The sequence below is a fragment of the Cherax quadricarinatus genome, chromosome 44 (genome assembly GCF_038502225.1).
Source record: "Cherax quadricarinatus isolate ZL_2023a chromosome 44, ASM3850222v1, whole genome shotgun sequence".
Classification (NCBI taxonomy): domain Eukaryota; kingdom Metazoa; phylum Arthropoda; class Malacostraca; order Decapoda; family Parastacidae; genus Cherax; species Cherax quadricarinatus.
In genome coordinates this window covers 5,717,206-5,789,294 of record NC_091335.1, presented here as the reverse complement: position 1 = coordinate 5,789,294, position 72,089 = coordinate 5,717,206, and the positions used below count along the sequence as shown (strand labels likewise).

The 72,089-nt window shown below is 39.5% G+C and overlaps 2 protein-coding genes across 7 annotated transcripts in view; one reads left to right on the top strand and one right to left on the bottom strand.

The window, feature by feature from the left end:
• Positions 1 to 10,283, bottom strand: part of LOC128697491 (2-phosphoxylose phosphatase 1) — a 21,077-nt gene extending 10,794 nt beyond the window's left edge. For 2 of the 6 annotated variants that reach the window (XM_053789224.2, XM_053789218.2), the window contains exons 1-3: positions 9,958 to 10,001; positions 3,639 to 3,733; positions 3,272 to 3,439 (exon numbers count right to left, since the gene is read on the bottom strand). In XM_053789224.2, coding sequence (XP_053645199.1) covers positions 3,272 to 3,439; positions 3,639 to 3,717 — 247 coding nt within the window. In that variant the 5' untranslated portion in view covers positions 3,718 to 3,733; positions 9,958 to 10,001. The other 4 variants (XM_053789222.2, XM_053789219.2, XM_053789220.2 and 1 more) reach the window with 4 other exon arrangements.
• A 6,110-nt stretch (positions 10,284 to 16,393) lies between these two features.
• Positions 16,394 to 62,050, top strand: Usp10 (ubiquitin specific protease 10). The gene is made up of 10 exons (XM_053789228.2): positions 16,394 to 16,547; positions 20,568 to 20,928; positions 27,363 to 30,929; positions 34,112 to 34,313; positions 36,203 to 36,434; positions 42,477 to 42,608; positions 44,435 to 44,599; positions 46,550 to 46,660; positions 55,731 to 55,857; positions 58,316 to 62,050. The coding sequence occupies exons 1-10, from the start codon at positions 16,530 to 16,532 to the stop codon at positions 58,594 to 58,596; spliced, it is 5,196 nt and encodes a 1,731-aa protein (XP_053645203.1). The 5' UTR covers positions 16,394 to 16,529; the 3' UTR covers positions 58,597 to 62,050.
• The last annotated feature ends 10,039 nt before the right edge of the window (positions 62,051 to 72,089 follow it).

The window sequence follows — 72,089 nt, the reverse complement described above, 5'->3', positions numbered from 1 at the left end:
CCGGTAAAAGTAGGTCTTAGACAGGGATGTGTAATGTCACCATGGTTGTTTAATATATTCATAGATGGAGTTGTAAAAGAAGTAAAAGCTAGGGTGTTTGGGAGAGGGGTAGGGTTAAATTATGGGGAATCAAATTCAAAATGGGAATTGAGACACAGTTACTTTTTGCTGATGATACTGTGCTTATGGGAGATTCTAAAGAAAAATTGCAAAGGTTAGTGGATGAGTTTGAGAATGTGTGTAAAGGTAGAAAGTTGAAAGTGAACATAGAAAAGAGTAAGGTGATGAGGGTATCAAATGATTTAGATAAAGAAAAATTGGATATCAAATTGGGGAGGAGGAGTATGGAAGAAGTGAATGTTTTCAGATACTTGGGAGTTGACGTGTTGGCGGATGGATTTATGAAGGATGAGGTTAATCATAGAATTGATGAGGGAAAAAAAGGTGAGTGGTGCGTTGAGGTATATGTGGAGTCAAAAAACGTTATCTATGGAGGCAAAGAAGGGAATGTATGAAAGTATAGTAGTACCAACACTCTTATATGGATGTGAAGCTTGGGTGGTAAATGCAGCAGCAAGGAGACGGTTGGAGGCAATGTGTGGTGTAAATATTATGCAGAAAATTCGGAGTGTGGAAATTAGGAGAAGGTGTGGAGTTAATAAAAGCATTAGTCAGAGGGCAGAAGAGGGGTTGTTGAGGTGGTTTGGTCATTTAGAGAGAATGGATCAAAGTAGAATGACATGGAAAGCATATAAATCTATAGGGGAAGGAAGGAGGGGTAGGGGTCGTCCTCGAAAGGGTTGGAAAGAGGGGGTAAAGGAGGTTTTGTGGGCGAGGGGCTTGGACTTCCAGCAAGCGTACATGAGCGTGTTAAATAGGAGTGAATGGAGACGAATGATACTTGGGACCTGACGATCTGTTGGAGTGTGAGCAGGGTAATATTTAGTGAAGGGATTCAGGGAAACCGGTTATTTTCATATAGTCGGACTTGAGTCCTGGAAATGGGAAGTACAATGCCTGCACTTTAAAGGAGGGGTTTGGGATATTGGCAGTTTGGAGGGATATGTTGTGTATCTTTATACGTATATGCTTCTAAACTGTTGTATTCTGAGCACCTCTGCAAAAACAGTGATAATGTGTGAGTGTAGTGAAAGTGTTGAATGATGATGAAAGTATTTTCTTTTTGGGGATTTTCTTTCTTTTTTGGGTCACCCCGCCTCGGTGGGAGACGGCCGACTTGTTGAAAAAAAAAAAAAATAGTATTATGTTTATAATTGCTGACAATGTACCAGTTGGTACATTGTATAATTTACTCTTACAATACAAGAGAAGTGTAGGAGCTTATATCCTAATTTATATCAAATTCATTTACTTTGATATTGTCCACCCAGACAACTTTAACTTTGTTAATAAACATATCTCAATTTTAATTTTGATTAGTTAGTATACTATCAGTTGTGATCCTAAATACATATACTGTACTATGATAAACATTAACGGATAACTGGACCAGTATACTGGCTACTTGTTACAAAAAGCCAGTAACAGGCTGAATGCTAGAGGGACAGACCTTTCTAGTATTCTCTGGAGATGTCTATGCTTAATAGATATCGTGTTTTTCGTAACACTATGCAAAAGGAGGAAATTAAAAGTGAACATAAGAAAAAGCAAGATAATGAGGGTAACAGATGATTTAAGTAATGAAAGACTGGAAGAAGGGAGGATGAAGAGATCGCAGAGGAAGTGAATGTGTTCAGATATTTGGAAATACACTTGATAGCAGATGAGTAGATAAAAGGTGAAGTGAATCATAGAACTGATGAAGGGGGAAAAGCATGGATGGTGCATTGAGGCATCTGTGAAGACAGAAAGCATTATACATGGATGCAAAGAGGGAAATGTATGAGAGTATAATGTTACCAACACTCTTACATGGATGTTAAGTATGGGTTGTGAATGTTGCAGCGAGGAGGAGGCTGGAGGCAGTGGAGATGTCATGTCTGAGGACAATGTGTGGTGTGAATATTATGCAGAAAATTTGTAGCTTGGAGATTAGGAGGAGGTGTAGGGTTACTACAAGTATTAACCAGAGGGCTGAGGGGTTGTTGAGGATGGAGCAAAACAGGATGACTTGGAGGGGGTATAAATTTGTAGGAGCAGGGGTAGGAAAGGTTACAGGGAGGGGGGTAAAGGAGGTTTTGTGTCAGAGGGGCTTGGACATCCATCAGCTGTGTGTGAGCATGTTGGACAGGAGTGGAGGTAAATGGTTTTTGGGACTTGACAAGCTGTTGGACTATGAGCAAAGAAACATTTTGTAAAGGTATTCAGGGAAACTGGTTAGCTGGACTCAAGTCCTGGAGGTGGGAAGGATGGTGCCTGCACTCTGAAGGACAGTTGGGGATATTTGCAGCCTGGAGGAGCATTTGAACTGTAATATCAGCATTCCTTTGGGAAGACTGATAGGGTGAATGATACTGAAAATGTTTCTTCTTTTTTGGGGTCACCCTACTTCAGTGGGAGACAGCCAATGTGTTAAAAAAAAAATCTGACAATACTGATTTCACAGCAACTGCTGCACTCTTAAGTTAAAAGAGGAGATGTAAGAGCATCTGAAACTCCTGTCAAGACAAACAAACCAGGCAACTTCTTTTTATCCAACAATATAATTAATGGTCAAGGAATACTGTAAAGGAAATTCAAGCTTCTAGTATCATTTTATAGTTATGCAATTCATACTTTTATTTAGAAGAGAGCGCTTGAATAAGTTTAATAGGTTTTATATTACACCTGCCATGGTCAGAAAAAGCAGCCAGTATATACTGATGAAATGAGATATAGTTCCTCTCACTGCAGTTGCCCATTTGTAGCTACAGGAGCAGAGTTATACAGTATTTGTGGTGTCCCGTTTTCATTAACATCTTCATGTTTTTTCTTTTTCAAATTTCCAATGGTTGTAGCATTTACTATTTCCACCAATTTATTCCATTCTTCCACTACTATTTGTAAAGAAAATATTCCAAGTATGTATTCCCAAGTAACAGCTTTGTAAGCTATAAGCTTGTCTTCTCAAAATGGATTACAAACAACATGCAGTATTAAATTCACTAAAACTATAACAATATGGATAATTTTATTATAAAAATTCACTGATTTTGAGAGAAAAATTTAAATAGAATAAGCACTAATTACTCTTTTTTGATAATTCATACCACAAGGTCAGTAAAATATCAAAGTGTATTTAAAATACCCAGCATTGTAGCAAGATACTAACCTTCCTGATGCCTCTGTATACGGTCTGCTGGGTTACATTGGTGACGTAGCTTTTTACTGCGAGGCTTCTCGTGTTGTACTGAGCTTAGGACTGGCTGGGATCCACTATTAACTTGAAGAGGAGGAGGGGGAGGATGAGCAACATCTGTTTCCACTCTCCAATATGACACTGAAATGGTTGAAAAGTAATCTCACATGATAACCCTAAAATTGGATCCATAAATGTTTGTTCTCTATATAAGTAAAAGTTCATAAAAGTGATTAAAAATCCTTTATCTTTCTAACCATTAAAAGAAAAGGCTTTCATGCCACACCTACAACCATTTAAAAAAAAGTTTTAATATATACTTTGTATCCTTAATACTTACAGAAGAGCAGTATTATCCCAAGCCAACCAAGAATAAGAATGTAGCAACGAAGTACTTTAAATTTCTTGTGCCATCGCATTTTGTAATCTCTCAGACTGTAATAACAAAATCATAATATTAGTTTAACTTTTCCCAGCATGTAAAGAAAATTATTATTATACTCATAGGCAAACACTAAACCCATAGGGGCCACACAGCATTATAACCATCATTTTTTTTTTTCAACAAGTCAGCCGTCTCCCACCGAGGCAGGGTGACCCAAAAAAGAAAGAAAATCCCCAAAAAGAAAATGCTTTCATCATCATTCAACACTTTCACCACACTCACACATAATCACTGTTTTTGCAGAGGTGCTCAGAATACAACAGTTTAGAAGCATACACGTATAAAGATACACAACATATCCCTCCAAACTACCAATATCCCAAACCCCTCCTTTAAAGTGCAGGCATTGTACTTCCCATTTCCAGGACTCAAGTCCGACTATATGAAAATAACCGGTTTCCCTGAATCCCTTCACTAAATATTACCCTGCTCACACTCCAACAGATCATCAGGTCCCAAGTACCATTCATCTCCATTCACTCCTATTTAACACGCTCATGCACGCTTGCTGGAAGTCCAAGCCCCTTGCCCACAAAACCTCCTTTACCCCCTCTCTCCAACCCTTTCGAGGACGACCCCTACCCCTCCTTCCTTCCCCTATAGATTTATATGCTTTCCATGTCATTCTACTTTGATCCATTCTCTCTAAATGACCAAACCACCTCAACAACCCCTCTTCTGCCCTCTGACTAATACTTTTATTAACTCCACACCTTTTCCTAATTTCCACACTCCGAATTTTCTGCATAATATTTACACAACACACTGCCCTTAAACAGGACATCTCCACTGCCTCCAACCGTCTCCTCGCTGCTGCATTTACCACCCAAGCTTCACACCCATATAAGAGTGTTGGTACTACTATACTTTCATACATTCCCTTCTTTGCCTCCATAGATAACGTTTTTTGACTCCACATATACCTCAATGCACCACTCACCTTTTTTCCCTCATCAATTCTATGATTAACCTCATCCTTCATAAATCCATCCGCTAAATAATTTACAATATTTTTTTTGTTGAACCTGCCAGCTCATTTTCCTTATTCACAATAAGCCTAGCTGGAAGAGATATAACAACGCTGAATAACTAGTCCTTGTGTGTAACCCTCAACATTTGTTTAACCCTTTCAGGGTCCGTCCCGTAGATCTACGGCTTTACGGTGAGTGTCCAAACCGTAGATCTACGCCATGAGCTCAGCTCACTCTGATAAACTGTGAGTGGTACATTTGGGCCTAGATATGAGAGAATACATCTATGTGGTATGTGTGCACCACATAAAACAGATCCTGCAGCACACTGTGTATAATGAGAGAAAAAACTGAAATCATGATTTTTCGATTAAAACAGCAACTTTGCAGTGTTTTTTCGTATGTTTTTTATAGTTGTATTTGCGATTTCTTGGTCTCATTTGATAGAATGGAAGACATATTACAGAAATAGAGATGATTTTGATTGGTTTTAGCACTGGAAATGGCTTGAAACTGAGCTCAAAGTAGCGGAAATGTTAAATTTTTGCCGATATTCAAGAGTAAACAAACGACCTCACACATCTAATACACGTCAGCTGGTGGGTCTAATATACATTCACAAATATGGTGATGATATTTATACAATTATTACAGTATTGCATAACAGTAAATCTTCTATTTTTTGGTGTGAATAAAAATTCATTATGTGAATAAAAAATCAAAATGGAATTTATTTGTAAAGCCTCAAAACATAACTAATGAACAGAGGAAATGTTAGTTTAGTGCCAGGAATACCTACATTGTTTATTCTGGACCCTATTTTGAAATTGGAATATTTTGAACTTTGTGTTAAATTGGCCAAATTAACAATTTCCGATCACTTTATTTTGTAGTTGAAACAGTTGACTTGGCGATTTCTTGTGCTCAATCGATAGAATAGAAGTAATACTAGTGAAATAGCTAAGAATTTGGTTGATTGGAATAATGTAATTGGCCTAAAATGGGAGTCAAAGTCGGCAAAATCGCCGATTCGTAAATATCGCTGACACATCAAAATTCGCGAGAGCATAATTTCGTCAATTTTCCACCAAATTTCGTACTTTTTGTTTTATTACCTTCACAAAAAGATTCTCTACGATTTCATAAGAAAAAATAACAATTTTTTTTTTTTTAAATTCTTGGACACTGGTGCGTGACTCCAGATTTGGGCCTTGGACCCTGAAAGGGTTAAACTATGAAATGCTTTACCTGCAGAATTTAGCATTAGTAGCAGTATAGTAATAAAATAGCATTAGCTGTAGTAGTAATAGTTGCACTAGAAATAGTAGTAGTACTAGGCACTAGTAGTAGTAGCAGTAGTAAAAGAAACAGTAGTACAAATCTGAATAGTGGTAGTGGTAGTTGTAGAAACAGTGGTAGCAGAATTAGTGGTGGTAGTAGTAGAAGTACTAGTACAGTAGTAGTAGAAATAGTGGTAGCAGTACAAGAAATAGTAGTAGTAGTAGTAGTAGAAGAAACAGTGGTAGCAATAATAGTATTAGCTATAGTAGTAACAAATAGTGGTAGAAGTGACAGTACAGATAATAAAAAAAAATGATAAATTATTCATAGAGTAGGCAGCCCCACATGACTTAACCAAACTTGGTGACAATGCATCAATGCACCGCTATAACTTGGTGACATTGCATCAATGCACCGCTATAACTTGGTGACATTGCATCAATGCACCGCTATAACTTGGTGACATTGCATCAATGCACCGCTATAACTTGGTGACAATGCACTGCTACAAATAAGTTAGTAATTTAAAAGTAAGCAAGTTTATTCAGGTTCATTACACAAGTTTAGATTTTTACAATTACTGTATATAGTAACATATTTGTAAATTACCCAGGATAACCCAATAAACTCAGATTGACTTACACGTATTTCTGTTGGGGTCCTTGTGTAACTTACATATAAAATAGTATATTATATCAGTTACAATTATTAATGATAGATACAATATAAAAAACCATATATCAACTGAATGAAAATGATTTACGTATTAAAATGAAAACATCAGTTACTTGAATATAAGTTATGTCAATTTCAGTCACCTGAATATAACAGTTAAGTAATTTTCTACATGCATATATGGTTACAAAGTAACATTGTTAGGCTAATATACATGCCAAGTAAGGTATGAAGGAAATTAGAATCACCCAGCATACAGTGGACCCCCGCTTAACGATCACCTCCCAATGTGACCAATTATGTAAGTGTATTTATGTAAGTGCATTTGTACGTGTATGTTTGGGGGTCTGAAATGGACTAATCTACTTCACAATATTCCTTATGGGAACAAATTTGGTCATTACTGGCACCTGAACATACTTCTGGAATGAAAAAATATCGTTAACCGGGGGTCCACTGTATATTTTATTTTATTATCACACTGGCCGATTCCCACCAAGGCAGGGTGGCCCGAAAAAGAAAAACTTTCACCATCATTCACTCCATCACTGTCTTGCCAGAAGGGTGCTTTACACTACAGTTTTTAAACTGCAACATTAACACCCCTCCTTCAGAGTGCAGGCACTGTACTTCCCATCTCCAGGACTCAAGTCCGGCCTGCCGGTTTCCCTGAACCCCTTCATAAATGTTACTTTGCTCACACTCCAACAGCACGTCAAGTATTAAAAACCATTCGTCTCCATTCACTCCTATCAAACACGCTCATGCATGCCTGCTGGAAGTCCAAGCCCCTCGCACACAAAACCTCCTTTACCCCCTCCCTCCAACCTTTCGTAGGCCGACCCCTACCCCGCCTTCCTTCCACTACAGACTGATACACTCTTGAAGTCATTCTGTTTCGCTCCATCCTCTCTACATGTCCGAACCACCTCAACAACCCTTCCTCAGCCCTCTGGACAACAGTTTTGGTAATCCCGCACCTCCTCCTAACTTCCAAACTACGAATTCTCTGCATTATATTCACACCACACATTGCCCTCAGACATGACATCTCCACTGCCTCCAGCCTTCTCCTCGCTGCAACATTCATCACCCATGCTTCACACCCATATAAGAGTGTTGGTAAAACTATACTCTCATACATTCCCCTCTTTGCCTCCAAGGACAAAGTTCTTTGTCTCCACAGACTCCTAAGTGCACCACTCACCCTTTTTCCCTCATCAATTCTATGATTCACCTCATCCTTCATAGACCCATCCGCTGACACGTCCACTCCCAAATATCTGAATACATTCACCTCCTCCATACTCTCTCCCTCCAATCTGATATACAATCTTTCATCACCTAATCTTTTTGTTATCCTCATAACCTTACTCTTTCCTGTATTCACTTTTAATTTTCTTCTTTTGCACACCCTACCAAATTCATCCACCAATCTTTGCAACTTCTCTTCAGAATCTCCAAAGAGCACAGTGTCATCAGCAAAGAGCAACTGTGACAACTCCCACTTTATGTGTGATTCCTTATCTTTTAACTCCACGCCTCTTGTCAAGACCCTCGCATTTATTTCTCTTACAACCCCATCTATAAATATATTAAACAACCACGGTGACATCACACATCCCTGTCTAAGGCCTACTTTTACTGGGAAATAATTTCCCTCTTTCCTATGTACTCTAACTTGAGCCTCACTATCCTCGTAAAAACTCTTCACTGCTTTCAGTAACCTACCTCCTACACCATACACCTGCAACATCTGCCACATTGCCCCCCTATCCACCCTGTCATACGCCTTTCCCAAATCCATAAATGCCACAAAGACCTCTTTAGCCTTATCTAAATACTGTTCACTTATATGTTTCACTGTAAACAGCTGGTCCACACACCCCCTACCTTTCCTAAAGTCTCCTTGTTCATCTGCTATCCTATTCTCAGTCTTACTTTTAATTCTTTCAATAATAACTCTACCATACACTTTACCAGGTATACTCAACAGACTTATCCCCCTATAATTTTTGCACTCTCTTTTGTCCCCTTTGCCTTTATACAAAGGAACTATGCATGCTCTCTGCCAATCCCTAGGTACCTTACCCTCTTCCATACATTTATTAAATAATTGCACCAACCACTCCAAAACTATATCCCCACCTGCTTTTAACATTTCTATCTTTATCCCATCAATCCCGGCTGCCTTACCCCCTTTCATTTTACCTACTGCCTCACGAACTTCCCCCACACTCACAACTGGCTCTTCCTCACTCCTACAAGATGTTATTCCTCCTTGTCCTATACACGAAATCACAGCTTCCCTATCTTCATCAACATTTAACAATTCCTCAAAATATTCCCTCCATCTTCCCAATACCTCTAACTCTCCATTTAATAACTCTCCTCTCCTATTTTTAACTGACAAATCCATTTGTTCTCTAGGCTTCCCAGGAGAAAACTGACTTAATTTGCCTGAAATGCTCTGCATAACAAGCGGCTTTCTATATAGTAGTATGTCATTGATGTCAGCTATGGTCTAAAACATGTACATGTACTTGTAGTAAATAAAGACATATAAGCAAGTTTATTTGGGCACAGGTACACACAAGTACAATTATCATACATAATGTAAATTACCTGGGATAAGTCCCCCCCCCCCAGAAAAAAAGTGACTTGTTTCCAATGTGGTCCTTGAAAAAAAATTAAAACAACCCAGTTATCGACATCACGTGGATCATTAAATTAGCAATCCATGTCGCTAGTAACATGAAGGATATTATAATTTTCAAAATGGAAATTACAGAATAGTGTATTACCTGGAGTTTACCTGGAGAGAGTTTCGGGGGTATGTGTATATGTGTATATGTAGTATATAAAATGAGTTACACACTTTTGGGTGGATAATTATTATTGTTATTGATGTAGTGTTTGTTATAGGTTGTTCAGGCTTACACCTTATTGAGTTCTACTTCCCAGGAGTCAGAGGGGAAAAATATGATGCCCAAATTTGGGGTGGAATTATAAAGGAAGCAAAGTTTTCCCTGGAAAGTGAGAGAAACAATAAATTCCGAATTAGGTCACGTGGACCCCCTACCCTAACCCCCGGGAGAGTCATACCCCCCCCCCCCCACCTGAGTCAAAATAACATCAGGCTTTCCCTAGGCCTAGGAGCTGATGTATGGCGCCCTGACCAATTGCCCAGTAGTGTGCAGTGTATGACGGGGATAAACGTCCCAGGAAGCGATAACAGGGATATTCAACACTGATTCTTCAAGCAGTAGGTAAAGTAAGACGTCTACAATCCAGGAACGCCGGCGCACAAGTCCTCAGGCTGGTTTACCAACAACTTACCACACACTATGTTATTGTTGGGTGTATGTAAGGGTTACTGTAGCTTAGAGCCGTAATAAACCCTTCCTCTCCTGGTATCCAGGATTGAAATATTACTCCTCTCCAGATTGTAGATGTGTATAATTTATCATCCTCTCCAGATGGAAAAGAAAAGGGAATAAGCCTTCCAGAACAGGAAAGTTTGACCTAGTCACCTGGAAATTCTGCAGAGCCAGTCACTTACACCTCAGGAGGAACGATGACCGAAATTTCCGAGAAGCCGTAGAGAATCCTCAGCTCTGTTTCGATTAGTTATGTTGATATTTTGTGGTTTTATCCGGATTATATTCCTTAGTTGATAGTTAGAAAACAGAAAAACTTTTTTTAACACAAAACACATTATAGCTTTACTTTTTTTATTTAAACGCATCGTTAAATGTCTGAACAAATGAGCAATGAGTTACATTATGTGGGACTATTCGACTAACCTTACATAATGGTGACATAGGGGAGCTTATTTCAAATTTAGACCGCAAAATTAAAATTCCAATAGTTACATTGTTGCACACATTGTGCAATAATTGTACAGAGGTATGCAAGTTGCAGGACATTATTATTATTATTATAATCAAGGGGGAAGCGCTAAACCCGGAGGATTATGCAGCAAGTTGCAGGACAGACCAGTAAAAAATTAAAATAGTAGTGACCTGACCATCTCTGTGACACCAGGAAGGGTTGTTGAAGGTATTCACTGGATTAATATTGCCTGATGCACAACCCATCAAGAGTGTATTTGAAGATTATTTCTTATAACTGGAGCAACTTAGCCGGGTGTGGGTGATCTTAAAGCATAACACGAACACTGGCACCTAAGGTTATCTCAGCTCACAACCAAAAGGATCCGAGGTCGACTTCCGGACGAGCGAGACGTATGGAACAGTTTCCTTGGTGGGTGTGATCTTGGGGAAAGACCTATTCAATTCAATTCAAGTTTATTCTCTATAAGGGTTACAATGTGGGGTCCCTCAAGGAAGGTTCCTTGATGTTGGTGAGGGGCTCTTGATTTAGGGAATGGGATCTGTGCTAAAGTTCCCCGAATTAAGCCTGAATGCCTTCCACATCCCCCCCAGGCGCTGTATAATCATCCGGGTTTAGCGCTTCCCCTTGATTATAATAATAATAATAATAATACAATGTGGGGTTTACGATGCCAATGAAATTATGCCACAGTGATTGACTTTGTTATCCTGGGTTACTAACAAAGATAAGATAAAACCAATATTGCAAACTAGAAATACCGCAGGAAATAGCAAACAAGAGGACTCCACTAGCAATAGTGAGGATATATTACCAAAAACAAATGGTGGGAGCTCCATTGTTGGTGCTAGGGAGGATAGAAGTACGACAGGGAAACATGCACCAACAGGGAATACAGTCACAGAAACCCAAGGCAAACGGAAACCAAGCCTGTGCACATACTATGCACTCGGTATCTGCTGGCATGGGAAATCTGGAAAAACAGATGGGACGTGCAACTATGACCACCCTAGGAAATGCAATGCCCATATGACAACAGGAAAATGCAAACTCCCTTCCTGTAAGCTTTTTCACCCTGAACTGTGTACCTCTTCAGTACAGGAAAGACTGTGCTATAACTTAAATTGCCAGGCATACCATCTAAAGGGGACAAAAAGATACAAAACATCCAGGCCATGGGAAAACCTGGGTAGCCACAGCCACTCAAGAGGGAGAGGTTTTTTAGTGCCAGGAAGGAAAAAAAACTGGCAGGAAATGGCAGAAATCGTACACCAAATCCAGTCATTCCTGGAGTGGAACCACAGTCGATGGCCTCCACTCCAAACCAACAGATACAGATACTAATGCCGGAAAAAAAATCCCCCCCCAGTACCAACAATACCACCAGTCCGATAACATTCTTCTTTGCAAATATACAGGGTCTAAAGCCAGCAACAAACAACAAAATACCTTTCATCCGTGGACTGCTTGCAGAGGCAAAGGCAATGTTCGCGGCTTTCACTGAGACCCACATAAAGGATCACTTGGACAACGAAATATGGATCCCAGGTTACAACCTATACAGATGTGACAGAGTGAACAGGCAAAAGGGGGGGGTTGGCCTGTACATTGCAGAGTCACTTGTTTGCACAGAACTGCTAAATGCCTCAAATGATGTAGTGGAAGTTTTAGCAGTAAAGGTCGAGAACCAAAACCTAGTCATTGTGATAGTCTACAAGCCTCCGGATGTAACATCCCAGCAATTCCAGGAACAGCTGTTAAAAATTGACCACTGTCTGGAAAACCTTCCAGCTCCTGCACCCAACATCTTGCTCCTGGGGGATTTCAACTTAAGGCACCTAAAATGGAGGAATATAGCAAATAATATTGTTGCAGTAATAACACCAGGAGGCAGCTCTGATGAAAACTCACACTCAAGCGAGCTTTTAAATCTCTGCACAAAATTCAATTTAAACCAGCAAATAATAGAGCCTACTAGACTGGAGAATACACTAGACCTCATCTTCACTAACAATGATGATCTGATAAGAAATATCACCATATCAAAAACAATATACTCAGATCACAACATAATTGAGGTTCAGTCATGTATGCGCGGAGCCCCAGACCGACATAAGGAGATTAGTCACGAGGGAGCATTCACCAAATTCAACTTCAATAACAAAAACATAAAGTGGGACCAAGTAAACCAAGTCCTAACCGATATAAGCTGGGAAGATATACTAAGCAACACAGACCCCAACTTATGCCTAGAACAGATTAACTCGGTAGCACTCGATGTATGCACAAGGCTTATTCCTCTAAGAAAAAGGAGGAGTAGATGTAAAACAGAAAGAGACAGGCGCTCCCTTTACAGGCGACGGAAAAGAATAACAGAGCGGCTAAAAGAGGTCAATATATCTGAAATGCGTAGGGAGACACTGGTCAGAGAAATAGCAAGCATCGAACTTAAGCTAAAAGAATCCTTTAGGAGTCAGGAATCGCGGGAAGAACTAAAAGCCATAAATGAAATCGAAAGAAACCCAAAGTATTTCTTCTATGCCAAATCAAAATCGAGAACAACGTCCAGTATTGGGCCCCTACTTAAACAAGATGGGTCCTACACAGATGACAACAAGGAAATGAGTGAGCTACTCAAGTCCCAATATGACTCAGTTTTTAGCAAGCCGCTAACCAGACTGAGAGTCGAAGATCAAAATGAATTTTTTATGAGAGCCACAAAATTTGATTAACACAAGCCTATCCGATGTTATCCTGACGCCAAATGACTTCGAACAGGCGATAAATGACATGCCCATGCACTCTGCCCCAGGGCCAGACTCATGGAACTCTGTGTTCATCAAGAACTGCAAGAAGCCCCTATCACGAGCCTTTTCCATCCTATGGAGAGGGAGCATGGACACGGGGGTCGTCCCACAGTTACTAAAAACAACAGACATAGCCCCACTCCACAAAGGGGGCAGTAAAGCAACAGCAAAGAACTACAGACCGATAGCACTAACATCCCATGTCATAAAAATCTTTGAAAGGGTCCTAAGAAGCAAGATCACCACGCATCTAGAAACCCATCAGTTACACAACCCAGGGCAACATGGGTTTAGAACAGGTCGCTCCTGTCTGTCTCAACTATTGGACCACTACGACAAGGTCCTAAATGCACTAGAAGACAAAAAGAATGCAGATGTAATATATACAGACTTTGCAAAAGCCTTCGACAAGTGTCACCATGGCGTAATAGCGCACAAAATGCGTGCTAAAGGAATAACAGGAAAAGTCGGTCGATGGATCTATATTTTCCTCACTAACAGAACACAGAGAGTAGTCGTCAACAGAGTAAAGTCCGAGGCAGCTACGGTGAAAAGCTCTGTTCCACAAGGCACAGTACTCGCTCCCATCTTGTTCCTCATCCTTATATCCGACATAGACAAGGATGTCAGCCACAGCACCGTGTCTTCCTTTGCAGATGACACCCGAATCTGCATGACAGTGTCTTCCATTGCAGACACTGCAAAGCTCCAGGCAGACATCAACCAAATCTTTCAGTGGGCTGCAGAAAACAATATGAAGTTCAACGATGAGAAATTTCAATTACTCAGATATGGTAAACATGAGGAAATTAAATCTTCATCAGAGTACAAAACAAATTCTGGCCACAAAATAGAGCGAAACACCAACCTCAAAGACCTGGGAGTGATCATGTCGGAGGATCTCACCTTCAAGGACCATAACATTGTATCAATCGCATCTGCTAGAAAAATGACAGGATGGATAATGAGAACCTTCAAAACTAGGGAGGCCAAGCCCATGATGACACTCTTCAGGTCACTTGTTCTATCTAGGCTGGAATATTGCTGCACACTAACAGCACCTTTCAAGGCAGGTGAAATTGCCGACCTAGAAAATGTACAGAGAACTTTCACGGCGCGCATAACGGAGATAAAACACCTCAATTATTGGGAGCGCTTGAGGTTCCTAAACCTGTATTCCCTGGAACGCAGGAGGGAGAGATACATGATTATATACACCTGGAAAATCCTAGAGGGACTAGTACCGAACTTGCACACGAAAATCACCCACTACGAAAGCAAAAGACTTGGCAGACGATGCACCATCCCCCCAATGAAAAGCAGGGGTGTCACTAGCACGTTAAGAGACCATACAATAAGTGTCAGGGGCCCGAGACTGTTCAACTGCCTTCCAGCACACATAAGGGGGATTACCAACAGACCCCTGGCAGTCTTCAAGCTGGCACTGGACAAGCACCTAAAGTCAGTTCCGGATCAGCCGGGCTGTGGCTCGTATGTTGGTTTGCGTGCAGCCAGCAGCAACAGCCTGGTTGATCAGGCTCTGATCCACCAGGAGGCCTGGTCTCAGACCGGGCCGCGGGGGCGTTGACCCCCGGAACTCTCTCCAGGTAAACTCCAGGTAAACAGGGGTGGATCTACTATGAAACTAATGCACCTTAAGCGTCAGGGCCCCTAATCCCGTAGGGGCCCCCATAAAAGTTCAAGCTTCAGGGCCCCAAAAATATAGGTCTGCCACTGCCTCCGAACCTAATAATTCAAATAAGCAATTTTCTTCCTTCCTAACAAGTTCCCTTCTATGTTGTAGAAGTCGTTGTTCTGAGTGATATTGTTGAGTATGTAGACGAATGATGGTTCCAAAATCCTACGTCTCTGGGTGCATTCCTCCTTTAATAATAATAATAATAATAATAATAATAATAATAATAATAATAATAATAATATCTTTATTTACTACCAGTACATGTACAAGGTATACAGACCATAGCTGACATCAATGACATATTACTATATAGAAAGTCACTTGTTATGTTCAGCATTTCGGGCAAATTAGGTCAATTTTGTCCCAGGATGCGACCCACACCAGTCTACTAGTCCTTTCGGTATAATCACATCCAGGCGAGTTGAAGATATGCACACAGCTTCTGCAGTCTCTAATGATGTGACGAGGATAATGCAGTTGAGAAAACACTTGTTGGATGAAAGAGAATTCTTCCTCCAGGAATTCAGTGCTGTAGTTATGGAGGACTAATTTTTTTTTAACAGAACTGAGGTTTTCTTTCAGCAGAACTGAAGTTTTCTCAGCAGGACGAAGTTTCGGTCTATCATGGATCCCTTATAGTTATTTCAGTACATTAATTATAAAAGTCACACAGAAGAGGATATCCACATAATGAAGAATACATTAGTTCTCTGTTCTCAGTAAGTTTATTCAGAAAATACCGACTCGAAAGCTAATTACATTTGTCTTACGCAACAATATATGTTTGTAAATAATCTGGGATTAACCCCCCAAAAAAGTCAAAATGAATTATTTCCAGTGGTTGGTGTTTGTCAAGGACCAATGGAAATAAATCACTGACTTTTTGGGTTCATCCTGGGTAATTTATACTATATATGATAATTGTAATTACGTGTACCTGTGCCTAAAGAAACTTATTTCCTTGCATACATGTAGTCACACCCTCCAGGAATTAGTAATGTCTGTTTTTTTGGAACTCATTTTCGTTGCAAAACAAGAAACGGTTTAAACCTATTATAAAAGCATTGGAGTCTATTAAACTCATACTATCAAGTATCTCAACTCCATTGACTTAGTGATTTATATATTTTCATGCTTAATTTTTACAACTTCTTCCCTTCATACCAAATGTGAATTAATTTCACCATAGGCTCTTGTTTCGCAGTAATAATTAGGCTATATATTAATGATGGTGTAAATATGACAACATAATGAGAATAACCTTCACGTGGTCTCTGTAAAGTGTTAGTTTAAGCTGGGTTCTTATTGGCCAATATTTGGCGGATTGTTGGTTAATAACCAATGAGAAGTGAGTTAGGGTGAGCGAGCGGCCTCCTCCACCAATCACAAGCCAGGTTTACTGTCGCCCTCATGCCAGCCTCCATGTTGACTGTTTAGGCTCTCTCAGGGACACCTCAAGATGGTTTCTTTTGTCAATATATGATAAATTACCTGCAGCATGTGCTCGTCCTCGCAGGTGAGTGATGGAGAGTGTGTAGGAAGTGAGATAAGTGTGTAGGATGTGTGTAAGATGGTGAGTGGCTGGTGGAGGAGGGTAGAGTGATGGGTGGTGTGCCGGGCAGTGTGTGGCTGTGGTGTGCTTGACGCCACTGCTGCTCTCACTCCAACACTGTTATTACAACACTCACCATGTATGTGAGTGCTGTAGTGATGGTGCTACAGGTGCTGTGTGGCCAGCCATCACTGACTGCCACCATTTGTTTTTCACTCGGAACTTTATCCATTAGTTTTATTTCATACAATGGGAAAACAGCATATACTAACATTTTTTTAAATTATTCAATAATAGACTCAACGTGTTTAATAAGCGGCTATATAGTAAAACATTTTGATTACTATGTGGAGTTAGAAAAAGCGGTAATTTGTGCGTGTTGGTGGCTCACTTGGTAGCGGCCTCAGCTCCCACACTCAGGCACCGGGGTTCGATTCTCGGATTAGAAGAAACACTGGGCGTGTTTCTTTACACCTGCTGCCTCTGTTCACCTGGTAGTAAGCAGGTACCTGGGTGGTGTTAGGTGACTGGTGTGGGTTGCGTCCTGGGAGGGGAGGTATTTAAAAGATCCCAGTGTCAGTAACAGTCAGTTTGATGACATTTTGGCTTCATTGGGTTGTGCAATAATAATATTAACAAAATCTGTTGACATTATTGGACAAGAACTTAATCCTTGTCATTTGTAGTACTTACTTCTGTTAGGTTGGCTATAATAAATGGAATGTGCTTTCTGAAGTGGGAAATGAATAAAACGGGGGAAGGTTGAATAAGTAAGATTATTTAGGCACAGGCACACATAAGTACACTTATCATACAGTAGTAATGTAAGTGATTATTATCTAGGATAACCCAAAAATTCAGACATTTCCATTGGGTTGGAGTGGAAGTTGCTTTACAACCCTTGTGGGTTTAGCACTTTAGTTTTGATTGTAATAATGTTTTTCAGGACTAATGTATTTTTTGGCAGGGAGAGGCAGGATGAAATAAATCTTTGACTTTGACTTCTAAAGTATGAAAACTGATACACCACTTGTTGTTGGAGATGACTCGTAGATTAGATAAATGGACAGAGCATTCTCTAATGGAGTACCCTACAAGGGAGGTTCCATGATGCTGGTGAGGGGCTCTTGATCTAGGGAATTGGAACTGTACTCTGGTTCCCTGAATTGAGCCTGAATACCTCCCATTCCCCCCACATGCGCTGTATAATCCTACGGGTTTAGTGCTCTCCCATAATTATATGTAATGGAGTAGGAATGCAAGACAGTATGTTTCCACGAAGCTGGTGTGTATGATATAGTTAATGCATTAAATAACGTATCGGGAAAATGTAATAATCCCATTATCTGCCTCATTGATGGAGGCAGTGATGACCAAATTCAAGGTGGCACCTATTGATCAATTTAGGTTCATAGGAAGGATCCTGGTCATATGGAGTGGGCAGTGAATGCATGTGTAAGACATTTGGGACTCCCTTCTGGGGAGGTGCCTTGATGCCAGTGAAAGGCTCTTGGTCCAAAGAATTGGAGCTACCCTTTGTTGATATGATTCAGATCTATTTGCCTCCCATTCCCCAGCCCCTCAAGGGAGGTTCCTTGATGCTGGTGAGGGGCTCTTGATCTAGGGAATTGGATCTGTGCTCCATTTCCCTGAATTAAGCTAAATTGCCGTCTATTCCCTCCCCGCACAGGCTGTGTATAATCCCTATGGGTGTAATGCTTCCCCATGATGAGAATCCCATTTCCTAAGTGCTGTATGACCATTTTGGGTTTAATACTCTCCCATGAATATTATAATGATAATATGATGTTTGGGATAAGTAGTACATAGAAGAGTACTGCAATCAGTTAACAATTTCATTCATTGACAACTGGAATAATTTCAATGACAAGCATATGTATGCAAGAGAGATGCATTTTACTGGGGCAGGGGTGATACTGTTGACTAAGTTGGGGGGGGGCCTCTTGCAGAATTTTATCATTGTTAAATTAATGGAAGGTAATAGGTATGGATATGTGCGACAAAGAGGTTGCATTACTATGGATGGAAGGAACACACTGACAGGATAGTTTAGCAAAATGTTTAGGAAATAACAGCTGTATGACCCTTGTGGGTTTAACACTTAATTATGATCATTATAATAATAATCAGAAAAAACATTGTTACCAAGAGTGTGATGCTAAATGATTTCAAAAATAGTTATTAAGGGAGTAAAGCAAAATTTTCGGCTAATATCCAGCAAGGCAATGGGGAAGTAGACCATTCAGAAACATTTGATAATGGTAATAACAATAGTGGATGGGAAATGACAAATAGGGAGAAGATACAGATTTTTTAAGCATGTGTTATACAAATAGTCATAACACTAGAAACAAGATAACCAAGTTAAGATTAATTGCATGTGTAGGAAACAAAGATATTGCAATAATCATGGATTGTGGGAACATCTGGCTGGTGTAGAAAGGGTTAACTTGATGAATAATTACAATACAATTCACCTATAATGGTCTTACAGGTAGAGTATTAATGAAGAGAACTGCAACTGTGACATTTTTCCAAAATATTTTGTGTGATTTCAAAAGAATATTTCCTTGGAGAAATTAAGTCAAATAAAAATTGATCTTAGTGGTGCATGAAACGTAATTTTTTTTTATTGATTGTAAATTTAGTATGCAAGGCTAGAGATGTTCACATGATATAAAACTAAATAAAGTTTTGCATAAATTAAGTTAGCAAAAAGTCATTGGTTTGTGTACCTTAGTAAGATTAATTAGGTACAGGTACATGTAAGTACAATTATCATAAATAATGTAAATTACCTAGGATAACCCAAAAAAAGTCAGTGACTTATTTCCATTGAGGCCCTTGTAATATCTTATTATTTTAACCTTAAAAGTTAAAGCAGCTAAAGTAACTCAACACAGCCATTGATGTTTTTAGTTCTATAAAACAGTTTTAACCCTTAAACGGTCCAAATGTATATATACGTTCATGTGCGTAGCACCCCAAACGTATACATATATACGTTTTCTTTGTCATTCATTCAACACTGCCACGATAAGCCTGAGTCGCCTAGAAATGAGAGAATGGGTGTGCGCACTCACTGTGCATCATATTAAAATAATTGGGGATGCCTGGGTACCATATGTTCTTTTTTCCTATTAAAACTTTTTTTTTTTTCCTGAAAAAATTTGGGGCGCTACGCGATTGAACATATATATACGTTTGGACCGTTTAGGGGTTAAAGGTTTGTGAAATCTGTAAGTACAGTTTGTAAAATGTATTTTTATTCACAATGATGCTCAGAGTAATTGCTCTGTAATTACTGCATATGTTTAGTATTCATGTTCAAATTCAGACATGTTGAAAGAATGGCAAATGCTACCTAGAGTCTGTTTGGAAGGTATTCTGAGGGGTCAATACCCACCACAGCCAAGTTCATGACTTGGTGTATCAAGGCCTGATCAACTAGGCTGTTACAGCAGGCCGCATGCAGCGCAGTGTACAAACCACATCACGGCTGATCTGGAACTGATTTAGAAACCCATCTAGTTTCCTTTTGAAGATAGCTAGGAGCCTATTGGTAATTCTTTCCTGCCCCCTCTCCCTCTTCCCCTGTATGATGGGAGGCTGTTGAAAAGTCATGATATAAATTTTTCATTTAGTCTTTTAAAGGTTTGCAAGGATTTCTGTTTTGGTAAATTGTTACCAGTCAGAAATTGACTTGTAGAATAATTCTAATTTTTGCCAAAGGAGTTCTGTTTTTAACACACTGTATTACCTGGAGTTTACCTGGAGAGAGTTCCGGGGGTCAACGCCCCCGCGGCCCGGTCTGTGACCAGGCAGGTATTCTACAATAATAGTTAATTTTTTATAACACTTTGCCTACTGGGGTATATATTTGGTTATTGTTTTAGATAAATTATAGTAGTGGTGTAAATTCTCTCCTTATCAAAACAATCCTTATTTTTGCACAATGTGCAGGACTTTCAGTTTCTGGACCTGACGGGGGTGTGTGAAGATGACAAGCAACAACTTTTGGCACTCTTCACCTGCGACAACCCTGCTGTTGTTGTGTTTGCCTCTGATGCTCCTCCAGGTGGCCGCAGGTATGGAGTCGTGGAGGGATCCATGCAGACTTCACCCACCTTAACACCCCCACCCCAACTAATCCTTCAGGTCAAAGAGGATGAGGAGGATGGGGATGATGGTGAAGAGGAGGAGGAAGAGGAGGATGAAGAGGTTGATGAGCAGCAGGAGGAGGATTCCCTCATTTCCGAACAGCAGATCCCATGTAATGTTTCTCAAGAAGAACTTGGTGGATCTGGCACTTTCCTCCCAGATGGTTAGTAAATTTATCATACATATTGGTTATTTATTATCCAACTTTCCCAATTAAATTTAGACTCCTGAGGTACAGTAATTTGTTTGGATGACTTGTGATTATTCATAACAAGTAATGTGGGATAAGTTTATAATTTTATGACTTACTTTTCAGTCATCTGGTACAGTGCCACTTGACTAACCCTGCTTGCAAATCCTCCAAACTACTGAAATATTTTAGGTGTTATATAGCAGCACAGAAATGTATTGAAACTAAGGTATTTAACCCTTTGACTGTCGCAACCCCCAATCCTGAGGTGTCTCCTGGTGTTGCAAAATTTAAAAAAAAATAAATTATTTTTTCTTGTGAAATGATAGAGAATCTTTTCCCGATTGTAAAGACACCAAAAAAAACGAAATTTGATGGAAAACTGACTGAATTACGCTCTCGCGAAGTTAGCGACCTCGGCGATATTTACAAATCGGCGATTTCGCCCACTTTGAGCCCTATTTTCGGCTAATTCCATTATTCCAGTCAACCAAACTCATAGCTATTTCTTCAGAACTCCATTTTTTCCATCGATTGAGTACAAGAAACTGCCCATTTACCGATTTCAGCTACCCAATAACATGGTCAGAAATTTGCAATTGGGCCAATTTCACGAAAATTAAAAAATATGACAATTTAAAAATAAGGACCAGAATGAACAATGCAGACATTCCTGGCTCTAAAATAACATTTTCTTTGTTCATCAGTCATGTCTCCAGGCCCCTGTGATATTACTCCTGCTTTTTATTTTGAAATTTTATTCAAACAAAAAATAGAAGATTTACTGTTATGCAGACTACTGCAATACTGTAATAATTGTAAAAATTACATCAACCCATTTATGACTGCATGTTAGAATGGCTATTTAGACATTTATTGGGCAATGACATCATTTGTTTACTTTTGAACATCGGCAAAAATCAAACATTTCCCGTACTTTGTGCTCCATTTCCAGGTTCTTTTTATAGTAAAATTAATCAAAATCACCTATATTTCTATAATATAGTTTCCATTCTATCAAATGAGACCAAGAAAACGAGAATACAACCACAAATACTATACGAAAATAGACCACAAAGTCGGCATTTTAATTAAAAAAAAACGGTCGGAGTTTTTTTTTCTCATTATGCACTGCGTGCTCCAGGATTTTTTTTATATGGTGCACACTGACCACACAGACCCATTCTCTCACATGTGGGCCTACCAGCTTTCTCCTGTGATTTGAAGCCGCTAGAATTTGAGTATATATATGTCAAACACGGTACCTCGTAAACGTATATATACGGCCGCGACAGTCAAAGGGTTAAAAAGGCCTTCAAAAATAATTAATCCAGCAGACCATGAATATTGCACCTCCAGGTTCTTAATGAATGTAAATTAAGCTTTTAAATTCTGAATGGCACTGTGACTGCCACACTGTGGCCCAGTTTCAAATCTTCAGTACTCTACACACTGTTATATTTACGATACTGTATGCCAATGGAATTTCAGTGCAATTGCAGAGAGCAATATTGGATTTGAATTGAATTGCCATGAAGTCTCAGTGATATGGAGGTGATGTAGAAAATGTCTGGCTCTGTTCTGCAAGTTTAAGTTCCTCTCAGTGCTCATTTAGGTTCACAGAGATGTGTATATGGACTAAACACAATTATACCCCATTTATTTTTGAAAATGCCACTTCAAACTGTTTCCACTTGACTCCTTTCTTATACAATTAGTTTCATTCAAAGAAGTGAGAAACCTTAGTTTCCGTAGTTGGTGTTTAACACTTAACAGAATAGTCCTGGGTTTGAAAGCTTTTTGGTTGTTAAAATTTTTGTTTGATGAGAGCCTTCACTGTGGAGGAGAAACTGGCAGACATTTGGCATTTATGATTAATCAGAGATGAGTAGCAGAGATGGATAAGTGGGAGATGTGTCAAGGGGATATCTTGACTCTTCTGAATAGATACAACAGTAAGTTGAAGTGCGTGGTTAGCTGGCATCTGAACCATGAAAATATCACAACCTCTACTGCACTTGGGGAGTGTTCCCCACTTTAATCCACTGTAGGTTCAACTGAACATTTGGGACATCGAATTCTGCTGGAACACAGTTTTTGTGCCCAACAGGATATACACAGATCACTGTCCTCTAGGAGGGAGGAGCAAGTTCATGTAAATGATGTAAATTCTTCATGATAACAATGTCTTATTTGAAGAGACTTGTGCCTGGATGGAGGGAGAGCAGGTGCAGATGAACATGAAAGACTGGAAACCAAGGCAAAGTGAGATTTGAAGGTTACCAGAGTATATTGTTGATCTTATAAAGGTTATATAGACATGTTGCTATTTTACTAATAGGTTATGGAACCTGAACACATAAAAGAAAAGGAAATAAAAGGTACTGTTTTAAGTTCAATTGTTGTCCATGAGGCCCACCAAAAAATAAAAAATGAAAGCTATTTGTTTAATTCAACCCAAAAAAAAAAAAAAATCAGAACCCAATAAAGTGCACAAAAGAGGATACAGATTATGGAAATAAGATCCAGAAATGAAGCTATAATAATTCTCAAACTGCTGTGTAAAGTGAATCATAGTTAAAGATGTAACATTATGTAATCAAAACCCACATTGATTTAGTGATGACTTGGAGGGTGTGTAAATCTGTAGTGGAGGGAAGGCAGGGTAGGGGTCATCCTGGGAAAGGATGGAGGGAGGGGGAGGTAAAGGAGTTGTGTGCAAGGGGCTTGGACATACAGCAAGCATGTGTGAGAGTGTTAGATAGGAGTAGAGACAAATGGATTATGGGTCTTGAGCTGTTCGAGTGTGAGCAAGGTAATATTTTGTGAAGTGATTCTGGGAAACCAATTAGCCAGACTTGAGTCCTGGAGGTGGAAAGTACAGTGCCTGCACTCTAAAGGAGGGGTTTGAGATATTTTCTGTTTAGAGGGACGCCGAAACATTTGTATATGCGTGCCTCTGGCAAGACAGTGATAGTATAAATGTTAGTGAAAGTTTCTTTTTTGGGTCACCCTGCCTTTGTGAGAGATGGCCAGCATGTTTAAAACAAAAGTTATCAAATTATTTCCATCAATCTGAGAGTGATTGTTGTATTATTGATTAATAATATTTGAAGGTGAAGAATACCTACACATGTACTGAAGTACATGGCACTTTACATTTTCATTAAGAATGTAGTTTTCTCATTGTCACAAGAACATTGGCCAAAATTCAGACTGTTCATTTCAACTCAAGCTTGTCTCAGAACCTAATTAACATATACCTGTAGTCTTAGTTTGTGTTCATCCAAGATGGTGACAGCTTCCTACAGGTAAAGTACTCGGGAAAGTGGCATATCTGTACCAACTTTATAAGGGAATTTTATCATCGATAAAGGACTCTCATTAACCCCTTGACTGTCGCAACCCCAAATCCTGAGGTGTCTCCTGGTGTCGCAAAATTTCCGAAAAAAAAAATTCTTATGAAATGATAGAGATTTTTTCCCGATTGTAATGACACCAAAAGAACAAAATTTGATGGAAAACTGACGGAATTACGCTCTTGTGAAGTTATTGACCTCAGCGATATTTACGAATTGGCGATTTCACCCACTTTGAGCCCTATTTTTGGCTAATTTCATTGTTCCAGTTGACCAGACTCATAGCTATTTCTTTAGAACTCCATTTTTCCTATCAATCGAGTACAAGAAACTGCCCATTTACCAATTTCAACTACCCAATAACGTGGTCAGAAATTTGCAATTTGGCCAGTTTCACAAAAATTAAAAAATATGACAATTACAGAATAGGGTCCAGAATGAACAAGACAGACATTCCTGGCTATAAAATAGCATTTGTTTTGTTCATCAGTCACGTCTCCAGGCCCCTCTTATATTACTCTTGCTTTCTGTTTTTAATTTTTATTCAAACAAAAATTAGGATTTGCTGTTATGCAGACTATTGTAATATTGTAATAATTGTATAAATAATGTCAACCCATTCATGGCTGCATATTAGAATGGCTATTTGGACATTTATTGGACAATGACATGATTTGTTTACTTTTAAACATCAGCAAAAATCAAACATTTCCCTTACTTTGAGCTCCATTTCAAGGTTCTTTTCATAGTAAAACCAATCAAAATCACCTCTATTTCTATAATATGTTTTCCATTCTATCAAATGAAACAAGAAAACGAGAATACAACCATAAATACTATACGAAAATAGACCACAAAGTCGGCATTTTAATTAAAAAAAAAAGGTCGGAGTTTTTTTTTTTCTCATTATGCACTGCATGCTGCAGGTTTTTTTTTTTAATATGGTGCACACTGACCACACAGACTCATTCTCTCACATGTGGGCCTACCAGCTTTCTCCTGCTTGATTGAAGCCGCTAGAATTTATGAGTATGTATACGTCAAACACGGTGGCTCGTAAGACGTATATACAGTGGACACCCGCCTTGCGATGTTAATCCGTTCCTGAGAGCTCATCGTGAGCCGAAATTATCGTAAGGCGAATTAATTTTCCCCATAAGAAATAATGGAAATCAAATTAATCCGTGCAAGACACCCAAAAGTCTGAAAAAAAAAAATTTACCACATGAATTGTTAATTTTAATACACACAAACTTAAGAAGACATGCACAGTTAATACTCTATTAAGAATAGAATACATGACACTTACCTTTATTGAAGATCTGGTGATGATTGATGGGATGGGAGGAGGGGAGAGTGTGGAAGTTGTTATTGTTTAGAAGGGGAATTCCCCTTCCATTAGGACTTGAGGTAGCAAGTCCTTTTCCAGGGTTACTTCCCTTCTTCATTTAATGCCACTAGGACCAGCTTGAGAATCGCTGGACCTCTGTCGCACAACAAATCTGTCCCTAGAGCTCTGTACTTCCCGTTCCTTTAAGATTTGCCTAAAATGGGCCACAACATTGTAATAGTCACCAGCACGGCTTGCAATAGCTGTGTTAGGGTGCTTTTCATCCATAAAGGTTTGCAGTTCAACCCACTTTGCACACATTTCCCTAATCTTTGAAGTAGGCACAATGGATTCCACAACTGGCATAGGCTTCTCAGGGTTAGCCCCAAACCCTTCAAAATCTTTCTTAATTTCCATACTAATTCTCACCCTTTTTACCACAGGGTTGGCACTAGAAGCTTTCTTGTGGCCCATGGTGACTTATTTTGCAGTGACAAGCACAAAAAACACTGGGATAAGGTGAAATGTACCGAATATATGCGTGGATGTGACCGCACTGGCTGGCTTGTAAACACTGGCGCTAAGGCCACATGTGGGACGTGTCCTGGACGAATCGCGTGAGGCGAGGCAAAATTTTTGCGTTAAAATGTATTGTATGGCGGATTTAACGTAACGCAATGCCATCGTAAGGCGGGGGTCCACTGTATATGACCAAAACAGTCAAAGGGTTAAAGGTCATATGTATAGAATCATATCAAACTGATAAATTTTTAATATACCATAATCTACAAACCACATTTTTGTGATAAAGGGAATGTTCTGCAGACCACGTATGTAGTACCTTTTCCACCAATGTGATGTCTTAACTTAAATCCTGGCATCTCTCTGCATGTTGAACATTATGGCAGATAAGTGAAGTTCAGTATATTGTCTCTCTCAGGAATTGCAAGCTAACTACTTCTTGGCTTGATCTTAATGAACCAGATATGCAGCATCCCTCATATGTAGATATGACATTAGTTTCTTGTCCACTTCTAATAAAATACTTTGGTTTTTGTCAGATGAGCTTTAAGATTTGTTGTTTATCTCTTTATTTTTTCTTGTTCACTTTTTCCTGTTTTCTCCTCTGATGGATGGCAAATGACATAACCACACACTGGATACAAATTTATCATCAGTATTCACTCTTCCACTAAAAAATCCTCAATACCCTCCCAATCCATTTGTCAGCAAAAAATGGCATGTTTTGTGTGTGGATGTGTGTCAATGTTCCAAAGATGCTTTTTCATGTGGGGCAATTTGTGATGACAAATGCATGGCAGGAATTGAACGTTTCACTTCCTAAGACTAAGGCAGGCTCTGTGATGCTACTTGCCTCTCAGTTTAAGTTTAAACAGATGAGCATTGGTTGACTCCTGTGCTTGGGTGTCATGTTAAAAAGGATTTTTCCAGTCTAGGGCTGTAACATCTCTCTCCCTATTGCTTTATCAGTTTAATACTTAACAAATAAATTAACTGGGATATAGCTAGTGCACTAATTAAGGTTTGATTGTACATACATTGTCTTGATTTTAACCATTTAAAATATTAATTGCTTAAGTGTGAATTGATTCTAAATTTAACCATTCACTGGATTGTAATCATTTATATCCATCACAATGTAGGTAAAACATTTGTCGGATTTAGCTTTTACACTGAGAACTACGTTTAACTTGCAGGGGGCTATGCTGATGATGGTAAGGTGAGTGTGATGGCTGGGTCAACACCACCACCCCATGCAACTTCTGTTACCAGCGTGACCATCGCATCAACCACCACTACTACCACTGTTGCAATAACTGCTTCTGGTGCTGGCGCAGAAGTGGTGAGTGTGAGGGGCTTCAATGTACCACCTCCTAATGTTGCAGGACAAGGCCAGCTGGGAGTTCAACAGGGTGGACAGCAAGCCGGGCAGCAGGTCTACCAACCATATCCACCGACTTCTCCTAACAACCCTCCAATGTACAATCCTCATATGCCTCCACCATCTCACCCACAGCTGCCCCCTAGCAATGTTTATACTCAGATACCACCACCACCGGTACTGCCTCATGGAGCCACTGTTTATGTAGCTAACTGCCATGTGAATTTATCACCATATAGTGGTACACAGACACAAGTACCTGTTCTTACTTCAACTCCCGGACCTTCTCAGTCCCCCCCAGCTTCTGCTATAGTGCCATCAGTACCAATTGTACAAGAGCAGGCAGCTGTGCATATACCTACAGTTAAACCAATACATGAAGGTAAGACAGACTATGAGAGAAGATATGAGCAGTTTCGTCCAACCCCCAGGGGACGTGGTCGTGGACGAGGACGTGGGAAGCGTATTAATGCCGAGAGGAGTAGCTCTGTAAGTAGTGAACATTCTGGATATGGAGATAAGCATTATGCAGAGAGTGTGGGACCAACACCCTATGGACCTGTGGCTGTTTATCCAAATGTACAATATCCACTGCGTGGAACTGGGTATCCCTCTTATCCAAGTGTACCAGCAGCACAGACTGTTCAAGGCTTGCCTCTTATGTATACTCAACCACAGCCTTATTCTCATTACATGTACCAAGCACATGGTCAGGGCCATTTAGTTCCATATCAGCAGCAGCCTGGTCCTGGGGCCCAGCATCCAGCTGCTCTCCAGCACATGCATCAACATCCTCATCAGTTGCCTCACCAGCCTCCCCACCACCAACCACCTCCTCACCATCAGCAGCAGCAGCACCCTCAGCATCATTATCATCACCATCCAGAGCCTCAGCATATACAGCATCCTGCCCCTCAGGATCATCAGTATCATGTGCAGCCACAACAATCTCATCAACAGCAGCAGGCCAGCTTTCCAGAGCCTCCAGAAATTAACAGCTCATCTGATTCTCATTCTAATCAACCATTTGTGTCTGTCTCTCAGACAGCATCCACACAGTTTGAAAATGCCAGTTCTTTAAGTCTTCAGACCCCAGCTGCTAATTTGCCTCCTTCTGTTACAGCTCCTCCTGAAGGAGAAAGAGTCAGTCCACTGACTACCCAGACTGCAAGCCTGGTCCTGGAAGACACTGCAGAACCTGCCGTCTCACCCTCTGGCACCCCAAATGCAATGCAGGAATTGCACATTTCAGAGGAGCCAGAGTGTGTCCAACCCACAAATGATGAATCTGGGGGTAATGCTGCAACTTCGATTGACAAGCACCAAGGGAACACTCAACCAATGGAAATTCCACAGATACCACCACAAGTGCAACCACACATTCCACAAGTGCATCCACAAGTGCCCCCTCAAGTTCTGACACATGTATCATCACAGGGACAGGCACAAGGACTGACACAAGTACAGCCACAGGGTTCGTCACATATTCCACCATTGGGCCAACCTCAGATGCCATCACAGGCTCAGTCTCGTGTACAACAGCAACAAGCACCAACTCACATGCATCCACACATGCCAGCCCAAGGCCAGCCACCTTTACTACCTCAAATACAGTCACAAGGGCCACCCCAGGTGCAGCCACACGGGTCACCTCAAGTGCGGCCACAAGCACCACTGCAAGGGCCTCCTCAAGTTCAGCCACAAGGTTCATCTCAAGTGCTAGCACAAGGGCCACCCCAAGTGCAACTGCAGGGGCCACCCCAGGTGCAGGTGCCAGGTACAACACAGGCACCTCTACAAGGGCCACCTCAGATGCAGCCACAGGGACTCCCCCAAGGGCCTCTACAAGGGTCACATCAGTTGCCTCCTCAGGGGCCACCCCAGGTACCTCCTCAGGGGCCATCCCAGGTGCCTCCTCAAGGGCCACCCCAGTTGCCTCAAGGGCCACCCCAGTTGCCTCCTCAAGGGCCACCCCAGTTGCCTCCTCAAGGGCCACCCCAGTTGCCTCCTCAAGGGCCACCCCAGGTGTCTCCTCAAGGGCCATCCCAGGTTTCTCCTCAAGGGCCATCTCAGGTGCCTCCTCAAGGGCCATCTCAGGTGCCTCCTCAAGGGCCACCCCAGGTGCCTCCTCAAGGGCCACCCCAGGTGCCTCTTCAAGGGCCACCCCAGGTGCCTCTTCAAGGGCCACCCCAGGTGCCTCTTCAAGGGCCACCCCAGGTGCCTCCTCAAGGGCCATCCCAGGTGCCTCCTCAAGGGCCATCCCAGGTGCCTCCTCAAGGGCCATCCCAGGTGCCTCCTCAAGGGCCACCCCAGTTGCCTCAAGGGCCATCCCAGATTTCTCCTCAAGGACCACCCCAGATTTCTCCTCAAGGGCCATCCCAGGTGCCTCCTCAAGGGCCACCCCAGGTGCCTCCACAAGGGCCACCCCAGGGGCCTCCACAGGGGCCACCTCCGATGCCTCCACAAGGGCCACCCCAGGCACCTCCACAAGGGCCACTCTGGGTTCAGTCACAGGGGTCACTGCAGGTTCCACCACAAGGGCCACCCCAGGTTCCACCACAAGGGCCACTCCAAGTGCAGACACGAGGGCCACAGAAGTCCCAGGTTCGGATGCCATCACAGGTACCGCTACAACCTAATGTGGCTACCAACAGTCAGCCAACAGCTGTAAACCAAAAGGCAGCAAGTCAGTCTCCAATCAATTCATCTACTATGAATCTACCAAGTGCATGTCAGCCTCATATGATTTTCCCACAACTTAAAGGGAAGAATGATCACATGTCTGCAGTATCTATCTCGGGAGACCATACAGGCTTGACTGATATTACTTTTATGTCTGATGAGATTCAGCCTAATGTTGATCCTCAAGAAGCTGTAGATTTTATGTCTCTTCCTACACCTACAATGATAAGTTCACCTATAATTACCAAAGATATTCTTCCATATAATGTTCCTTTCACAGTGACATCTAGTGCAGACAGTGCTATGCCTAGAAAAAATAGCATTGGCATGGTGCCATCACCGTCATTACCAGACGCTAGAATTGTGTCCATTGTTAGTGATAGTAAAATAATGCCACCTATTTCTTCATCTCCATCACTGCCTAGTCCTGCTCTTTCAGAAGTTAGAAAACCACAAGTGGTGATGCCTCATGTTGTTTCCAATGCTGTGCCTGGTGGTGCATGGGCTCAAAAGAAAAGTTGGTCTCAACTGTTCAAGCCATGTGATGAGGGTGCAGCTAAACAAGTAGCTTACGTGGCACCCTTTCAGCAGGAAACAGAAAAACCTCGTGCAGAAATTTCGTCACCATTGGAAGCAGTGGAACAGAAGATGCCTGATCCTCCTCTTGCTGAGGCTGATTTGGATAAAGCAAAAATTGGAGGTAAGGTATTTGCTGAGCTGTAATGGATTGTATTTTTACCTATTAAAAATTATGTTTTGTACTTAAACTATGAGGTAAATTGCAGTGGCGTGTCAAAGAAAACCAACTGATGGTGAAGATATTCCCCATATGGATGAGCTATTATTGTAAACCACATTTCGCTTGGGATGAACTTTTATCAAATCTATTGAATAGAGCAAAACACCTGTATTTTAGTGGTTTGTATTTCTGGTGGCAAAGCAAATACCAGGTTGATGAAAAACATTAGTGTTAAATATGGTTTTCCTCAAAAAAATTGACTTGAAAGCACATTGTATTACATTAGCTTAATAGGTTTAGCATAGAATTTTGGTGATCAGAAACAGAAAAGAATGATAATGGGTTTGTGCTCTCCATATGTGTAATTTATTCTCTTATTAGATTTTCCAGCATTTTTGCAACACTGTTAGTGAGACAGGTCTATCCTAGAGTTTGCCTCTCCATAATAAAATCTCCCAAGATTTTTGGAGTATATAGCTTAGTTTTTTGCATGTTCTGTTAAAACCCATGGTGTTGTAACTATGTACAGTAAAACCTGTAATGGATTTTGGAAATGGACAAAATATGCCAGGTAAATTGATTTCAGAGACAACAGACGAAGTTATGGAAATAATGGACAATATCAGCCAATATCCTGCCAAGTGAGTGTAAAACGAAAGCCTGTAATTGTTTTACATGATGGTAGGATTGCTGGTGTCCATTTTTTGTCTCATAAACATGCAAGGTTTCAGGTACGTCTTGCTACTTCTATTTACACTTAGGTCACGCTACACATACATGTATATACACACTCCTCTGGGATTTCTTCTATTTTCTTACTAGTTCTTGTTCTTGTTTATTTCCTCTTATCTCCATGGGGAAGTGGAACAGAATTCTTCCTCTGTAAGCTATGCGTGTTGTAAGAGGCGACTAAAATACCATGAGCAAGGGCCTAGTAACCCCTTCTCCTGTATAAATTACTAAATTTAAAAAGAGAAACTTTTGTTTTTCTTTTTGGGCCACCCTTCCTTGGTGGGATACGGCCGGTTTGTTGAAAAAAAAAAATCAGCTTCATATAAATTATTCGTAAGTTGTGTCTACAAATTAATCTCGTCTCTTCACCACGAAAGGTATATAGGAATTACTCTACTTTTAATGACATTATTGTCAATGTTTATTACCATAAATCTGTAAACTGTATGTAAGGTGTTGTATTATGTATGTATAGCAAACTAGTTTTTTTTTTTAATCTGATTTACCAGACAGTTGGCATTATCAGACTCCTCTACTTCCCATTAGTTTGTTAAATCAAGGTGCTCAAACTGTAGTTAATCCTTAGAAAAGAACTGTAAAGTCGCCTGCAGCAAATTTGCTTGCTATCACTCTTTGAAATAATGTTTGTTTACCAATAACACAGAAGAGGGGCCTTCTTGCTGTGGTTATGTAATCTTAAAATACAATCATCTAGCAGTTGGGGTGTGATGAACTTGTTATTGTATTTTCTATGTGTAATTTTGGTACATATGATTCAAGATCATTAAGAAGCATAAGTCCATGAATGCAAAAATAAGAAATGCACCATAGTATAGCAATATCAACACTTTTATATGGGTGTGAGGTATGAGCTTTGATTGTTGGAGTGAGAAGAGACTGCTAGAAACAGTGGAGATGCCATGTTTGAGAGCAGTGTTTGCTGAATGTTTTTTTTTTTTAACACTTGAACTGTCACCCACCAAGGCAGGGTGGCCAGAAAAAGAAGAAACGCTTTCATCATCATTCGTTCCATCACTGTCTTGCCAGAGGTGTGCTACACTACGGTTAAAAAAACTCCAACATATCAACACCTTCTCTTTAGAGTGCAGGCACAAGTCTGGCTAACTGGTTTCCCTGAATCCCTTCATGTTACTTTGCTCACACTCCAGCAGTATGTCAAGTCTTAAAAACCATTCTTCTCCATTCACTCCTACTATGGTGTTGAGGTGGTTTGGGACTTTAGAGAGGATGGGAAGAGATATGATGAACTGGGAGTATAAATCTGGTGTGGAAGGTAGGAGGAGTAGGGGTAAAGGAAGCCTTGAGCTCTAGGGGCTTGAGCACCCAGCAGGCTTGTGTCAACATGATGGGAGTGGAGACAAGTGATTTTTTTTCTTTTTGGATGTGCTGTTGGAGTGTGAGCAAAGGAATATTCATAAAAGAGTTCAAGGAAACCAGTTACCTGGAGGTTGGAAGGGCACTCCCTACACTGAAGGAAGGGTGGAGATGTTGCAGTTGGAGGGTAGTCTGAACTGTGGTGTCAGTACACTTCTGGCAAGACAGGCTGAATGTGTTAACTTTTTTGGGTCACCCTGCCAAGGTGGAAGAGAGTCATTGAGATAAAAAAAAATAAAAGATGATTGTCACTCAAAATATGGCTCATTGCACTTGATTTAGGCATGAGAAAATTAAATAAATATACTTTCTAAAAAGTTTTTCCCATGGTCATAGATTTATGCAATAAACAATTTTAAGCTCATAATTTGTCATTTACTTTTGTATTCTAGAAGTTGTAGCTAATGATGGGATAATACCAAAATTTTGCTGATAATGCTGCTCAGTTTTAGACCATTAAAAATAACCAATACCTACAGATACCATAAAAATTTGCCAATACCAATACTCGGTTTTGGCCAGTGCTGATATTTTCAATATTTATCGATACCCACCTATACCAATACTTCGGTATATCCCTAGTTGTAGCACCTGCATCCTTTAGCATTCCTTTAGAGCACACTTCAATATTTCTGAGAATTATCTTGATATCCTCTTGTATGTAGTTATGTCTTCTCTCTTCCTCTACCACCATCAAGGGCATTTTTTCATTGTTTCCAATCTTTCTTCATAACTCATTTTAGTTCTGGAAACCAAGTTGTAGCTTGTCATTTGGAATTTCCATCATTGCAAAATTGGTGCATAGTATATAACTGGAAAATATAATATTGTATAGTATATGTGATTGTTTTGTTTTTACCTGGAAAAGAATCGATTGTCATGTGCAGTTCAGTATTGAGTAAATAATAAACTAATGAAATCACTTTTACAGTAAATAATTGTAGATATACTTAAGTTGTCTTTGTTAATAATAGCATGTGTTTAGCATTTTTATATATTTAATTTTATTGCTTCAGGAATGCTTCGTGAATACATCCAGGACCACCACCATGTAGCTCTCCAACCTCGTGGACTAATCAACAAAGGGTACTGGTGTTATGTCAATGCTCCTCTACAGGCTCTCTTGGCTTGCCCTCCATTCTATAACTTGATGAAAAGTATCCCAAATATTTCTGGTCTGAAAAAAGGGAAGTCTTCCACACCAGTCATCGACAGTATGTAAGTGGTTATTTTTTCTTTTTTATTTAAACACACTGGCTGCCTCCCCCATTGAGGTAGGGTGACCCAAAAAAGAAACTCTTCCATCATCATTCACTCCACTGTCTTGCCAGAGATGTACCAGTACTACAGTTCGGTTGCCCTGCCAAACTGCATATATCCCTAGTCCTTCAGTGTGCAGGCATTATACTTCCCACCTCCAGTTCTTAAGTCCGGCTAGCCAGTTTCACTGATTTCCTTCACAAAGTGTTACCTTGCTCACACTCCCAACAGCTTGTCAAGTCCCAGGAACCATACAACTCCATTCATTCCTAGCTAACATGCTCACACACATCCGCTGGATGTGCAAGCCCCTTGCTCACAGAACCTTGCTTTCCCCTCCGTTAGAGATTTGTACACTCAAGTCATCCTATTTTGCTGCTTCCCTCCAAAAATCCAAATCACCTCAACAACCCATCCTCAGCTCTGAATAATACTCCACATCTCCTAATCTCCAAGCTGCGAATTCAGCCTCCTCCTTGCTTCAACATTCACAATCCATATATCACATTCATATAAGAGTCTTGGTACCACTATAGTCACACACATTTTCCCTTTGCCTCACTGGATAACATTCTTTGTCTCCACAGATGCCTCAGTGCACCACTCAGGTTTTTCCCTTCATTAGTTCTATGGTTCACCTCGTCTTTTATATACACATTTCCCAAATATTTGAACACAATCACTTCATCCATACTCCCTCCTTCCAGTCTGATATCCAATCTTTCATTACCAACTCGTTTGTCATCCTCATCGCGTTGCTCTTTTCTATGTTCCTTTTTAATTTCTTTCCTTTACATACCCTCCCAAATTCTTTCACCAATCTTTGCAACTTCTCTTTTGAATCTCTGAAAAAGCAGTATCATCAGTAGAAAGCAACTGTGACAGCTCCCATTGTATTTTAGATTCCTTATATTTTTAATGTCACACTTCTCCCTGAAACAGAACTATCATTTTGCTTCTTTTACAACCTCATTTATAAATATATTAAACAACCATGGTGACATCATGCATCCCTGTCTAAGGCCTACTTTTACTGGAAAATAACCTCCCTTCCTCCTACATACCCTAACCTGAGCCTCACTAACCTCAAACAAACTCTTAACAGCATTCAGTAACCTACCACCTATTCCATCACTTGTTCATCTGTAATCCTTTTCTCTGTTTTACCCTTAATTCTTTCAACCATACTCTCTACCTGATATACAGGATGTTGTACCTCCTTCACCAATACATACAGTCACTGCCTCCCTTTCATCAACAACATTTAACAGCTTATCAGAATATTTCAGCCAACTTCCTGATCTCTCCAATTAAATAGTATTTTTTTTTTTATCTCCCCACCTTCACTCTTGCAATTCTTGGTACAAGTATTTTCTGTAAGTTCAGATAAACTTTGATCAGATAATCTGTTTACAATACATATTGTTTTTTATGTACTGTACTTCACTTTTTTAGCACCAACCATCTTCCACCAGAACAGGGTAACCTAAAAAAAAGAAAAAAGACATGCATTAACCATCACTCAGTAGAAGTCCTTCCAAAGGTATTAAGACATCACAGTTCAAATGACCCTCTGAACTGCTTCATCTGTACCCTTCCTTCAGGGTGCAGGAACTGTACCTCCCACATCCAGGAATCAAGTCTGGCTATTGGGTTACCCCTGAATTTCTTCATAAATGTTACTTCACTCACATCCTAACAGCAAATCTAACCATGAAAACCACTCAACACAGCCAATCTAACACACTGGTCTATTACAATAAAATTTACAAAATTTAAAGGGTAGAAATGTTATATGTCAAAATATTGTAAATATTTTTTATTCATAATTCAATTTATTCTTACAGTGTGGAGTATATCCATGAATTTTCTGACATGACACCCATGTTGAAGCCCTGCAAGAAGGACAAGGCAAATGCTGCAGCACGCAAGGAACCAGATATTGTCACGGGTACTCCATTTGAGCCATCATATGTGTACAAGATGTTAGCCACTATGAATGGGGATATGTTCACTGATGGCCGTCAGCAAGATGCTGAAGAGATGCTCTCATTTGTTTTGAATGGGCTACATGAGGAGGTAAGTAGGTTGTCTTCGGCATAAAATACTTCATTTTTAAAAACCAGTAGTTCAAAATTGCTGAAGGGCATATTAGTAATATACAGTGGTCCCCCAATAATCGTCCGGCTTGAAAGTCGTCCATTTCAGAAATAGTCCCGTTATTTTGTCTAAACATTGGCTCGCAAATGGTCCGTTAACTCGCTAATCGCCTTTTGTCCTGGCCGTGTACTCGCGGCTCTGAGCTGTTCCCAGCCAGTGTGCCATTGTTTACCAGTGAGCAACGGTCCCCTCACGTGTTCATACGAAATATTTCATAATATTCCATTCATTTTAGTGCTTGCAAGTGCTAAATAAGCTACCATGGCTCCAAAGAAAGCTCCTAGTGCAAAGCCTTTGGTAAAGAAGGTGAGAAATATGATTGAATTTAAGGAAAACATCATTGAACAATATGAAAGTGGCGTACGTGTGGGTGAACTGGCCAGGATGTATAACAAATCCTGTACAACCATATCTTCCATCATAGCCAAGAAAAAGGAAATCAAGGAAGCTGTTGTTGCAAAGGGGGTAAATATGCTGACAAAAATGAGATCAACAGTACTCGAAGATGCTTAGAAGTTATTATTGGTGTGGATAAACGAGAAACAATTAGCAGGAGATAGTCTTATGACGTCACTTATTTGTGAAAAGGCTAGGCAGTTTCATGACGATTTGGTAAAGAAATTGCCTGTAACTAGTGGTGATGTGAGTGAATTTAAGGCCAGCAAAGGCTGGTTTGAGAGATTTAAGAAGCGTACTGGCATACACAGTGTGATAAGGCATGGTGAGGCTGCCAGTTCAGACCAAAAAGCGGCTGAAAAGTATGTGCAGGAATTCAAGGAGTACATAGAGGCTGAAGGACTGAAACCTGAACAAGTGTTCAATTGTGACGAAGAGAGAGATGGAAGAAGGTGCCTTCTTCAGAAATTAAGGAGATATTTGAAATGTGGGGTAGGATGGAAAGATTTATGGAGAAACATCACCCTGAGAAGGATGTTGCAAGTCATATCAGCAACTTGTACAGTGACAGAGTCTTGGCCCATTTTAGGGAAGTTTTAAAGAGACGCCAGAAACAGAGCTCTCTGGACAGTTTTTTTGCGAGACAGGACTCCAGTGACTCAAGGTGGTCCTAGTGGCATTAAGAAACAGAAGAGAAGTAACCCCAGAAAAGCAGTTGGTACCTGAGGTGTTGATGGAAGGGGATTCCCCTTCCAAAGAGTAACTAATGCAATCTGTCTCCTCCTCCAGTCTTCCATACACTAAGAAGAATTGCCAATAAAGGTAAGTGTTATGCTGTTAATGTTTCATTCATCATGTCCCATTGTATTGTTTATGTACTACATCTATATTTCATGTAAAAAATTTTTTTGTTTTAATACTTCTGGGTGTCAGGAACGGATTAATTGTACAGTGGACCCTCAACCAGCGATGGCATCGATTAACAATAAATCTGACTAGCGATACATTTTAACGCAAAAATTTTGCCTCGACTAGCGCTTAAAAACCCGACCAGAGCTATTCGTTCCGTACGAGACGCGTCCACTTTGGCCTGAGCGGCCAGTGTTTACAAGCCAGCCAGCCACCTCGGTCGCTTCCAAGCATACAATCGGAACATTTCATATTATCACAGCCTTTTTAGTGATTGCCCCTGCAAAATAAGCCACCATGGGCCCCAAGAAAGCTTCTAGTGCCAACCCTACAGCAAAAAGGGTGAGAATTACTATGGATATGAAGAAAGAGATCATTGCTAAGTATGAAAGTGGAGAGCGTGTCTCCGAGCTGGCCAGGCTGTACACAAAACCCCAATCAACCATCACTACTATTGTGGCCAAGAAAACGGCAATCAAGGAAGCTGTTCTTGCCAAAAGTGCAACTATGTTTTCAAAACTGAGATCGCAAGTGATAGAAGATGTTGAGAGACTGTTATTGGTGTGGATAAACAAAAAACAGATAGCAGGAGATAGCATCTCTCAAGCGATCATATGTGAAAAGGCTAGGAAGTTGCATGAGGATTTAATTAGAAAAATGCCAGCAACTAGTGATGATGTGAGGGAATTTAAGGCCAGCAAAGGTTGGTTTGAGAGATTTAAGAATCGTAGTGGCATACATAGTGTAATAAGGCAGGGTGAGGCTGCCAGTTTGGACCAAAAAGCCGCTGAAAAATATGTGCAGGAATTCAAGGAGTACATAGACAGTGAAGAATTGAAACCTGAACTAGTGTTTAATTGTGACACTGACAATGTTGTGAAACACTTTAGGAATGTCATAAAGGAACGGGAGGTACAGGCCTCTATGGACAGATATGTTGTGCGACAGAGGTCCAGTGACTCTCAAGCTGGTCCTAGTGGCATTAAAAGAAGAAGGGAAGTAACCCCGAAAAAGGACTTGCCACCTCAAGTCCTAATGGAAGGGGATTCCCCTTCTAAACACTAACACCATCAACACTCTCCCATCCTCCCATCCCATCAATCATCACCAGATCTTCAATAAAGGTAAGTGTCATGTAACTGTGCATGTCTTCTTCAGTTTGTGTGTATTAAACTTAATATTTCATGTGTTAAATTTTTTTTTTCAACACTTTTGGGTGTCTTGCACGGATTAATTTGATTTCCATTATTTCTTATGGGGAAAATTAACTTGACTAACGATAATTTTGACTAACGATGAGCTCTCAGGAACGGATTAATAGCGTTAGTCGAGGGTCCATTGTATTTACATTATTTCTTATGGGGAAAATTGATTCGAAAATAGTCTTATTTCGATAATAGTCTCACTTCCAGGAACGGATTAAGGACGATAATTGAGGGACCACTGTATATTAATTTCACCCCTATTTTTATTGTTTATTGATTCTGATATGCAATTAAAGGCAAGAAATTTTATGAGGATAATTTAAATAGTGGTTATTTGCACTAAGTAATAGTGAGAGGAAATGCTTAATGAAAGGAGCAAGTGAAAACCGTAGTTTGTTACAAAAAGAAAAAATTGGCTTTAAGGATGTAAAATATAAAGCAAGGATAAATGAGAAGAGCATAATGAGAGGAAGGATTCAGATAAATAGAGAAGACCTTTAAGGTATACTTTATCTGAACAGGATAGTAATAGAAATAAATTGGGGCTGGAGAGTCTTGAGCATATAAGGATTGAGAAAAATATTAAATGTTTATGAAGGAAGCAGTGTACATTTAAAGGTAGTTTACTGAGTGACTTGCCTAATGTAAACTATGTATGAAGCAGATGTTGCAAGTACGTATATGGAATTGGTGGTAAGTTATTAAATGCTGTAAAGAGTTTTTATGAGGATAGTGAGGCTCAGGTTAGGGTGTGTAGAAGAGAGGAAGACTACTTCCCGGTAAAAGTAGGTCTTAGACAGGGATGTGTAATGTCACCATGGTTGTTAAAAAAAAATTTATAGATGGGGTTGTAAAGGAAGTAAATGCTAGGGTGTTCGGGAGAGGGATGGGATTAAATTTTGGGGAATCAAATTCAAAATGGGAATTGACACAGTTACTTTTTGCTGATGATACTGTGCTTATAGGAGATTCTAAAGAAAAATTGCAAAGGTTAGTGGATGAGTTTGGGAATGTGTGTAAAGGTAGAAAGTTGAAAGTGAACATAGAAAAGAGTAAGGTGATGAGGGTGTCAAATGATTTAGATAAAGAAAAGTTGGATATCAAATTGGGGAGGAGGAGTATGGAAGAAGTGAATGTTTTCAGATACTTGGGAGTTGACGTGTCAGCGGATGGATTTATGAAGGATGAGGTTAATCATAGAATTGATGAGGGAAAAAAGGCGAGTGGTGCATTGAGGTATATGTGGAGTCAAAAAACGTTATCTATGGAGGTAAAGAAGAGGATGTATGAAAGTATAGTAGTACCAACACTCTTATATGGGTGTGAAGCTTGGGTGGTAAATGCAGCAGCGAGGAGACGGTTGGAGGCAGTGGAGATGTCCTGTTTAAGGGCAATGTGTGGTGTAAATATTATGCAGAAAATTCGGAGTGTGGAAATTAGGAAAAGTTGTGGAGTTAATAAAAGCATTAGTCAGAGGGCAGGAGAGGGGTTGTTGAGGTGGTTTGGTCATTTAGAGAAAATGGATCAAAGTAGAATGACATGGAAAGCATATAAATCTATAGGGGAAGGAAGGCGGGGTAGGGGTCGTCCTCGAAAGGGTTGGAGAGAGGCGGTAAAGGAGGTTTTGTGGGCAAGGGGCTTGGACTTCCAGCAAGCGTGCGTGAGCGTGTTAGATAGGAGTGAATGGAGACGAATGGTACTTGGGACCTGACGATCTGTTGGAGTGTGAGCAGGGTAATATTTAGTGAAGGGATTCAGGGAAACCAGTTATTTTCATACAGTCGGACTTGAGTCCTGGAAATGGGAAGTACAATGCCTGCACTTTAACCCTTTGAGGGTTTTCGTCGTACTAGTACGTCTTACGCGTAGGGGTTTTTGACGTACTAGTACTCATAAATTCTAGCGGCCTCAAATCTAGTGGGAGAAAGCTGGTAGGCCTTCATATGAAAGAATGGGTCTATGTGGTCAGTGTGCACAGTCTAAAAAAAATCCTGCAGCACACAGTGCATAATGAGAAAAAAAAAACTTTGACCATTTTTTTGGAATAAATCAGCGACTTTGCAGTGTATTTTCGTATGGTATTTATTGTTGTATTCTAGTTTTCTTGGTCTCATTTTATAGAATGGAAGACATATTACAGAAATTGAGATGATTTTGGCTGGTTTTACAATGAAAGGTGCCTTGAAATTGAGCTCAAAGTAGCAGAAATGTTCGATTTTTACCAAACTTCAAAAGTAAACAAATCGTGCCAAGCGTGCAATACACGTCAACTGGTGAGTCTAATATTCTTTCACAAGTGCACCAATAATATTTATACCATTTTTTACACTAATGCAGTAGTCTGCATAACAGTAAATCTTATATTTTTTGTGAGAATAAAAATTCAAAGTGGAAAGCAAAAGAATATAAGAGGGGCCTTGAGACGTGACTAATGACTAGAGGAAATGTCATTTTAGTGCCAGGAATGTATTTCTTGTTTATTCTGGACCCTATTCGGAAATTGGCATCTTTTGAAATTTGTGTGAAATTGGCAAAATTACTAAATTCTGACCACTGTACTGGATAGTTGAATTTCGTAAATGGGTGGTTTCTTGCACCCATTCGATAGAAAAAATGGAGTTCTAGCGAAATATTCATGTTTTTTGTCAACTAGTACAGCGAAATTGGCCGAAAATGGGGCTCAAAGTGGGCAAAATCGCCGATGCGTAAACATCGCCGAGACCGCTAACTTTGCGAGAGCATAATTCCGTAAGTTTTCTATCAAATTTCAAACTTTTGGTGTCTTTATGATCGGGAAAAGATTCTCTATCTTTTCATAAGAGAAAATAATTTTTTTTTTTTTTTTAAATTTGGCCGACCCTGAGAACGAGTTTCGGAGAGGGCCTGTCGACCCTCAAAGGGTTAAAGGAGGGGTTTGGGATATTGGCAGTTTGGAGGGATATGTTGTGTATCTTTATATGTGTATGCTTCTAAACTGTTGTATTCTGAGCACCTCTGCAAAAACAGTGATAATGTGCGAGTGTGGTGAAAGTGTTGAATGATGATGAAAGTATTTTCTTTTTGGGGATTTTCTTTCTTTTTTGGGTCACCCTGCCTCGGTGGGAGACGGCCGACTTGTTGAAAAAAAAAAAAAAAAAAGAATCTGTTAAGCAGCAGGTTGAGAGGCTGGGCCTCTCAACAGCAAATCTAATACTTTCACCATAATTTTCATGCAGTTTTGTATCAGATTTTGGTTACGATCCATTTTCCTTTCTTTTCTGTCCATCTGGTGACATCCAGATCATGGAGTAACCCAGGTGTCTGCCCTACTGCTAGCATGCATACTATTTTGCCTCTTTTTTTTTTTTCCCTCAAGTTTATTTTATCACATGTTAAGGAGCAGTTTCCATTTCTTTGATAATAGCAGTTTCTGTTTCTTTGATAATAGTATAAAATAAATTTATACTTGCAGATGGTGGAAGCTTTGAAGTTGGCTGGTGAGATCAGTCCCCCGCCTCCTTCAAGTGAAACCTCAGTTAACGGTTCTGTTAATGGAGATGATAATTCCTCTGAACATGAAGAAATGTCAGATGATGATTGGCAGGCAAGTGTAAAATTTGTGATACTTGAGACTACTTTTTTATTGTTCATTGACTCCCATTATATGTGCACTTGCTTTTATGCCTTATATATCTGCAAGTAAATGTTTTTGGTAGAGGCAACTAGGTGACAAGTAGATGATAAAAACACACTAAGCAGGAGAGCTTCATTATAGCTTGAGGAAGCTCTCCTTGAGCAAAACATTGCTGAAGTAAGGATTATATTGTTATGGCAGATTGGTTTGTCATGTGTTCTTCATTCTTTTATGTCTGTTGTAGCATATCAGTTTTTTCCAAGTTAAGATTCTGGTAATAGAAGACACTAGATTACAAGTTGTACTAAACTATATGTGGCTGGAAGAGTTCAGTCTTAGCTCCTGGCTGTGCCTTTCAACTTGACTCTTGCTAGATTTGCTTCCTCCTAACTTTGGGCCTTATCATACCTTCTCTCAAAGCTATGTATAGAGCCTGCCTCCACTACTTCTCTGAGATCATTCCACTTTCTGACCACCCTGAGATTGAAGAAATATTTCCTGAGCACTTTGTGGCTTTTTTATGTCTTGAATTTCCAGCTGTGTCTCTAAGCTCCCATTTCTCACCTCTCAAAAACCCTGTTCCTGTCCATCCTATTAATTCTGATTGTGTGCATTGTCATATCTCCCCTGGTTCTATCCTTTTGTGTCTGTAGATTCAGTTGCATTACCTTCTTTTAGTACCTGCCCCTTGACTCAGGAATAAGCCTTGTTGCATAATTCTGCATTTTCTCCAGTTTCGTGACACGATTTCTCAGGTGTGGGTTTCATACTGGTGCTGCATACTGCAACATGGACCTAATGTGCTGTATAAAGTGCATTAAAAGACTTCGTTGAGATTCCTGAAGACTGCTTTTAGATTTGCCAGTGTTTTTTTTAAAAAGCATCAGTAAAAGTAAAATTTTTAGTGTAAGAGAAACTTACCTATGATGATGGTGGAAAGTAGTCTTTCTTATGTTTTCTCTGCATTGAAGATCTTGTATGTTTTATCAGATGTTTTATATTTTTCTCAGTGTTTTGCCAGTGAGAGCATTTTCAATTTTCAGTGTTTTAAGTCTTTATAATGAACATTTCTTAATTTTATCCATTTTTGTAGTTCCTTTGTCTTGTATACATGAGAGGTGTATAATATACCTTTCTCAAGTGATGGAAACAGTCAGCAGTGTATTACTGGTGAATATGCTACAAGGTTATATAATTCACCACAGCTCAGTTAGATTTTTGAGAACTTTTCCATATGCGTGGGATCTTGAGGAGTATTTTTTTTTCTTCCCTTTCCTTGTGGATAGAGGTTCCACTTTTAAAAGTACAGGAAACCCTGTCTATATGGAAGGGAGTGAACCCTGTCTACATGGAAGGGATTGAACCTTGTTTACATGGAAGGGAGTGAACCCTCTGTCTATATGGGAGTGAACCCCCTCTATGTGGGAGTGAACCCTCTGTCTACATGGGCAGGAGTAAACCCTGTCTACATGGGCAGGAGTAAACCCTGTCTACATGGAAGGGAGTGAACCCTCTGTATGGAAGGGAGTGAACCTTCTGTCTACATGGGATTGAACCCTCTGTCTACATGGAAGGGGGGGGGGGGAATGAAAATGGCCCAAGTGATCATGTGGTGATGGAAAAAAATTGCTAAATACCAAAGTGGGATGTGGTGAATTTTGAGTCGGGTAATAAATTTCTCGGCTGTATTCATCAGCAATACACTGCTGACTGTCTCCATCACTTGTTAAAGTTGTTTGCTTAATGAAGGAGACTAATTAGGTTTTGAAACGTACATTTCCTATATGTTCCTATAGATGATGGGTCCTCGGAAACGTTGCATTGTGACACGTACAGCCACATTTAGTCCCTCTCCCATCAGTGCTATTTTCTGGGGACAGTTAAGATCTGTTCTTCACCAATCTGGTGGCCATACTACTGCCAATCTTCAACCATTTACAACTCTACCACTTGATATACAGGTAAGAAAATATTACTTTTCATTGTATTTTAAGATTCATTGCAGATCAATTTTCTAGCAATGTTTTAGTTTCAAGAATTCTTCATGAATTTTTTGTATTGAGTTTCAGTTGTACCTACAAATTTACTGGCTTCTACATTTGCAGCTAGCTATCCACTGGTGTTTACTCAGTGGCTCAATGACTTTACTATTCTCAAGTCGTTTTATTCAGCCATTATATATTACTATTGCCAGTATTGGGTGTAGTGCTTATTCTTCCAACAAACTGGCTGTATTCCACCGAAGCAGGGTGGCCCAAAAAGAAAAAGAAAATTTTTTCTTTTTAGTTTTAATAATGCATACAAGAGAAAGGGTTACTAGCTCTCACTCCCGGCATTTTAGTCATCTCATAGGACATGCATGGCTTATGGAGGAAGAATTCTGTTCCCCTTCCCCATGGAGATAAGAGGAAATAAACGAGAACAAGAACTAGTACAAAAATAGAAGAAAACCCAGAGGGGTGTGTGTATATATATTCTTGTACATGCATGTGTAGTGTGACCTAAGTATAAGTAGAAGTAGCAAGATGTACCTGAAATCTTACATGTTCATGAGACAGAAAAGACACCAGCAATCCTACCATCATGCAAAACAGTTTCAGGCTTTTGTTTTACACTCAGTTGGCAGGATGGTAGCACTTCCTTGGGCGATTGCTGTCTACCAACCTACTACCTAGTAGTGCTTATTATTATTGTAGTAAGACTATATTACAAAGATATGTTCTCAAAAGTACAAAATTTACCTAAACCTGAAAAAACTAACGAACACTTAATTTTTTATAATTTGGGGTTTCTAGTGTCATGGGACCTTTTGGAATGTAACTCCTGCAAATTTGTAGGGATTTTTTTTTTATTTTTTTCAACAAGTCGGCAGTCTCCCACCGAGGCAGGGTGACCCAAAAAAGAAAGAAAATCCCCAAAAATAAAATACTTTCATCATCATTCAACACTTTCACCACACTCGCACATTATCACTGTTTTTGCAGAGGTGCTCAGAATACAACAGTCCCTAACTCCCTAACTCCTCCTTTATTATGATCGATGCACATGGGTGTTCCTCAGCCAACCAGCAAAATTGTGGCTTGCCTCTTTGACAATGTCAGACAATAGGGGTGAGGGGCCTGTGAGGGTGGCTGAGCAGCCAATCATAAACAGGGTTCAATGTGTCTATGGTAGCATCTCAGCAGCTGGTAAGAGTTTGTACCATAGTTTGTCTGCTCTTCAGTCTGAAGCTACTACGAGTATTTTTGCACTAATTCTGGATTATTTACCCTTCATAACTGCATTTGTTACCTTACACCATTTTTTGCATTAACAAGTTGCCATGGCCCTTTAAGTATGCAGTAAACATGCCATTTCTCTGAAAATCAAGCAAGAAATTAGTACATTGGTGTGTGAGTAGGACTTTCCACAAACAGTCATCTCTACTATTATCAGACAAAAAGAAAAAATAGAATATTAAACTGGCAGACTAATGTTAGCTCACGAGAAAAAGTCAGAGAAATTATCTTAGATATGGAAAGACTGTTGTAATTGTGGATAAGAGTAAAACAGATGGAGAGCACAGTGCCTACAAGTTATATCTGACAGTGTGTAAGGTACAGTAGAAGTGCACTTCCAGGGTCTTTGAATGAATTACCATAAAACCATGTATTTTGGGGTTGGAGTTATGATAGTTTGGAGGTACAATAATCACATGGAATGGATAAATATCATAACTCAAGAGACCACTGTACGTACTTTAAAAGGAAAAAAACAAGATAATTTACAAAGATGGTTTAATATTAAGTCTTGACCATTGTTAATTTAGTATCTAACACTTAAGGTCTTACATTAAGCTTTTAAGCTTTACAATAATTCATTCTTTATTCTTTTTAATAGCACTCTTGTAATTACGTACTTTATTTTTGCAGTCCGCTAAGGTGGATAGTGTTCGTGATGCTCTAGAACAACTGGTTAGTCGGGAAGAAATTCCGGATTATACAGACTCGAAAACCAATCAAGACGTCACAGTATATAAGCAGGTAAAAGTTATTTATATTTATATATATTTATATTTATATATATATATATATATAATTTTTTTTTTTTTTTTTTTTTTTTAAACAAGTCGGCCGTCTCCCACCGAGGCAGGGTGACCCAAAAAAGAAAGAAAATCCCCAAAAAGAAAATACTTTCATCATCATTCAACACTTTCACCACACTCGCACATTATCACTGTTTTTGCAGAGGTGCTCAGAATACAACAGTCTAGAAGCATACACATATAAAGATACACAACATATCCCTCCAAACTGCCAATATCCCAAACCCCTCCTTTAAAGTGCAGGCATTGTACTTCCCATTTCCAGGACTCAAGTCCGACTATATGAAAATAACCGGTTTCCCTGAATCCCTTCACTAAATATTACCCTGCTCACACTCCAACAGATCGTCAGGTCCCAAGTACCATTCGTCTCCATTCACTCCTATCTAACATGCTCACGCACGCTTGCTGGAAGTCCAAGCCCCTTGCCCACAAAACCTCCTTTACCCCCTCTCTCCAACCCTTTCGAGGACGACCCCTACCCCGCCTTCCTTCCCCTATAGATTTATATGCTTTCCATGTCATTTTACTTTGATCCATTCTCTCTAAATGACCAAACCACCTCAACAACCCCTCTTCTTTCCTCTGACTAATACTTTTATTAACTCCACACCTTCTCCTAATTTCCACACTCCGAATTTTCTGCATAATATTTACACCACACATTGCCCTTAAACAGGACATCTCCACTGCCTCCAACCATCTCCTCGCTGCTGCATTTACCACCCAAGCTTCACACCCATATAAGAGTGTTGGTACTACTATACTTTCATACATTCCCTTCTTTGCCTCCATAGATAACGTTTTTTGACTCCACATATACCTCAACGCACCACTCACCTTTTTTCCCTCATCAATTCTGTGATTAACCTCATTCTTCATAAATCCATCCGCCGACACGTCAACTCCCAAGTATCTGAAAACATTCACTTCTTCCATACTCCTCCTCCCCAATTTGATATCCAATTTTTCTTTATCTAAATCATTTGACACCCTCATCACCTTACTCTTTTCTATGTTCACTTTCAACTTTCTACCTTTACACACATTCCCAAACTCATCCACTAACATTTGCAGTTTTTCTTTAGAATCTCCCATAAGCACAGTATCATCAGCAAAAAGTAACTGTGTCAATTCCCATTTTGAATTTGATTCCCCATAATTTAATCCCACCCCTCTCCCAAACACCCTAGCATTTACTTCCTTTACAACCCCATCTATAAATATATTAAACAACCATGGTGACATTACACATCCCTGTCTAAGACCTACTTTTACCGGGAAGTAGTCTCCCTCTCTTCTACACACCCTAACCTGAGCCTCACTATCCTCATAAAAACTCTTTACAGCATTTAATAACTTACCACCTATTCCATATACTTGCAACATCTGCCACATTGCTCCTCTATCCACTCTATCATATGCCTTTTCTAAATCCATAAATGCAATAAAAACTTCCCTGCCTTTATCTAAATACTGTTCACATATATGCTTCAATGTAAACACCTGATCTACACATCTCCTACCCACTCTGAAACCTCCTTGCTCATCCGCAATCCTACATTCTGTCTTACCTCTAATTCTTTCAATTATGACCCTACCGTACACTTTTCCTGGTATACTCAGTAAGCTTATTCCTCTATAATTTTTACAGTCTCTTTTGTCCCCTTTCCCTTTATATAAAGGGACTATGCATGCTCTCCGCCAATCCCTAGGTACCTTCCCATCTTTCATACATTTATTAAACAAAAGTACCAACCACTCCAACACTATATCCCCCCCTGCTTTTAACATTCCTGTCATGATCCCATCAGTTCCAGCTGCTTTACCTCCTTTCATTCTACGTAATGCCTCACGTACCTCCCCCACACTTACATTCTGCTCTTCTTCACTCCTAAAAGATGGTATACCTCCCTGGCCAGTGCATGAAATTACCGCCTCCCTTTCTTCCTCAACATTTAAAAGTTCCTCAAAATATTCTCGCCATCTACCTAATACCTCCCTCTCCCCATCTACTAACTCCCCTACTCTGTTTTTAACTGACAAATCCATACGTTCCCTAGTCTTTCTTAACTTGTTTAACTCACTCCAAAATTTTTTCTTATTTTCATTAAAATTTCTTGACAGTGCCTCTCCCATTCTATCATCTGCTCTCCTTTTGCTCTCTCTCACCACTCTCTTTACCTTTCTTTTACTCTCCATGTACTCTATCTTCTTATAACGCTTCTGCTTTGTAAAAACCTGTCATAAGCTACCTTTTTCTCTTTTATCACACCCTTTACTTCATCATTCCACCAATCACTCCTCTTCTATCCCCCCCCCCCCACTACTCATCTTTGTACTAGCCCACCTTTCTGCCAATAGTCGCTTATATCTCACCAGAACTTCCTCCTCCCTTAGTTTATAGACTTTCACTTCCCTCCTACTTGTTGTTGCCACCTTCCTCTTGTCCCATCTACCTCTTACTCTAACTGTAGCTACAACTAAAAATGATCCGATATATCAGTTGCCCCTTTATAAACATGTACATCCTGGAGCCTACCCATCAACCTTTTATCCACCAATACATAATCTAACAAGCTACTTTCATTATGTGATACATCATACCTTGTATATTTATTTATCCTCTTTTTCATAAAATATGTATTACTTATTACCAAATCTCTTTCTACACATAGCTCAATTAAAGGCTCCCCATTTACATTTACCCCTAGCACCCCAAATTTACCTACTACTCCCTCCACAACATTTTTACCCACTTTAGCATTGAAATCCCCAACCACAAGTACTCTCACACTTGGTTCAAAACTTCCCACACATTCACTCATCATTTTCCAAAATCTATCTATCTCTCCTCTACACTTCTCTTTTCTCCAGGTGCATATATGCTTACTATAACCCACTTTTCACATCCAACCTTTATTTTACTCCACATAATCCTTGAATTAATACATTTATAGTCCCTCTTTTTCCTGCCATATCTTATCCTTCAACATTATTGCTACTCCTTCTTTAGCTCTAACTATTTGAAACCCCTGATCTAATCCCATTTATTCCTCTCCACTGAAACTCTCCCACCCCTTTCAGCTTTGTTTCACTTAAAGCCAGGATGTCCAGCTTCTTCTCATTCATAACATTCATAATCATCTCTTTCTTATCATTTGCACAACATCCACGCACATTCAGACTTCCCACTTTGACAATTTTCTTCTTCTTATTCTTTTTAGTAATTTTTTTTTTTTTTTTTCAACAAGTCGGTCGTCTCCCACCGAGGCAGGGTGACCCAAAAAAAAGAAAGAAAATCCCCAAAAAGAAAATACTTTCATCATCATTCAACACTTTCACCACACTCACACATTATCACTGCTTTTGCAGAGGTGCTCAGAATACAATAGCTTAGAAGCATATACGTATAGAGATACACAACATATCCCTCCAAACTGCCAATATCCCAAACCCCTCCTTTAAAGTGCAGGCATTGTACTTCCCATTTCCAGGACTCAAGTCCGACTATATGAAAATAACCGGTTTCCCTGAATCCCTTCACTAAATATTACCCTGCTCACACTCCAACAGATCTTTACAGTAATCTTTACAGGAAAAGGGGTTACTAGCCCATTGTTCCCGGCATTTTAGTTGACTTTTACAACACACATGGCTTACGGAGGAAAGATTCTTATTCCACTTCCCCATGGTACAAAAGATTTAAGAGATACATTGTTGAGATAAAGGTGGTATATACGGTACATGTTGTTATGTGTGTATCACCGATTATAAGGTGAAAATCTCATCCAGCTCCTCAGAGCTGGGGCGTGTGCCCAAAATACAGCAGACATTGCCCCTTTGAACAGCCGCACTGAGCCGCTGGAACAGAAAAATAGCTGCCCTGGGATCCCTATGATTTTTTTTCTTTTAACACTGGCTGTCTCCTACCGAGTTAGGGTGACCCAAAAAAGAAATACCTTCACCATCATTCACTTGTTATCTGGTTGCAGAAGTAGGTCACAGAGGAGTTAAAGATTTTATGGTGCATAAATGTCTTTCACACAATGTTCATGTTATTTCCATTATATATATTGTGGAACCCCGAATATCAACCTTAATCCGTTCCAGGTCGGCCTAAAATTTAATGTAAATACAATTAATCTGTTCCAGACACCCAAAAATATTAACAAAAACTACATTTTTTAAAGATTAATTATAGTTTTACATACACAAAACAATGAGAACTAAATAAAATAAAAAAAAATGAACATTTAAATCACTATTACATATCTTTATTGAAGACTCTTGTTGGCTTATGGGAGAGAGGGAGGACTGACTATTGTTTGGAAGGGGAATCCCCCTCCATAAGGACTTTGCCTCCCTTCTATACTCCCTGTTTCTCTGGTACACTCCCTACATGACTGCTACACCCTGCCGGCCTGCTACACTCCCTACATGACTGCTACACCCTGTCCTCCTGCTACACTCCCTGCCTCCCTTCCACACTCCTTGTTTCCCTGCTACACTCCCTTCCTCTCTCCACATATTCTATTGGCCCCATGGTGGCTTATTTCACAGTTACATTTAATAAACAAGCACAAAAACCAATGGATTTTAAGGAAATGTATGGATGAATGTGCGGAGTATATGCTCATTCACCCAGTGACAGAGAGACTGACTCACTTGCAAGTGGTGTCCTGGTGGAAGGCGGGCTGACGTGTATAATACGGACGATTTACGAGGCACCAGCCGAAATAGAGCAAAATTAACGCCCAAAAACCGGCCTAAATACGAATTGACTGATAAATTTACGCAGCGGCCGATGTTCAGGGTTCGACTGTAATATACAGTGGACCCCCGGTTAACGATATTTTTTCTCTCCAGAAGTATGTTCAGGCGCCAGTACTGATCGAATTTGTTCCCATAAGGAATATTGTGAAGTAGATTAGTCCATTTCAGACCCCCAAACATACACGTACAAACACACTTACATAAATACACTTACATAATTGGTCGCATTCGGAGGTAATCGTTATGCGGGGGTCCGCTGTATATATACATGTGTATATTTTTTTTTTTTTTTCAACAAGTCGGCCGTCTCCCACCGAGGCAGGGTGACCCAAAAAAGAAAGAAAACAATTTTCTTCTTATTCTTTTTAGTAATCTTTACAGGAAAAGGGGTTACTAGCCCATTGTTCCCGGCATTTTAGTTGACTTTTACAACACGCATGGCTTACGGAGGAAAGATTCTTATTCCACTTCCCCATGGATATAAAAGGAAAAGTAATAAGACCAAGAACTATTAAGATAAAATCAAAGAAAACTCAGATGAGTGTGTATAAATAAATGTGTACATGTATGTGTAGTGTGACCTAAGTGTAAGTAGAAGTAGCAAGACATGCCTGTAATCTTGCATATTTATGAGACAGACAAAAGACATCAGCAATCCTACCATCATGTAAAACAATCACAGGCTTTCGTTTTACACTCACTTGGCAGGACGGTAGTACCTCCCTGGATGGTTGCTGTCTACCAACCTACTACCTACCACATGTGTGTGTGTGTGTGTGTGTATATATATATATATATATATATATATATATATATATATATATATAAGTTAGGAGGAGGTGCGGGATTACCAAAACTGTTGTCCAGAGGGCTGAGGAAGGGTTGTTGAGGTGGTTCGGACATGTAGAGAGAATGGAGCGAAACAGAATAACTTCAAGAGTGTATCAGTCTGTAGTGGAAGGAAGGCGGGGTAGGGGTCGGCCTAGGAAGGGTTGGAGGGAGGGGGTAAAGGAGGTTTTGTGTGCGAGGGGCTTGGACTTCCAGCAGGCATGCGTGAGCGTGTTTGATAGGAGTGAATGGAGACAAATGGTTTTTAATACTTGACGTGCTGTTGGAGTGTGAGCAAAGTAACATTTATGAAGGGATTCAGGGAAACCGGCAGGCCGGACTTGAGTCCTGGAGATGGGAAGTACAGTGCCTGCACTCTGAAGGAGGGGTGTTAATGTTGCAGTTTAAAAACTGTAGTGTAAAGCACCCTTCTGGCAAGAGAGTGATGGAGTGAATGATGGTGAAAGTTTTTCTTTTTCGGGCCACCCTGCCTTGGTGGGAATCGGCCAGTGTGATAATAAAAAAAAATAATAATATATATATATATATATATATATATATATATATATATATATATATATATCCTAGGTAGTAGGTTGGTAGACAGCAACCGCCCAGGGAGGTACTACCGTCCTGCCAAGTGAGTGTAAAACGTAAGCCTGTAATTGTTTTACACGATGGTAGGATTGCTGGTGTTTTTTCTGTCTCATAAATATGCAAGGTTTCAGGTACGTCTTGCTACTTCTGCTTACACTTAGGTCACACTACACATACATGTACAAGCATATGTATACACACCCCTCTGGGTTTTCTTCTATTTTCTTACTAGCTCTTGTTCTTGTTTATTTCCTCTTATCTCCATGGGGAAGTGGAACAGAATTCTTCCTCCGTAAGCTATGTGTGTTGTAAGAGGCGACTAAAATGCCAGGAGCAAGGGGCTAGTAACCCCTTCTCCTGTATATATTACTAAATGTGAAAGGAGAAACTTTTGTTTTTCCTTTTGGGCCACCCCGCCTCGGTGGGATACGGCTGGTGTGTTGAAAGAAAGAAAGAATATATATCTTTCTTTCTTTCTTTCAACACACCGGCCGTATCCCACCGAGGCGGGGTGGCCCAAAAGGAAAAACGAAAGTTTCTCCTTTTACATTTAGTAATATATACAGGAGAAGAGGTTACTAGCCCCTTGCTCCCGGCATTTTAGTCGCCTCTTACAACACGCATGGCTTACGGAGGAAGAATTCTGTTCCACTTCCCCATGGAGATAAGAGGAAATAAACAAGAATAAGAACTAGAAAGAAAATAGAAGAAAACCCAGAGGGGTGTGTATATATGTGCTTGTACATGTATGTGTAGTGGGACCTAAGTGTAAGTAGAAGTAGCAAGACGTACCTGAAAACTTGCATGTTCATGAGACAGAAAAAAGGACGCCAGCAATCCTACCATCATGTAAAACAATTACAGGCTTTCGTTTTACACTCACTTGGCAGGACGGTAGTACCTCCCTGGGCGGTTGCTGTCTACCAACCTACTACCTAATAAGAATATATATATATATATATATATCTTTCTTTCAACACACCGGCCGTATCCCACCGAGGCGGGGTGGCCCAAAAGGAAAAACGAAAGTTTCTCCTTTTACATTTAGTAATATATACAGGAGAAGAGGTTACTAGCCCCTTGCTCCCGGCATTTTAGTCGCCTCTTACAACACGCATGGCTTACGGAGGAAGAATTCTGTTCCACTTCCCCATGGAGATAAGAGGAAATAAACAAGAATAAGAACTAGAAAGAAAATAGAAGAAAACCCAGAGGGGTGTGTATATATGTGCTTGTACATGTATGTGTAGTGGGACCTAAGTGTAAGTAGAAGTAGCAAGACGTACCTGAAAACTTGCATGTTCATGAGACAGAAAAAAGGACACCAGCAATCCTACCATCATGTAAAACAATTACAGGCTTTCGTTTTACACTCACTTGGCAGGACGGTAGTACCTCCCTGGGCGGTTGCTGTCTACCAACCTACTACCTAGGATATATATATTCTTTCTTTCTTTCAACACACCGGCCGTATCCCACCGAGGCGGGGTGGCCCAAAAGGAAAAACGAAAGTTTCTCCTTTTACATTTAGTAATATATACAGGAGAAGAGGTTACTAGCCCCTTGCTCCCGGCATTTTAGTCGCCTCTTACAACACGCATGGCTTACGGAGGAAGAATTCTGTTCCACTTCCCCATGGAGATAAGAGGAAATAAACAAGAATAAGAACTAGAAAGAAAATAGAAGAAAACCCAGAGGGGTGTGTATATATGTGCTTGTACATGTATGTGTAGTGTGACCTAAGTGTAAGTAGAAGTAGCAAGACGTACCTGAAATCTTGCATGTTCATGAGACAGAAAAAAGGACACCAGCAATCCTACCATCATGTAAAACAATTACAGGCTTTCGTTTTACACTCACTTGGCAGGACGGTAGTACCTCCCTGGGCGGTTGCTGTCTACCAACCTACTACCTAGGATATATATATATATATATATATTATTGGACCCTCGAATTTCATCAACCCTTTTCTGTTTGTCAAACTATAGTTATTCTCTATAAAATGTATTTTTTTTTTTAATATTTCCCATAAGAAATAATGTAACTCCAATTAGTCCATTCCAGACACCCAAAAATATTAAAAAAAAGAAAAAAAATACATTCTATAGAGTATAACTATAGTTTTACATAGGGAAAAGGGATGATGAAATTCAAGGGTCAATTCCCCCCCCCCCCCACCCCCCCGTCCTCCTTTCTCTCTTGCTCGCTCTCTGGGATGTGTAGGTCAAGTGTTTATATTGAAGCACATAAGTGAACAATATTTAGATTAAGGTAAGAATTTTTTTTATTGCATTTATGAATTTAGTAAAGGCATTTGATAGGGTGGATAGCAGAGCAATGTGATAGGTTACTTTAAGCAGTAAAGAGCTTTTCTATGAATTTGAAGCGTAAGTTAGGGTATGTAGGAGAGAGGGAGATTGTTTTCTAGTAAAAGTAGTCCTTAGGAATGTGTGAAGTCACCAATGGTTGTTTAACATATTTAGGGAGGGGGTTGTAAAAGAAGCAAACTCTAGGATGTTAGGGAGAGATGTGGGATTGAAAAATAGTAATATGGTACGAACTGAGTGAAATCACAGTTTCTTTTTGCTGATTACACAGTTCACTTGGAAGATTCGGAGGAGAAATTTATGAGAGTATAAAAATAGACATTGAGAGATTGGATAAAAGATTGTAGGGAGGGAGGGAGTATGAGAGATGACATGAACCATAGAAATAATGTCCAAGCCTGTATCACTCAAAACTTTCCTTTACAGTTAATGCTTAAGCAAATTTTAGTGTAAATAACTATTTTTATCTTGAATTTTTAGGTGTTGCTGGAGCATTTACCCAATGTGCTGATTCTCCAACTAAAGCGGTTTATTTATGATGTAGACGGTGGTCTTCAAAAAGTGATGAAGAAAGTGAATTTTCCAATTGATCTGGAAATCACAAAAGGTATGTTACTTTACTTGGGAAAACTATGCTTAAGCATTATCATACAATTGATTATCCCTCTTGGATTATGGGAGTTGGATTTGAGCAACTTTTATAATTAGGACTTTTTACACATGATAGTTTTGGAAGTGTAATATATTTATCATTGAAAAACTGGGACATTTTTTTAATATAAATTGCATAGGGTTGATGTACAAATTCTGTATAAGAATATTTATCAGCTATTCAGAATAATCAATAGTCACACCTCATTAATCTGAGATTCATACCACTGAGAGCATCCTTTCTAGGCAGTTATTTGGGCCCAGAAATATTTTGATAAATTACCCACATGCAGAAAATTTTTGTAAACTGAAATGTACAACCAAGAGACAGTGCTACTCCACAGCACATTCTTTGCTCCTGTTGATTTTTGGCCCCTAAATTGTGTTACAGTGGACTTTGTGTATAAGAGGAGGGTTAACAAAATTGCCCTAAATTGAATAATGATTTATAATTATATTTTTAAATTAACACATCTGTTGTTTCCCACCAAGGCAGAGTGGCCTGAAAGAGAAAAACTATCATCATTTACTCCATCACTGTCTTCCCAGAGGCATGCTTACACTACAGTTATAAAACTACAACATTAACACCCCTCCTTCAGAGTGCTGGCACTGCACTTCCCATCTCTAGGAATCAAGTCCAGCCTGCCGGTTTCCCTGAATCCCTTCATAAATGTTACCTTGCTTACGCTCCAACAGCACATCAAGTCCTAAAAACCATTCATCTCTATTCACTCCTATCTAACAAGCTCGCTCATGCTTGCTGGAAGTCCAAGCCCCTCACACACAGAACCTCCTTTACCCCTTCCCTCCAACCTTTCCTAAGCAGACCCCTACCCTGCCTTCCCTCCACTACAGATTTGTACACTCGAAGTCATTCTATTTTGTTCCATCCTTTCTACATGTCCAAACCATCTCAGTAACCCCTCCATAGCCCTCTGGATAATAGTTTAGGTAATCCCACACCACCACCTAATCTCCAAACTACGGATTCTCTGCATTATATTCACACCACACAGTGCCCTCAGACATGACATCTCCACTACCTCCGGGCTTTTCCTTGTTGCAACATTCACAACCCATGCCTCACACCCATACAGGAGTATTGGTATAACTATACTCTCATACATTCCCCTCTTTGCTTTCATGGATAAAGTTCTTTGTCTCCAAGGACTCCTCAGTGCACCACTCACCTTTTTCCCCTCGTCAATTCTTTGATTCACCTCATCCTTCATAGACCCATCTACTGACAAGTCTACTCCCATATATCTGAACACATTCACCTTCTCCATACTCTCTCCCTCCAATCTGATATCCAATCTTCTCTTACCTAATTTTTTGTTATCCTCATCACCTTACTCTTTCCTATATACACTTTTAATTTCTTTCTTTTACATACTCTGCCAAACTCATCAACCAACCTCTGCAACTTCTCTTCAGAATCTCCCAAAAGTACAGTGTCATTAGCAAAGAGCAACTGTAACAACTCCCACTTTGTTAGATACTTTATCTTTTAACCCCACACCACTTGCCAACACCTGAGCATTTACTTCTCTTACCACTCCATCTATAAATATATTGGACAACCATGGTGACATCACATATCCCTGTCTAAGGCCTACTTTTACTGGGAAATAATCTCTCTCTCACCTATGTACTCTAACCTGAGCCTCACTATCCTCGTAAAAACTTTTCACCACTTTCAATAACCTACCTTCTATTCCATACATTTGCAAAATCTGCCACATTGCACCCCTATCCACCCTATCATATGCCTTTTCCAAATCCATAAATGCCACAAATACTTACCTCTTTACCCTTTTAAGATTTTTTTTTTATTATTAACACATTGGCCGATTCCCACCAAGGCAGGGTGGCCCAAAAAAGAAAAGCTTTCATCATCATTCACTCCATCACTGTCTTGCGAGAGGGGTGCTTAATACTACAGTTTATAAAACTGCAACATTAACACCCCTCCTTCAGAGTGTAGACCCTGTACTTCCCATTTCCAAGACTCAAGTCCAGCCTGCCGTTTTCTTTGAATCCCTTCATAAATGTTACTTTGCTCACACTCCAACAACACGTCAAGTATTAAAAACCATTTGTCTCCATTCACTCATGTCAAATACGCTCATGCATGCTTGCTGGAAGTCCAAGCCCCTCGCACACAAAACCACCTTGATACCCCTCAGTTCAACCTTTCTTAGGCTGATCCCTACCCCGCCTTCCCGCCACTACAGATTTATACACTCTCGAAGTCATTCTGAAGGTAAAGATTCTTGGTCCACTTAATGATTCTCTGGAGAGAGAATAATTTATTGTATGTATATAAACAGGTAATATGTAATGAACATACTTAAGGTATTTTATTTAACTGTTTCTCATGAATTCTTGGCATATTCTTGTTCCTACAGAATTGATGTCGTCAAACAGTCGTGGAAAATTTTCCCATCTTCAGAGGAAATATAAACTGCTTGCAGTTGTATATCATGATGGGAAGGAGGCAAATAAAGGCCATTACGTAGCTGATATATATCATGGAGGTTACAACTGTTGGTTAAGGTATGATGACAGCTGTGTGAAAGTTGTCCAAGACACTAATGTAATTCGACATGTCCCTCCTAGAGTCCCATATCTCCTCTTTTATCGCCGTGGAGATACTGTGGTCGGACTCTCTACTAAAGCAAAATCATGAACTGTCTAATTTAATGGTTGAAAAATTAATGGATTATGGTAAATAATCCATGAAAACTGTAGATTTATATTCTCATAGCATGAGCATCGATAATTATATTTTGGATGCATTGGAGTAAAGAGATTGGTTGTTATGGACCAGGGCACTGATTTAGTTTACTGTGTATCTAAGTGAAGTGTTGAGTACAATATTTCCATAACTTTGCAAATTTTGATCAGTAGCCAAATTTAACTCATCCTAATAATGAATATGAAAATGAGAAATCATACTTAGTTTTAGAGAGCAAATATAGCAGAAAAGGAACTGTAAATTTATAATTGACCTTGTTAGTTCTATTACAAGCATATTGGTTAATATATGTACATGTTTAGTGTTGTGAAAGAGCTTTAAATATAGATCTCACTGCTGAAACTGCTAACAGAACGTAAAGTGCAACTTGCTGCAAGTGAAGTGAAATACACATGGAAAAGAAATTATTTTTGTGGTGACCAGAAAAAAGAAACCTTTGTGTACTTACTGTGAAAGACTTGTTACTTTTAAATTCCTAACTGGAAATAAAGTAAAACATACTTTCTAGTGGAAAGTGTCGAAATTGTGGAGTTTTGAGCTTTGGTGTAATTTTAAGACGTACTGTCTGTAATCTTTGAAGTGTTTTTCAAGTGATGTGAATCCAAATATTGACATTAGTGTATGTACTATAGTGAACCCATTGTGCCCATTCTCCACCCCCCTCACTTTTTTTTAGCTTATCTGCACTAATTAGCATAAACTTCAGCATTTTGGATATAATGTTCTATCCATGTAGGCTGATAATGGTTGTTAGTATTATCCCATGGTTGAACATTAAAACTTAGTGACGGATAACAGTCCAGCTCAAGCTACAGTGAGTGGGAGTAAATATCAAACAAATTATTAAATGCTTTTTATACTCAAACTACCCAGTTTTTCTGGTTGATAAAGATTTAATTATTGGCATTCGTATGTTGAACACAGGAAGCCTTCGGCTTGTCTAGATCTCTTTAGCCGAGGTAAGGCTTTATCCACAGTTACATAGCTAGTTGCTGTCCAGATACTGGTGCTGCCATCTAGACTGGCATGTTTTATTTTTGGTCTGATCCATTAACAGACAATTTCATGGTATTGGTCAATGAAGTGAAATAACAAACTTATTTTTTTTTTTTTTTTTTTTTTTTTTTTTTTTTTTGTGTGTGTGTGTGTGTGCGTGCGTGCGTGCATGTGTGTGTGTGTGTGTACAGTAGTTTGATAAGTAATTTTAGTAATGCTTGGATACATTTCAGACCAGATTATTAAATTGTCATAGTCAATTTTAAATTAATTTTGTGATGTTTCTGAGTGCAGTATGATCATACTAGTGATTTTGCAATTAAGCAGCTTTTGTGAAATGAGACAGTAATAGGCATTTTATATATGATTTTTCAATGTAAAGAGTACTCCAACAATTTCAAACATTAAAATCAAATTGACATACAATTACCCCAAGAAAAATATGGTATTTTACACTATTAACTATATACAGTTCTGTATATATTAGATGTAGTTTTGTTATTGATAAGGCTGACTCATTTGCTTAGATTATTTTCAGTCTGAATATGTTATCAGCCATAGTTTATGAAGTCCATAATTGTTCACGTACATAAAATATATGGATGAAAACATTTGAGATATAAATATACCAGTATAGGCTATGTACTCGAAGGATAGGGTAGTTGCTTTATACCAGAGAATCATCAAAGACTTTCATAATTATTACCTTAAATAAATGTGAATTTTAAATTTGCTTACAAATAACTGACTTCAGTTACATTTACATTGGCTGTGTAATGTGCAAGGTAATTGATAAAGCCTGATAACTTGAGCCAACATTGTACCTTTGTTTTTCAAGAAATATGAAAAATACCATCTACTCAGTATAGTGATACTGTAACATAATTCTACTGGATTGCCAAGTAGAAGTTTTGTGATTATTTCTTGTATTACATAGACAACTTTGGATATTTTGGACTTAATTTTAATTTGACTTCTAAAAGGCTTCCATTGTGAAAATGGATGTAAGTATTTGGGTTACCTGACAATGCTTGGGGTTGCAGCCCTGGGGCACACTCCAGTACCAGACCAGTCTCCCTGGTTGTTGAACTGATCACCCAGGCTGCTTATGTTATTAGCCTTGTGCAGTCCAAGACAGCCTGGCTGATCAGTAACTTAGTTCTCTCTTGAAGACACCTAGGGGAGGAGGGTCTGTTCATGAATAATTCATCTTGTGTGAAGGATGTTAAAAGAGTCTGTCTACTTTTACAGTTGGTAGTTTTGAGAAGAGATACATCAGTCACGACTGCCTTTATACTGATAAAATTTTTAATGTATAATTATGAAATCAAAGTAGTGTTCAGCACAGTTATATAAAAATTTCATGTCCTGGAATCAGGCATAAAAGACTTCATATTGTATAAACATTTGCTCTTTTTTTTTTTTTTTGGGGGGGGGGGGTAATAAATGTTAAACCAAGGTAAAAATCCACTGTTCAGATTGTTAAATGTGCTATGTTTTGATTTCCCTTGAAAATCTAGTCTACTTTTAAATTTTTTTCAAATTTTTGTTTTGGGTTTATTGTTGGGTTAATATTTAAAAAGACAAGAAAAGTAATTTTTGTTTACAAGTTGTATAAAGGTCATTCCTGGTAAGTAATGACAGTTTTACGTTCTAAGCTTAAACAGTGTTAATTTTGCTGAAGAGCATAGTTTTATATGTTGTAATTTAATGTATTCTGTGACGATTTTTGGAGTTTGAGAGCTTCCACATTGTTACATATGGAAGTCTGTAAGGGTAAACTACTGTACTGCTATTTTTTTAAGAAAGCATTAGACTTCTGAGTCAATTAGTGAATTCTTACATTGCTGGAAACAGTAGTTTTCATTCTATTACATTATGTTCATGTAATATTAGACAAAGAATATACATACCAGTCTTGTCCTGTGTGATATATATCATAATGTGAAAACCACGTGAAAATAAATGTTAGTTCTATAGTATAAGTGTTCATTACGCTTTGATCCATGGTAAAAGGTGTGTGTGTGACTGTGTATATTCCTGAGAGAATAGAATGTGCTGTATGTGGCCGCTGCCTTAATGACATGGTGACTGTGGTTCTTGGTTGAAAAAATCCATATTGCTTTTTATAAATCAGTATATAGTTCATGATGATTAGGATTTATATTCACACATGGGTTGTGTAACTGGTAAATTGATAACAGGATCTTAATCCTTGATTTAAGATGAGGTAAGTATTTTATAAATACGGAAAGGGATCGTAATGTAAACTTGTACAGTACTTAAAAGAATTTGAGTATTTCAGCATTTTTTTTTTTATGAGACCTGGTAGGTTTAGCACTTCTTTTTTATTATAATAATAATAATTTACGAGACCAGTGCTTGATAAGATAGCTTTTTATTTTCCATCAAAGCTTTAAATTTCCCAGGACCAAATCATTATCATATCCTAATATACTGCACAATGTACATGATTATTAACCCTTAAACTGTGCCTGGCGGGGAACCTGGACACCTTGTTGGTGTTCTTTATGATAGTGCAGTGTGCAAAATAACATGGAATAAGTAGTAAACAGGGAGTAAGGGGCTAGTAACCCTCCTTCTCCTGTATACATTACATACTAAAGTTATGGAGAGAGATACTTTTTTTTTTTTTTCTTTTTAGGCCACCCAGCCTTGGTGGGATATGGTTGGTTTGTTGAAAGAAGCAGTAGTAGTAGTAGTAAACAGAATGAAGTGCACATCTTACAGTATAGTACTTGGGCCTAATGACATTAGTTGACAAATCTACATATAGCATACAATTAAGTAAACCTATTCAGTGGACTGCTATATGGAGTGGATGGCCAGTAGCAGTGGTTCTGCTCTTCTTGTCATCAATTGCCTGTTTGAACCATCTCTCCGATCTTCGCGTATTGACACTAGTTTACCAAGAAAGCTCATGACTTTGTACTCTGTATGAGCAGTGTCAAGTTCAAATGTCGATTAGTCATTCTGTTAGAATTCCACTCTCTATCAAGAGCATAGTAATTTACCTATGTGTTTAAGTATCTTACTCTCTTTTGACTTCCCTTCTTGCTGATGGACCCTCATTTATTACATACTTCATTGACTTCTTGACAACGAGTAGTTTCATCTAAACTCTGATGATGATACCTTACGATCCCTCAGTCTTTCAGCTCAGTCTTATTGCCTTTAAAAACTCACCATCCATAATCCTGTTATCAAGTAACCTGTTAGCTCATCCACCTCCACTTTTGCCACCTGATATCTCGCTTTCCTTCTGCCTGCAGCGCTATAGTGACTGTGGTTTGGTGAAACCTTGCTTTTTATTATAATAATAATAATAATAATCTAAAGTGAAAGAACATAATAAAACTTTTTAATTCTGTTATCACAAAAGTCATACAGAAACTGATTTGTGTAATTGTGTTAGAAAATTAACCCAGTCCATTTGAAGTGAATCTTTTTTTTTTTTTTATCAAGTCAGTTGTCTCTCACTGAGGCAGGGTGACCCAAAAAAAAAAAAAAAAACACTTTCACCATCATTTACACATAATCACCATCTTTGCAGAGGCACTCAGATAAAGACAGTTTAGATATCGCTCCAAAAGTGCAGACATTGTACTTCCCACCTCCAGGACTCAAAGTCCAGCTAACCAGTTTCCCTGTATCCCTTCAGAAAATATTACCCTGCTCACACTCCAACAGCTCATCAGGTCCCAAAAACCATTAGTCTCCATTCACTCCTATTTAACATGCTCACACATGAAATTATATAGTATATTGATATGAAGGAATGCATATCTATTTATGTACCTTCTTAAAACCCTTGCTCATCTTTCCTGGGGAGCTGATCGTCGAACTCTGCTTCGCCTACATTCAGCCCTCGTTTTATCGAAACTCGATTATGGTGACCAGATTTATTCCGCGGCCTCTCCTGCTACTCTCTCTAGCCTTAACTCTATCCATCACCAAGGCTTACGTTTGTGCCTTGGTGCTTTTCGCTCTTCCCCTGTTGAGAGCCTCTATACAGAAGCAAATGTTCCATCCTTGTCTGATCGCCGTGATGCCCATTGCCTTCGTTACTATGTACGCTCTCACGATCTACACAATCCTTCCATTTATAGAATGGTCACCGATATTAGTAGACATTCTTTATTCGTTCGCCGCCCCTGTTTGCTCCGTCCCTTTTCTCTTCGCCTACTTTCCCTCTTGTCTTCCCTTCAGTTACCACCTTTATATGTTCATGTAGCATCTCACTTTTCCCTACCCCCCTGGGAAGTTCCAGCTGTTCGGGTCTGTTCTTTCTCACTCCCTTGCTCGAAAGCTCAACTGCCTACGGTGGCTTCCCGCTCTCTTTTTCTTGATCACTTCCACTCTCACTCTCATGCCACCGCTGTGTACACAGATGGCTCTAAGTCTTCAGACGGCGTCGGATTCGCAGCAGTGTTTCCGGACAGCGTCGTACGAGGGCATTTACTATCTTCAGCTAGCATTTTTACTGCTGAACTGTATGCCATTCTTGCAGCACTTATTCGTATCGCATCTATGCCTGTGTCATCATTTGTAGTAGTCTCAGACTCCCTTAGTGCTCTACAGGCTATACGAAAATTTGATACATCTCATCCCCTAGTTCTCCGTATCCAACTTTGGCTACGCCGTATCTCTACCAAACATAAAGATATTGTTTTTTGTTGGGTCCCTGGTCATGTCGACGTACAGGGCAATGAACAGGCAGACACTGCTGCGCGGTCAGCAGTATATGACCTACCAATTTCCTATCGAGGTGTTCCATTTCTGGACTATTTTGCTGCAATAGCTACCCACCTTCGCACCCGTTGGCAACAACGTTGGTCAACTCTGCTCGGTAACAAACTTCATTCTATTAAACCGAGCATAGGTTACTGGCCGTCTTCTTGTCATCAGTGCCGAGGTTGGGAGACCACTCTCTCCCGCCTTCGCATTGGCCACACTCGTCTTACTCATGGGTATCTCATGGAGAGGCACCCTGTTCCTCTCTGTGAGCAGTGTCAAGTTCCAGTATCGATTAGCCACATTCTGTTAGACTGCCCTCTCTATCAACGAGCACGCAGAATTTACCTCCAACGTCGTCTTCGTTCTCCTACTCTCTCTTTACCTTCCCTTCTTGCTGATGGACCCTCCTTTAATCCTGACTCTCTCATTGACTTCTTGACAACGACTGATTTACTCCACAAACTCTGATGATACTTTTCGCACTCCCCTCAGCCCTTTCTGGTTCAGTCTCTTGCTGCCCTTTACCCTTTCACCATCCACTGCCCCGCTGTTATCCGTAACCTGTTGCTCATCCATCTCCCTTTTGCCACCTGATGCCCTCGCTTCCTTCCTGCCCTGCAGCGCTGTATAGTCCTTGTGGCTTAGCGCTTCTTTTTGATTATAATAATAATAATAATATTTATGTACATGGTTTACTTTATTACTTAATTTATAGGTGAATTGAAGCCTTAATAACCAAAGTGCAATCAATACGCATTAAAACTTAGCAGAACAAGTCGTACAATACTGTACATTGATTTTCCACCAGAAACCTGTGGACCGAACCGCATTTGCAACAAGTTCATGTATGTCATGTGATCAAGACTTCCTAAAAGTAATATTTGTATTGATAGGATTATTTGTATTACAGAATTATGCTCATTTTATATTTTTCCCTTTACTGCTGTCTTCACTTCTTTTCCTAGTGTCAGCACCCATTTACCAAATGATGAATGACTCCTTAGGGTTTAGCATTGTTTTAATATATTTATTATTACCTTTATCTTTATTAGATCATAGTAAATGTATCTATCACAGCTGTTTAGTTCAGAATTAAAAGGGCTTACCCTTCTGAAATGGTAGAGAATTTTTCTGAAGGTAACAACACGAAAAGTACGAAATTTTATGGAAAGCTTATAAATTGCACTGGCCCAAAGTTAGAGATCTGGGTGTAATTTAGGCATTGGCAGTTTTACCCACTTTTGAGGCCAATTCCATTGCTCAATTCAACAAAATTTGTATCTATTTCACTAGTATTCCTTCTGTTCTGTCTATTGAGCACAAGAAACTGCCCATTCAACTATCAAATATACCCTGTGAGGTGCTCAGAAGTTTGTAATTTGACCAGTTTTATATGAAATTAAAAAAAAAAATAGTATAAAAATCATCAAATCTGGCAATGACACAAGAAGAAGACATTTTGTTAGTACGTATAACTTTTTTCATGGTTTTCATCTAAACACGTTTAATATCTATGTACAGTATGTTGCAATGTCACTGCATTTTCTCACCGTGTTCTCTACATAATAGCACCTTCATGCAGTTCCTCAGTGTTACTGGACATCATCCTGTTGAAGGACTATGCAAGTGTTGAACTTGTTTTACTATATAAAAAATTGTGCATCCACTGCATTTTTTTTTTTTTTTTTTTTTTTTACTTGCCATCCTTCTCACTGAGTAGGACAACTCTCTCCCCAGAAAGAAACACACACATCACCATCTTTCATTCAATATCTGTCTTGCTAGAAGTGTTTAAATATTAGAGTTCAAGTGATCTGCACTTCCACATCTTCCACTACTCCCAGAGCTGGGAGGCACTGTACTTTCCACCTCTAGGACTTTTTTTTTTTTTTCCCCAAGTCCAGCTAACCAGTTTCCCTAAATCCCTTCATGAATGTTATCTTGCTTACACTCCAACAGCATGTCAATCCATACAAACCACTTCTCTCCACTTGGTGAGACCCTTGTGAGTTTAGTTAGGATCATAATAATAATCCACTTGCTCTGATTTAACATGCTCATACAGGCCTGCTACATGCTCAAATTTCAGCATACAAAACCTGCAAAAATTTTAATTATGTAAATTAGGTTATATTGGCACTTAATTTGAACCACTTTTAATTTGAAGATATGTAAATCGTTCCATTCCCTAAGCAGAAAAATGTGTCAAGCTCAGTTTAATGGTTAATGCCGGTCAATAGAATTTTTTTTTCCTGAAATGTAATTTTAATAGAACCGCTGATTGCCTTTGTCATATATTGTTTGTGGTTTACTTTAAGTTTGCATTAAATATTCCCTGAATAAATGTTGCATTTGATGATGAAAGACCATGATAGGTGGCGACAGTACTTTACAGTGATGTACATTTATTTTGTGTATAATAGTTTAATCACATTTACATTAGTTTTGCTCTTTTAAAAGCATTTATGAACCTTTATGGGACAGTCATTTTCACTGTAATTTCTTATTAACAACTATATACAGTACCTTACAAAACATATCAATGGCTTGGATAGAAGTAAAGACTGGTGCAAAGCAAGCTTTTATTAAGACATTTTTCTGTGTAAAGTTCTACTCAGTAAAACATCTCAGTGAAAGTTTTACACATCCCTGTTGCCTCTTCAGTATTGTTGGTAGTGTACCTTGGTATGTGTTGCTTGGATAAATTAGAACATTTTCTTGGTATAATATTCCTCTAAATTTAATTGTGGCTGCACTGTTTACAGTTGTGATAAAAATTTGCAGTTTTGTTAGTAATCCTCAAAAGGTGATTGCTGCATAATATAATAATTTCTTTACTCTGCTTGCATAAAGCTTTTTTCTTTACCATGACTAAGCACCATACTTGAGTGTTGTTTTCCATTGCAAGCTATTAGAAAAAAATTAGTTCTACGTAGTTTATAAAAAGTGATTTGAAGCACATTCAAATTGTACTTTAGATTATCCAAGTAAGTATTTACAATTGCTCAGTGGTGTGACTGCCATACCTTTGTATATTATAATTAATATTATTATGCTTGTTAGTAAATTTAGGTTATTATATGTGGCCATTTTGAATGCTTCTTTGGTTTGTATATTCTCAGATTTACACCTCAAAAGCTGTATAGCCCTTGTGGCTTAGCGCTTCTTTTTTATTATAATAATAATAATAATACACCTCAAAATAAATCCAGCTTTCAACTCTAAATAGGTTTTCATCAGTATAACTTAGGCAATGCATTTACCTAATTTAAGCACTGCATCTTTGTATTGAATAAAGTCATGCCCAAAAATCTTAAAATCATCATAGGTATCATTATTGAGGCGTACTATTATATATCTGGTAAAACATCAAGAAAAGCATAAATAAAATGAACACAGCAAATTCATTGTTTATAAATCGATAGTTATGTTGGTTACATAAATCCTTATTTTTGTTTAAGAGATTGTGCCAACTACTATAATAGAATGTATGATCATCAAGGTATTCAGCTTGTGAAAGTATAGTACAGTAAACCCTTGATTTAATGGGCTAAAGAAGGAAGCGGCTGGCTGGTAATGTCATATGAGGTGGATAAAAATGAGATTGTTCTAACATGATCCTGACAGTGACAGGTAGTTCTGTCACCAGGGGACGCTGTTGTTTCTAAATCAACTGACCTAATGGATTTTGTCCTGTATTTCCAAGTTCATTAAATTAAGGGTTTATTGTAGTTAATATGTCAATATTACTTGTACACTAGTGTCAAAAGTTCATTAAGATAAGTGCTCTATGAATTTATAACGTGTGCCTACATTTGCCAACAAAGTTGTATTTAAGTGTTTAGCAGATACCCCTCCATTCTCAAGATGTACTGAATAACTGTTGGTTTAAATAGTAAATTTCAATTTGAAAACCTTTGCACAATACAACTATTTCTAAATAAAAACAGTAGCACGTTGATTAGTAAAATTACGGTATATGTATATCATTTACCTTCTGGATGATTCAGTACATGTTGCTCTGAACTAGTAAGTATGATTTGAAAGGTTTGGTAGCAGTTCATTTTCTACTGTTTTGTGGAATACTCTATAGAAGTGTTTAAAATATATGAAAGACAAGAAGAGGACAAATTTATTGGTAGGATAGTATAAGAAGTTTGAGTGTGGCATTCGAATTAGTCATCCTGGATTTAAATTCTTGACAAGTTCCTAATTAAGGATGAAATTTCTATACATGCATCTAAACCTCTTATTAGGAATATGCTGTATGTGCAGCATTAACTTGCTGTGAAGGTAAATATTTAAGTTATAATTGGTAGTTATTACTGGCTCATATGTGCAAAATAGAGTGAAGGTTTCAGTGAGCTAATGATCGTGTCACAGGTATTTGCAGGAATAGTTAATTTAGTAAGATGAGTAGACAAGTTTCTTCCAAAGCCTAGGAAATGCCACCCTTTTTCCTTCTGCATAAATAAAACCTGCTTAGCCGATAGAGAAAATCATTTTTTTTTTTTTTTTTTTTTTTTTTTACTTCAGGGCACAGCAGTAAAACATTCCAGTTCATAAACAATAGGCACATCACTCAAAATACACTAAAATGTTACTGTGTTTGCCATCTCTTGAAATTAGAGGCATTCCATAATTCTTTAAATTATATTCTTGGAAATTCATGGTGGTGATGGTCTAATCTGCCTAATCAAAGCAAAATCATTGATGTGGTATGAGAATAACTAGAAATGTAATAGTTCTAATACTTCTTTGTCATTGTAGATAATATTAGAAAACATGCCTAAGTTCTGTATATTTGTCCCATAGCCCAAAAACTTTTCAGGGTGTTACAAGCTCTTCATTCATAGGAAAGAAGGAAGCCTTGAATGAGTTTTTTTTTTTTTTCTTCATGTAGGAAAAGTCAGGAGATAAATTACATTTAAAAGCTTTTTACCATTAACAAATTTTGTCTGCCAGCTATGGGGAAGGAAACTGATATACCTAAGTTTAAAAAGAGTCCATTAATTGCTCCAATTTTAAATCCTGCATATTCATGGTAGCACCCAAATTTGAAGTGCTGAACAATAAGAGTACTATTGAATTACTTTTTCACGTTTTCCCAGGTTGAATATCCTCGTCACACAAGTTCCTATTATTATGCTGTCATTGGAAAAACGATTTAAAAAATTAGTGGAAATTTATTTTTATTTTACAGATGAAAACTGATATCAGATTAGTGATATTGTAAATAATTAACAGGTAAAATAAAGGATGACCAGTCATGTACACTTCTTTTCCTTCTGCCAGATTTTTTTTTTTATTTTTGCAAAAATATTAGTCTTATAAATAGATACAAGTAAATTACAGTTAACTTTGTAGGGTCTTTCAGTGAGCCAGTCAATACTGGTTGGGAAATTACGAGCCTCGATGCCTTAGACTATACTTGGTGACACTTGCCTCGATAGGGTAGCTACTGCGTTTGTGGTACATGAAGACCCTTATATAAGGTTTTTATTTCCACTTGTCTGGATGCTGAACTTTCTTCCTAAGATTCCTTGCAGCCCTTTCTACCTTCCACTCTTGCTACCCTATACCTCTGCACTTTCCCCTGCCTTGCTGTGCTGTATGACCCTTGTAGGTTTAGTACTTCATTTTTTATTATAACAATTCTCCCTAAGACTGGCTTTTCAGTAGGCATCATGTTACAGTACCTTCGTAGGTGGTCACAGGTTATTATTCTTATTAATTTTTTTTTTTTAACACATTGGCCGTTTCCCATCGAGGCAGGGTGACCCAAAAAGAAAGAAAAAACTTGCATCATTCAACACTTTCACCATCACTCATACATAATCACTTTCCAGAGGCGCTTGGATACGACAGTTTAGATGCCCCTCCAAACTTACAATATCCCAAACCCCTCCTTTAAAGTGCAGACATTGTACTTCCCATTTCCAGAACTATAAGTTCGGTTAACCGGTTCCCTTGCATCCCTTCACAAAATATTACCCTGCTCACTCTCGAACAGCTCGTCAGGTTCCAAAAACCATTCATCTCCATACACTCCTATCTAACACGCTCACGCACACTTGCTGGAAGTCCAAACCCCTCACCCACAAAACCTTTACTCCTCCCTCCAACCTTATCGGGGATGACCCCTACCCCGCCTTCCTTCCCCTACAGATTTATACGCTCTCCAAATCATTCTCCTCTTCAAGGGGGGCTCCTTGGCGTGGTGAAGAGACTCTTGGTCTGAGGAATTAGACCTGTCGGTCTCCTTCCTCAGACCGAACCTAATTACCCCCCAATCCCCCCTTCCCTATCCCATCCTCCCCTTTTCCCTTTCCTCCTCCCCCTCCCCACCCCTCCCTTTTGCCCTTCCTCTTTTTGGCCTTTGGGATTTTTCCCACAGGCGCGCTAGTTCCTAGGTAGGGGAAAGGGTACCGGGGTCCATCCCATTCCGTTGAGGTTCTTGGCGGTGGCGTAGTTTGCCGTGGAATCTGAATTGCCTAGGGATGTCCCGATCCCTCTCTGGTATTCCGGAGAGTGTCTTTCGGGCGACGGGTGTATCACTGGAAGCCACCTTTCGGATTCCGGGGGTGGTGGCCGAAGGAGGTATGCTTTGTGGCGGATACCCGGCTGCCCTCTCTTTTGTCCACCGAGGTACCTCGGCAGATGTGAGGTTACTATCCCGGATTGCTGGTTTACTGGCATGATGGGTAGGGTATGGCACGGGTTCCATGCTGCATCTATGCTACCTGCAGTGCTGAGGTCCTCTTGGGCGTGGAGGGAGATTTCTGGCCCTTTCATTCCTCCTAGGAACTATCCCTCCCCGGTTCCCCCTTTTTTTTATTCTTTTTTTATTTTTATTTTATTTTTTTTTTTTTTTTGAAAACAAAAAGAAAGAAGTAACCTAACCATGGAGAACCCAATCCATGAACCTGCTACCCCCGGGCCCCTTCTTGATACCGCACCCCGTTCTGACCCTGCCTTGTCTTTGGACCACTCTTCGGACACTCCTCATGCCTCTGTACCTCTTGCCGGTGCTGTTTCCTCACCCGCTTCAGGTACTGAGGTCTCGACTGACTCCTTTGATTTATCTGACCTCCTCTCTCCTTTGACTATGCTTCCGGCCTCTCCCTCTACGGTGCGGCAATTTTCGAATCGCCAGCCCGTTGCACATCGGACCAGCTCTGGTCCTACGCCTAAACGCCAACGACAATTACCTGCTGATGATACTTCTCCACCTCGTTCTTCTCAGAAAAGATCGACACGTCCTGCACTCCCTTTCCACGCTCAGTTTCAGACTGCACAATGGACTAAATTCTTCACTTTACGGCCGACTTCCTCTACCGCCTATCTTTCTGACCACAGTATTGGCAAGGCACTCCTACGCCATGTTGGTAAAGATATTTCTTTTCATGCTCTTAAGAGCGGTACGCGCATCATCACTGTACAGAATGCTACCCAAGCTCATGATCTTTCTCTTCTTTCCCATATAGATACTGTTCCTGTCACTATTGAAAAACATCATTCCCTCAATTCTTGTAGTGGTACCGTCATTCTGCCCCATACCATAGTTCAACAAAATTTCCAGACATGTGGCAATGACATTCTTGAACAGCTGGAACTCCAAGATCTCCCAATCCTCAAGGTAGACACTTATGTTCTTCCTGCCCGCGGGC

What these genes read in the sequence shown, in the direction of transcription:
- Usp10 (XM_053789228.2), top strand. An exon ending in GGATAAAGCAAAAATTGGAG is followed by an intron (nt 30,930 to 34,111) that starts GTAAGGTATTTG and finishes TTATTGCTTCAG; the next exon opens with GAATGCTTCGTGAATACATC. An exon ending in ACACCAGTCATCGACAGTAT is followed by an intron (nt 34,314 to 36,202) that starts GTAAGTGGTTAT and finishes TTATTCTTACAG; the next exon opens with TGTGGAGTATATCCATGAAT.